The sequence below is a fragment of the Canis lupus genome, chromosome 13, assembly GCF_011100685.1.
Source record: "Canis lupus familiaris isolate Mischka breed German Shepherd chromosome 13, alternate assembly UU_Cfam_GSD_1.0, whole genome shotgun sequence".
Classification (NCBI taxonomy): Eukaryota; Metazoa; Chordata; class Mammalia; order Carnivora; family Canidae; genus Canis; species Canis lupus.
Genome location: NC_049234.1, coordinates 31,463,136 through 31,521,106, shown reverse-complemented (window position 1 = coordinate 31,521,106; position 57,971 = coordinate 31,463,136). Strand labels below are relative to the sequence as shown.

Sequence of the window (57,971 nt, the reverse complement as noted above, 5' to 3'; positions counted from 1 at the left end):
AAGAATGAATTATATCCATCAGGAGAATCCTTCATAGAGACAGTTTTGTCTAAAGCAGTTGTTCTTAGCTCTTCTTGAAGTCACATAGCCTCGGAGTCTGGTGAAGTCTGCAGGTTCACCCTCCCAGAAAATACACCCACGTCCTATGCAGCAACACACGGCATAGCATGTCAGCCGGGAGCTTCTCACACCCACTGATGCTCCTGCAAGCCCCCCACAGAGAGCCCCTGGTCCGCAGGGTCATTCCCTCCTGATCACCTGGAAATCTCTGTCTTAGCACAAAAAGATAACCCTTCCTATTTCAGGTAACTATATTACTGACTTCAAGATGGGTGTAGCTCATCAAGGAAATCTGAGAAATCACCAAGCAGCCACAATGCACCCAAGGAAGCTCCTTTACAAGTTGGCAAGGGATGCAGCAGGGTAACCGCTACCCCTTCCTCTGATGGCCCAGATACCACAGATGTTCAGGGCCCAGGCTTGAGGTCCACATACCGGCTTCACCCTCAGAACAATCCCTCAGCCTCTCTGGGTTCTCACCTGCCAAGTGCGAGAAATGATGACAAGTCCCTGTCATGACTCTAGTTAGAATTAATGCAAATCAGAGTGCCTGACCCATACTAAGAGCTCAAACACTGGCTTTTATTGTCAACATTATAATTAGGATGAATTAATTCTTTAATCCATCCAGCAACAATTTACCCATTTCCCACTGTTTACCCGACGATAGATATAAAGTACCGGAGACGTAGATTTGGCCAGATGCCTGGCCATGGAGCCAGACTCTGGGTCCCAAAGTTTGGTCCAAGGACACATAGCAAAGGTACCCCCCAGGAGCTTGTTAGAAATGCCAGATCCCAGGGCCTTGCCCAGACCTACTGAATCAGAATCTGCATTTCAACAAGATCCCCAGGCAATTGCCAGACATTTTAATGTTTGAGAAGTCCTGCTGCAGATCTGGAAGAGAGAGAGAGAGAGAGAGAGAGGATGGCTTTTGAACAGTTGCCTGGCTTTGTGGTCGAAGTAGAATCAGAACCAGCCTGAAGCAAATTGTCATTGTTCTTTGTAATGCAAAGCGTCCCTAGAAGAAGGATGTCAGAGCACTGCTGTGACCTCACAAAAGTTGTCCCTCCAAATGCCCCTCCTCTGCAGACAGGCTGGGAGAAAAGGTGTACATGGGCACAGAAACAACGAGGCCTCCTAAGGGAAAGGAACTAGAAATGCCTACGCCTTTCCTTTGGAGATTCAATGTCACTGGAATTTGTCTGATAAACTGAGGTGGTTGCAGAGGGATCTCCAGGTAGGAAAGTCCACCCGGGGAGCTGCAGGGCACGGCGTGCAGGAATGTTGGGGCAATGGGGTTCAACCCCAAGGGAGAACACGCTCAGGGAACTCTCAGGGGAACTCGGAGCTGGAGAGAGTGAGCCACCTAACATCAGAAAATCACTGTGTCCCTGTCCACAGGGATCTGAATCCACGGAGGGGTCCTTGCAGAAGTGGGCAAAGATGTGCCAGCCTGTGTGGGACCCATTGCCAGCAGTGCCTGAAGACATGTAGCCAAATGCCATGGTGCCCACAATGGATTAATCCGATTCTCCAATTCCCCTTCCGCTTGACATTTATGTGCAGGGCAGTTCCCTGGGAATTCATAAGCTCCTAGAGTTTCAACGGCCCCCTTCTCTGCCCTGAAGAGCCTATGGTCTAGTGGAGGGTGAGCATGTAAACACAGAAGTGAATCCTCATAAACAGGGGTCATTCTCCCGACTTCCCAGGAAGGACACTACAGCTTGGAAGAAGGTAAAGTGCTCGAAGAAGATCACAGACAGCTTAGGTGGCAAAGCCAAGAGTCACGCCCAAAGCTAACCCCAAAATCTGTTCTCTGCTCTCAAAACACCCGCCCAGCACACCTCTCCTCTGCTGAGAAGAATAGCCACACAAGTCACACTGGGTTTGTTTTGGGTTTTTTGTTTTTTAAGTACAAATTCGGGACGAACAAGACAACATTCTCCAGGGACACACAGGAGGAAACCTAATTTGACACTGAGCCATCAGGGAGACCTCCCCACTCTTTGAACCAGGCTTGGAAGAAGGTGGGTGCCCAGGGAAGGTGGAGCAGCCCATATAAAGGCGTGGGCCTTGGGTACAGGGCAACTCGGTCTCACACTGAAGCTTGAGAGCAAAGCAATTCGGAGGCTACAGAAACTGATTAAGGCCGGATCTCTGAGGACCTAGAAGACCCTCCGAAGAACCTGAAATTAGCTGGGGAAGCACTAGAAAGCCACAGCAGCTTTGGAAAAGGAACTGAGCTTTAATCTGTTTTCAGATCCCCTGGGGTCCCCAGCAAGGATGGTTTGAGGAAGGAGAGAGATTAGCGGCAGGAGATCCAGTGAGAGGATATCCCCAAAGCCTGACCCAGGCCTTATTTTGGAGGGAAAATGCAAGCCTAGCCTCGCTAGAGAACAAAGAAAAGACAAGGAAATAAATACGACTCCTAGGTACCCCCAGACACACCTGGGCAGGTTTGAAGCCAGATGAAGAGGAGCAGTGGGAAGAGAAGGGAATCTCTGGGGGCGCGGGCGGCTTTTCACTGGCACGCAGCGTGCAGCTCTCTTCTTACTTTGTGTCCACCCTGCAGCCTCAAGGGAAAACACCCTAAAACCCAACCAATGCTTGTCAAGATCTGAGCACAGCCAGAGCCCAGTTAGCACAGGGGGCTGGAGAGTGAGCGGTGAACATCAGGCATGCAGATGTGATGTCCCAGGAACACCAGCGCCCGGACACCGAGGCTCAGTGAGCTTCCCTGTCCCCCCAGAGCAGCGGGCCTGCGTTGTCTCACATCATATATTCTTGCGGGGCATTAACCTGTCCGTGGGACTCTACTGAGGAAGGGAAACTGCAAGCTCCCGCCTGGCTTCCCCGGGTCTCTGCCCTGGGTGCCTTAGTCCGGACAGGTCTAATCTGTACCCAATCACTGTGACTACAACCTCTTGTCTGAGTCCTCCCAGTGAATCATCAAACCTGAAGGTGGCCCGGGGGCCCCCCAACACAGCCACCATGTCCTCTCAAGACCCTGCTGTAGCAGGGACGCCTGGGTGGCTGGGAGGTTGAGCGTCTGCCTTTGGCTCAGGCCATGATCCTGGGGTCCTGGGATCGAGTCCTGCATCAAGCTCCCCATAGGGAGCCTGCTTCTCCCTCTGCCTGTGTCTCTGCCTCTCTCTGTGTGTCTCTCATGAATAAATAAATAAAATCATAAAAAAGAAAAAAAAGAAAAAGACACTGCTGTAGCAAATAGCAGCAAGTGCACAGGTGCGTCCCGACAGCTCCTTGCCTCAGCTGTTCCATGTAACCGTTTCCTGTGTGGGCACCTTTGTCCACATCAGATGGGGCATATTTGAGGATTTAGCCATTCTAGTGCGTGTCCAAACCTGGAAGATGCATGGTAACCCTCTTCCTTGTATCGACCCTTCATGAATGGGAGACTGCAGCCAGGGGGTGGGCTACTGGGTGAGCTACTCTCATCTCTTGGGCAGAAAATTCTGAAATGCACCTTGCACAGTTCTTCCGAGGGTCCTCAGTGGTGAGACCGAGCTCGACTGCCCACAGCACTAACCGCTCAATCCCTTGCCTGCTTTGGCTTCTCCTCCTTCCCCATTGTAGTCTTCTCAGCTCTCCGCTCCAGCCCTGTAGGATCACTTTCCTAAACAGACTCCATGTACACAAGCCCACGCTCAGGATCTGCATCTGGAAGGAACCCGGGCTGAGGCCAAGGAAGCTTTCAGATGATGACGGCCTCATGCTCCTGAGTCTCTGTGGCATCTTTCATTTCGGCAGTGAGATCTTCTGGGGTAAATGCCATCGTTCAAAGGCCTGATTATTGCTAGAGATTCATATGGCAGGTTGGAAGCCCAGCCTCTGCCTCTGTCTCCCCAGTGTGGTCAGTCTGCAGGTGACCACGCACAAACATGTCCAGGGAGAAGATGCATAAGAAGGGAAATGCACACACGTTCCTTCCTCCCCTCTGCACAGGCAGGGCCGCCAGCGCTGGGCCTTCTCTGCATTGTCAGCCGGGTATAACCCTCAGCCTGTGCTCCTGTAAATCCAGCCCCATCATAAATACAGCAGCAGCCACACAATTAGCCCCTCTCGCCAGAGCGAGAGCGCTACCCAGTGTAATGCTGTGCACTTGTGAAACCTTGATGGGTAGCAGTGATAGAGGATGTCATTTTATCTTGCCAAAATGCAGAATGTGAATCTGATCAAACCTCTAGATCTAGTTACCACTTTATAAGAAATAGGGAGGGTAGAGGAATATGTTAGGACACAATCCGTCAAATCTAGAACATGGAAAAAAAATCTGGGAGATAAATGACCTGGTTTCTTTGATAAGAAACTGATGAGAAGAAGAGCCGAAAAAGGAGAGGCAGGAATCATCCAAGATTAAATGAAGCTTAGAAACATGTCAAACAAATGTGATATGTGCACTTACTCAAACAAAAGCAATTGTAAAAAGATTTCCTTGTACTCAATTGGGGAAATTTGAAAACTCTCTATATATTTGAGGATATTAAGGAATTATTTTTAATTTTTAGCAGCGATGATAGTATCATGGTTATATATTTTTTTCTAAGAGTTTCTCTGTTCTACTGAAGCATTTACAGATGAAATAATTTGATGTCTGGTATTTGCTTTAAAATATCCCAGCATGGGGTGAAAAAAACAAAGGGGGGGGGGCAGATAAATGAGACCCACAGGATTGTGATTATTGTTGCAGCTGATTGGTGGGTGCCTGGGAGCTCATTAAGCCTCTCTCTCTCTGCTCTCCTGCAGATTTGGAAGTTTTCCTTATTACAAAAAAGGAAGGGGAGGAAGAAAGGTGGGAAGGAAGGAGAGAGAAAAAGACAGAGAGAAGCTATTGTTTCAAAGCTATGAGATGTGGTTGCTGTTTCTCTAAAGATGGCATCCCAAGTGCACTTTTGCTGGGAAGAATGACAAGGATGGTGGTGGTGATGATGATGATGATGATGATGATGATGATGATGATGTCGTCTGCAGCGAGGTAGGACAAGCATCCTTTTCTGGGACGGACGGAGAACGAACCACAGTGATTCACCGAGTTCTGTCACCAGCTGCTCTCGGTATTCGTGGCGCTGCCTCTGTGCAGGTTCTGTCTCCGTCCAGAGCTGGGCCCCCCTGTCCCTGACGTGGTTGTGTGGGAGGGCATGCGTGTTCCTTGTCTAAGCCCATCCTCATGGGAGACAGAGTAGAAGCGATGATGGCAGGGAGGGCTGGCCAGAAGGGATTTCTAGGAGGAGAGGCTTCCCTGGGCCCTCATCACCTCTCTGCCCATGGGGTCTGGGCGTGCAGTAGAACTTCCTGGTTGGTAAGTAAGAGGGAAATACTGGATATCCATAGTTCAGCCCCCTCCTTCCTTCTTCTTGGGAGTGAGGTGCCCCAGCGAACAGGCCCAAGAACTTGAACCAAACTGTAAGGACACAGAGAACCCCTACAAGATTTTAAGCAAAGAGGTGTTTATCTTCTGCCCTTTGCATCTTCTGCTCCTCTTGCCCAGAATGCTCATCCTCTCATTCTCCACCTCTTCTCTTGATTGGCTTCCTCTCATTCTTTAGGACCCAGCTTAGCTAACACATCCTCCAGGAAGACTTCTCTGACTGTTCCAGCACTTCAAACCTACCTGTGTCCCAAGTCCATGTTCACTTGTCTCCACGCTAGACTGCAGGTCCACGGGGACAGGGACCACCTGCCCTGTTCATCCTTGATTGCCTTGAGTCCCTAGCTCCCCACCACATGATAGTACCAACTTAATCCTTCTAACAGGAATTATTGAATTACTGAATTGAATTATTGAATGACTTTGAAATGTGACTGTGTGTGTGTGTGTGTGTGTGTGTAGCTAGAATCAAAGGTCCTCTGTCAAGAAGGATGGACAGAAGATGATAAGGACGGGAGAGGACCAAACATGGCTCAGAGATAGGGCCAGCCAGTCTTCCCTGGGATTGACAGGGGGGTCCTTCTCTTAGGAAGTCCAAAGCTGCTTTGCATATCACCTCTTGCTACATCCCTTAGGATTCCCTTATGTTCCTCAAGCCAGTCCGCCTTCACTCCAATCCCTTGTTACAATGAAGGCTTCTTTATATCCTACTTGCCCTGTTCATATGCACTGGGTTCTTTTCTCTCCTGACTGTGTCCTGACTGATACAGTGTATCAACAACATGATAAACCTCCTCTTTGCTTAAATTATTTTCTTTCTTTTTTTCTTCAATTTGCCTATACATCCATTGATTTATTTATACTTGCTGTGACCATGGTGGTAGGAGAAAAAAAAAATTGATAGATATCATGCCCAGTTACCTAGAAAAGTGCTCTAGATAAGTGTTTCCAAATATCAGTGTCATATGAATGACCTGGGATTCTTTTATATTTACACATACATATTTGGGGGGGAAATAATTGACATAACATGAGACTAGTTTCAGGTATACAACATAACAATTCAGTATTTGTATATATCGCAAAATGTTCACTGCAATAAGTCTAATTAACATCCATCACCACAGATAGTTAACATTTTTTCCCTGTGATGAGACCTTTTAAGATCTTCTCTTTTGGGGCATCTTGGTGGCTTGGTGGTTGAGTATCTGCCTTTGGCTCAGGTCGTGATCCCAGGGTCCTGGGATCAAGTCCCGCATCAGGCTCCTTGCAGGGAGCCTGCTTCTCCCTCTGCCTGTGTCCCTGTGTCTCTGCCTCTCTCTCTCTCTCTCTCTCTTTCTCTCTCTCTCTTTCTCTCTCTCTCTCTCTCTCTCTCTCTCTCATGAATAAATAAATAAAATCTTAAGAAAGACAAAGATCTCTCTTCACAACTTTCAAGTATACAAGACAGTATGATGAAGTACAGTCACCAAGCTATAAGTTACATCCATGACATATTATCTTCTCATTGAAAGTCTGTACCTTTTGACAACCTTCACCCATTTTTCCCATCCCCATCAACTTTTTTTCTGTTCCTTGCCATTGAGATCTAAACCCACCCACATGAAGAAATCACTGAAAGGGCTTTGGTATTGTGGAGCCCTGGACACCACAAGAGCTCAGGGGGTGATTCTTAACTCTTCCAGAGAAGACGGTACCTAAGCTGGACTTCAAAGGGCCCACTGCTCACCTTTATCCCTGCCTACAGCATAAGCTCAGGGCCATGGAGGCAGAGCTGCGAGGATGACTGCTCCAGAAAACGTTCCCAGAACTCACAATAAGAAGTCCCTGCCCACTCTGAACCTCCTGTGAACCCTCCCAGACCCTGGGCCCTTCAGAACTTGCATCACAGCCTTGAAAGACTTGACAGAGAGGGCAGGGACTGCAAGTGTGTACCAGAACCCATTCCCTACTCTTCCCCCAGGCATACAAACAAAGTGCACTGCCAACTTTCCTTGAACTTAGAGATGTCCTTATGATGAGCTTCAAGCAGGAGAAACGGGAGCAAATGAGTCCACCACTTGGGAGCTGTGATGTCATCCTGATTCCCTTTCCCCGTCTGCCACCCAAGAGACTTTAGGATTTCTTTATTAGACCATCTGCATCATCTACCTTAATCATCTACCTTTATTTCTAGATGTATTCTAAGCTATGAGATACTCAAGAGCCTGTTCTGTGTCTTAATCATCACTGGTACCCAACCCCTGACTGCAACGTGTACTCAGTAAACGTTCTTCTGGTATTTCCCCCAATATCTGCCTTATTCTTGGTCTTTCAAAATTTAAGTGAAATTAGTTTGAACCCCATATTTATGGCAATTTTTCTAAGGATTTGGGAGAAGAGGTGAAGCAGCAAAGTAGAGAAGAGTAGCTTTTATTTCCCCCTGTTTTAAATCCTCTTGCCCTAGATGCTCCCCCTAGAACCCTCTCTCTTGATTTGTACAAAGTTACTTGCATAACTATGTGTGTTTCTTGCAGAATATTTGAGTGTCTGAGGAGAGAAGAAAGAAATAGTTGCATCCGCACAATGGAGGTAAATTAACTGTTCCTAAAAATTACTTAGGAGGATGACATCGTGAGGATGGTGGAGCAAGGACCTCCAAACATCCACTCCTCCACAGAAGCAAAATGGTCAAAATCAACTTTTCTTCAGAACTCTAGAAATAACCAAAGGCTCACAACAATCTGGGAAGCCTGTGTTTAAGAGAAATGGCTGAATCTCAGTGTGTAAAAAGGGAGCCATGAGGCATTTTAACTTAACTTGCATTCCCGTCCTCTCTCTCCAGCTCCATGGCAGGATTGAACACCAACAGCCCTAACTCACAGTGAAAACCAGTGGCCTGTATGCTGCTGGAAGGACAGAGAAGGATTGAAGCTCCTTCAAAGCCCTAGTTCTCTGAGAATTGTAACTATTCATTTGCAGGGCTTGTTATTTTTTTTTTTTTTTTTTTAGCCTGACTCAAGAGTTTCCCAGTGGGAAGAAACATTTCCCAGGTCACTTGTGGGAAACATTCAGTGGCAACTGTTCAATATGATGGCTGCCTGAGCCGGTGACAAGAGCTGGGGAAAAGAGCAGGCTAACCAAATACCTTAAAAGGAAAGCAGGGGGATGGGATGCTCATAAATGACTGAAAAGTTCTGACATTAAAAAAAAAAGTTCTGACATACCCCTGGAGACCTAGAGGACTCCTCACATGTCCTAGAGGACCCAAGGTGCTCACCTCTGTCTGACCTTGAGGTTTTATGCAAGAAGGAAGTGAAGGCTAATGTAGAGTTGTCTCCTGTGCAAATGGCCATTGCAGGTGTGCCCCGACACACACAGGGAGCCCTTTGGCATCGCCTGGGAAACTCACTGGTCCCAAGCATTTCAGGAAATAACTGTCCAATGAGTAGCTGACAACTAAGCCAACCAACCAGAGGGTTTGGTGGCCACAAAGACAAAGATCAGAAGATCATCACAGCAGCCAGGCATGGCTGTTAGCAGCAGGCCAGCTCCCAGTACCAGGGACTGCATTTCTCTTTCCCATCTTCTAATGGCCAGTCTGTGTTCACTGAACCCCAAATGTCTCAAAATGTGTTTTTACAGCCCATTCAAATCGGATGCAAGGTCCACGCATTACACATCCCTGCAGTGTTCTAATCTGTAATGGTTCTTCCCTCCTCTTTCTTCCCCAAACTAAGCTGGGCTGATTGCTCCTCATGCCATCTGGCCCTGTTCTAGGACTTTACAGGCATTATCAGATTTAATCTTCACCAAGAAGCTGATAAGACAGTCTTTCTATCATCATATTCCCATAAAAAGGGGAATTCCCATATTGCCTTTTCCAGGCAGTAGCAAAGCAGCCTGGGTCCCAGGCTGCAGCTTAACCTACACAGTAACCCACCTAACAGTCCCATACCTTGTCCAAGAAGTCCTAGCATCTCCACGAAACAGGTGAATACATTGAGTGCGGAAAGATAACGCGCTCTGGTCTATGAAGCACTTGATACCTGCTAGCTGGCTCTGCATCAGCAACAGTAGCACCCGCTCCACCTCATCCCAGCATCTGCTTCTCCCACAAAGCTCAGCAAAAGGAAAAGGCTCAGGACAGACATGTGTGTGCCCTTTAGTGTGAGCTGTGCCACACCCACTCCTTTTGACGGCACAAGGGGCCACCTCCGGGTTTTTCTAACTAATGTCCTCCCCCTCTGTTAAACACAAATGGGAACCACTCTGATTCTCTGCCTTCTGGAGACCCCTTCTGTGTCTGAGAAGAAGGGAAATACCCACAGACCCCTTGAATGCAAGGCAGGTGTCGAAAAGCCCAGCATATAGTAAGTAGTTTCTCAATAAATCAGTGAAAGATGACTGGAGAGTAAAAACTGAGTAGGCAAAAATTATTTGCGGACGGAAATACAAGCATGGAAAAGATCATGTTTGCCAGGTCTGCCCTGGTAGGTGCGCAGAGGGAGGCACAACAAACAAATTTGTTACCAAGAAAACAGAGCGAAGAATATAACTTTGTTGTTTGATCAAGACCCGCGGCCATGTGGTTCCACGTGGAGCCAGCAGAGGGCAGTGCAACACGTGTTGGTATTTAGGGGAAGGAAGTTGGCTTTGGTTTTGGTTTTGGTTTTTTCCTCCACCAGGTTCAGTTGTCAGCAAAGTCTCTTAAGTTTCTGGCTTCTGGGGACGTGGCTAGTTCTGGGCATTCCTAGCGCGTCTGCACAAGAAAGGGCCTTGGCTGTAATGTGAGGCCATAACGTATTTTGGAGGGATTACTGTTTTCCACATTTGCCCTCATCGCCCTCCCTTGCACCCCTACTCCTGCGAAGAGGGTCCCAACACCCAGGTTGAGCAGTACCCACTCCTAACCCTTTTATCCCCCCATCAGACAAGCTCCTATTCGTTTTCCAGGACAACCTCTCTAGGACCCCCCCCGCCCCCGCCCCCGTCCCCCAACCAACCAGTGGTTCCATTCATGTGAATTACATTGGAATGTAATTATTTGTGTTATTTTCATTAAGAATTCTTAACAGTCAGAAAAGGACTTTTATTTTCTAACTTCTCAGGCCCATCTCGAAAAAAAAGCAGAAGACAAATATGCGTGTGTCTTGTCCCCATGGGAGAAGCTGACGCTCACATCCCTACTGACCAGCACTGGCCAGTGGTTTCCTTGTAGCCCAGGAGCACGCTACTGCCTCAATGTGGGAATGTGTGCTGGGCTACTTCGTATACTCGGTGCCCCTCAGAGTGCTTGGCACAAGGTCATTGCCCCTAAAAACATTTGCTGGATGAAGATCAAGCGAATGAATGAAGTAGCTCTTCTGATTCCATGACAAGGGCCCCAGTTCAGGCTTTGCTATCTGGCCTTTGAGCCTTACACATGTTAGGACCACTAACACCGCAGCAAAGGGGCTGGTGTGTCCCTTCCCCGCCTACCACCCTCATGTTTCCTAATGCACCTAAAGAGGGTCCTAACTCCCCACATGTCCCCCACAGGTCCTCTCTCATCTCCTACCACACTTCCACCCACGGTGCTCCATTCACTACTATGTCCACACACCCATCCTGCCGTCCTGCCTTCCATGGGCCACGGCACACACAAGTGCCCCTTGCCGGGATGTCCTTCCTTCTGATCATCCTCCAGCTGGTTCTTTTTTATTTTTTTGTCTTAACGATTATATTTATTTATTCATGAGAGACACAGAGAGAGGCAGAGACATAGGCAGAGGGAGGAGCAGGCTTCCCACAGGAGCCCAATGTGGGACTCGATCCCAGGACCCGGGGATCATGACCTGAGCCAAAGGTAGACACTCAACCATTGAGCCACCGAGGTGCCCCATGGTTCCTTTTAAATATTCGGATCTCAGCTTCAAAATGACTTCTCTGAGAGGCCTTACCTATCCAACTCAAAACCAGATGCCTATCACTGTTGTTCACATGAGCCAGTTTTAATGGTCTGTATAGCATTCATTTGCATTTTTATGTGCTAATTTAAATATCATCTGATGCCCTCACTAGACAGCAAGATCTAGAAGATGGGGTGTCTCCCCAGTGCCCGGCACAGAACCCAGCCCAGAGTAGGCCCATGTGTGCTGAGCATCTTCTCCTGCGAGGGAGACCACGGTTAACCCTGAACCAGAGCCTCTGCTCCCCAACCTGCACCCTACTGACTCCAGAGCCTGCCTGCCTTCAGCCACGATGAGGTGAGTCACCGAGAAGGAGGAAGGCCAGGGTTCAAGAAGAAGTGAGGCCAGGGGCAAGAGCACAAGGCTGATTAAAACGAGGATCTGGGATTTAAGAGCCAGCAAATGCACCATTTAAAGCTCTACACTCTCCAAAGGAGAGCCCTTGATAGGATGAGCACTGGGTATTATACTATATGTTGGCAAATTGAATTTAAACAAAATATTTTAAAAAGAAATAAATAAAGCTCTGAGTTCTCCGTATTTCCCAAGGTGAGCCAGAGACAGAAACAAACCAGCAATAGAGCCTAGGCCTGGGATCCAGAGGGCGTGGATTTGAATCCCAGGTCCTCCACTTAGTAGAGAAGGCCTTGGGCAAGTTACTTCACCACCCAGGCCTCAGTGTCCTCTTCTGTAAAATGGAGATGATAGTCATAATATCTCTATCACTAGGTTTGGGGGAACTTAAATTACTCCATGCTTTTTAGGTGCTGGCATATAGTACACACCCCACGCGTGTTAGCTGTTATTATGAACTTGCTCTGTTGTATCAAGAGGGCTATTTTTGTGCATGTCTCCCTTCCAGCAGAGCTGTCAGCTTTGAGAAGGCAGGCATGGTGACTTGTCCCCTCTTTCCTGTGGCCCACTGCCTCCCACAGTGGGTGGCACAGCCTGTGATGATCAACGGGAGTCTCTTTCATCCCAGCTGAAAACCAAAAAAATCTTGGTTTCACCTGAAGGGCCTGTGAGGCCCCTTCAGCGGATTCCACTTGGACATGCCTCTGGTTACCCTCCTTTGAATTTACTTACCTTTAACAAGCCGTTTGCAAGTTCCCTCGTTTCCCAAAAGAGGCCGCTTCCCAAGAGTGGGCTGAACCCATGCGGTAGGAGACACAGCTCTGCAAAAAAAAATTAAAATAGATGCTTTCCTTTCAGCTTATTTCTGCTTCCCCCACTGCCTTACCAACAGCATCCTTGCGTCCAGAGGCCCCATGGAGAAGCTCGGCGAGGAGAACATAATGTATGGCCCGCACAACTGCCAATATTGCAGCCGATTTCCAAGGAAAATTGCCTCTATCCATCAGAGCGGCCCTGAGCCAGACGTGCATTAGTGAGGAAGACCCCGCGCCAGCCTCTCCCGAGGGGCTTCTCAGAGGCAGTGGGAAGAAAACCCATCGCTGCAACAAAATAAAATGAGCAAAACAAGGAAGTAAAAGAAAAACCACCCCAAATCAATAGACACCCCCCCACCCCACATGCAGGCCCTTTGCCACCTTCCCTGAACCCGGGGCCAGACAGCATCTCCGAATCCAGGCACAGTTTTCCGACCAGCTCCCCCCACCCCCGGGCAGGCAGTGGGAGCCACACCGGATCGGGGCTTGGAGGGCCGGGGCCCACAGCTGCGTGGGTGGCTGTCCCCAGGGCCAGCCGGGGCAGGGCGCCCAGCCCTCCAGGGAGACGAATAATGAGCAACACAGCTGCTAAACACAGTCCTACAGAATCCATGCGGGCATTTCCTCTGGGGTGGCCCGAGAACCCACTCTTGAAACTGGGACTCAGCCACAAGCACCTGGAGCCTCTGGGGCCCACGGGGTTCTCTGACCTTGGTGGGCACTGAGCCCACTGGCCTGGACGGCCCACATTTCTCACTGAGCCTCGTGGCTACTTTAGCTTTGGCTCAGAGGGGCTGATGACAGGCGTGGGAAATGGGGGGGCGAGGGTCTGAGCCCAGGTGCCCTGGCTCCTCCGGGCCGCAATGCCTCACCTGTGCAATGGGAAGAGCAACTGCCTTGCTAGGATTGGCGGGGAACAGTGCAGATCCCCCACAGAGAGCGTCTCAGGGCTCGCACAGGCATGTGTCCTGTCTTTCCTGCCTGCCCCCCCTCAGCACCCCCAGCCTCTCAGCCACAGCCTGGGACACGCATCTGTTTTGTGCCGCCTGCCGGAGTCCTGCCACCAGGCCGGGCAGTGTGCCCTCCCTGGGGTGAGACGCTCCCGCCCCACCTCTGTCCTCCTGCCCACGGTGGGCAGAGTCATGTGTCTGGGACTGAACCCAGCTCGCTGGCCCTACCATGAATGGGGAAAACCTCCTCTGCTGAGGCTCCTGACAAACAGTAAATCTTGAATCTCCTTAGGCCCGGCAGGAAAATGAAAGGATGGAACCAAGAAATCTGCCCCCAAAAGCAGGCGGCGCGTTTGTTCCGGCACTGGTTGGGCCAGCCCGGCGGTGACGCAGGACACATTTTCTTGCTCTGCTTTAGGAGACAGAGGAGCAGTTTGGGCTTTGGAGGGAATCAGGGGCCTCTCCACTTGTGTAGTTGTTTGAATGGAAAATTTGGAACAAAGCTGCAAAGCTTTGCAGGCCACCTCTTGAGCGAGGACATAAGTGATCGAAATGACTTCCAGAGGTGAACATCCCCAATCAGTAAGACGATGAAAATCACCCAACAAAATGTCTGGAAGACAAGGAGTGGTATCCGTGGTTCTTGTGCACAAAATTTCAGCTTCCTTCACATATGGGGCTCGTCGTATATGCAGGGCACTGGGCTGAGGACTCCATGAAATCAAGAAGCTGGGGTACAGCTAGAAACGTGTGCAGCTGGGGTACAGAGGAAGCTAGGGCACAGCTGGAAGGGCACAGCTGGGGTACAGGGGAAGGAGGCTGGGGTACAGCTGGGTGGGCATGCCCCCTGGAAACTGGGTGTGAATTCCTCCCCTGCCGCCTTGTAGTTCCATGATCTTGGGCGAGTCCCTCTGACCCTCGGGGCCAGCTGCCTCTTTGACCACATGAGTTGGGAGGATCCAGGGAGTGGTGGCTATATGTTCCATGTCTTTCGGTCCCAGTGTAGCCGACCGTGGTCACACAATACCAGTCTCAACTCTGTTCTGCAGATCAATCCGGTTCCTGCAGGCAGCAGGGGAAACCCAGTGGATTTGCTGGAGCTGATCTCATAAATGTGAGCAGCCCACCCAGGGTGTTGTGTAGAAGAAAAGGAGACTCCTCCCCCCCCCGCCCCCGCCCGGCCCTGCTACTCAGGTTTTTAGTTTCCTCGTCTGCTCTCTCTGACCATCTGTTCATTGCCTTGTCTCCCTTCAGCTTCCCCATACCTGGTTCAGGTTAAACACTCCTGGCTTCAATTAATTAAGGGAGCTCTTCCATTGAGAAATACTTAATATAATAACAACAACAAAGTCATTGACTCTAACAGAACGCAGGGCATAATGGACCACACCCAGTTGGTAAAATGGTTAACAGTTTCAGAGCACGTAGGCAACATTTCACTATAGTCAACCCTGTGGGCAGGCGTCACGGCCTTCTCCCGAGGATTTGGTAAAAGCCCCAGCTGAGCACGAAGATGGGGAAGTCCGCTGTGCATCCTCTGTTCTTCATGTAACATGACCACACAGGTCGCTCTCTGGGACCCCATGGTGGTGAGACAGCTAGGAGTGCTGGAGACAGTGCGAGCGTTTAGACACCAGAACCTGGTTTCAATCCGGATCACGTTATTGGAGGTTGTGCGGTTCCACTGGAGCCCTGGTTATCTCGTCTGTGAAGTGGACATAACCACTCCTAGCCCATAGGACTCGAGAGGGCATTGGAGGTAGTCCACCTAAAGCACTCAGCACATAGAACTCCTCGGTTTGTGATATTCTTTTTTTTTTTTTTTTTTTTATGATAGTCACATAGAGAGAGAGAGAGAGAGGCAGAGACACAGGCAGAGGGAGAAGCAGGCTCCATGCACCGGGAGCCCGACGTGGGATTCGATCCCGGGTCTCCAGGATCGCGCCCTGGGCCAAAGGCAGGCGCCAAACCGCTGCGCCACCCAGGGATCCCGGTTTGTGATATTCTTATACTCAGGAGAGAGGCCTTCTGGGGGCAGAGTCTGCTTAACTTTGCAAAGTCAGAAATCTGATTTTGTCAGCCCATGGAGAGTTTCAACCACGTACCCTGAAACTGGAACATAAATCAAAATGCCAATTTATTCACTCACATTGAGAAAATCGCCGCCATGGTGTATTAGTTTCCAACTGCTGCTGTGACAAATCCCCACCAACTTAGTGGCTTAAAACTATGCAGATTTATTATCTTACAATTCAGTAGGCCAGAAGGCTGGCCTGAGTGTCACGGGGCTCAAATCGAGCTGTCAGCTGGTTGCTTTCCTTCTGGAGGCTCTAGAAGAGAATCTGGTTCCTTGCCTTTCCAGCTCTGGAGGCTGCTACATTCCTTGGCTTGTTGCCCTCTTCCTCCACCTGCAAAGCCAGGAGCACTGGCTTGAATCTTTCTCCCACCACATTGCTCTGCCCTCATTTTTCTTCAGCTTCCCGATTCCATGTTTAAGGACCCTTATGATTTCGAGGAGCCCACCTGGATGTTCCAGTCTAATCAGCTTCTATTTTAAGGTCAGCTGATTAGCAACCTTAATATTATTTACAACCTTAATTTGCCTTTGTCATGTAATATATTCTCAGGCTCTAGGAATTAGGACATGGACCTCTTGGGGGGACCATTTTTGTGGCTACCATACATGGAAACAAGAATACTTGAGACCATATAATGAATACACTATTTCCTTGTAAGCAAACCCACCCAACAGGCTTGTTGAGCATGAAATTGGAACCACCATGGTGCCAGGCTTATGTCCAGGTGTTCACTTCCTGTCCACCATGGGCATGACTGGACCAATGGACCCCAATGCCAGTATAACTCCTTCCCTGATGAATGCTGGGCTGGTCCTGGCAAGATGTGCTTCTGTGATTCCCTTTTCCATTCATCCAAAACTGATCAAACCACCACTGACAGGGCCAGCCAATGCTGCCTTCTGACTGACACATTTTTCTTTAGGTGCTGATACTAAGGTCTAGATGCCCTAGGGGTCTTCACATTTAAATGGCCCCATTTGGCATCTCTTTTGTGATCCATTACGTGTGGCCTTTAAAGTTGAATTCTCAAAATGTAAACTTATCTCCAAGTTCTTAGGGAAATTCTATGTCCCCCAGGTACTCACAACATCATGGTTCATTCCTGTGGGTCCCCTGAGAGCCTTCTTTGTGTCAAGCACAGTGATATCTGGAGGGTACATCAGATGTGGTCCCATCCCTCAAAGAGTTCACCCTGTTTAGAGCTAGATAAGGCCTGTGAAACACAGATACAAGAAATCACACACCAAGACCCTCAAGACAGGCTTCAGAACAGAGAGATGCTTATAAGCTAGGGGGAGCAGGAAAGGGGATCCAGGGCTGTGACACGGTCGTTCCAACACTAATTGAATCATTTGACTGTGGAAGGCGTTGTACTGTGACCCATTTTTATCATGCCCAGACTCTGATTGTGGGCAATTTTCCCTTAATTCTGAATACTCACCCAAAGGAAAAGAACAAGTCGTTTGTTCTTATGATCACACAATAGGTATGAAACCATATGCTATGTTTTTCGGTTGCCAAGATTCTTAATTATGTTCTTTATGTTCTGCATAACGATGAGTATCTATTAGGTTTTTTCAAGATCACCCGGTAGGTGTTGTCTTTTATCAAGTACCAACAACAGCTGACATTTACTGGGTGCTTCCTTCTTGCCAGGCTCCATGCCTCACACTTTCCTCTGTCCCATCACTCAATCTTCCCAACAACACCAGGAGGCAGGTACTATTATTATCTTGATTTTGCAAATGAAGGAACTGCAGCTCATGGAGGTTCCATAAGTTGCCAAGACCACAACGGCTGCAGCACACCACTGGTGGAGACCAGATGTGAACGCAGAGTCCCCAGCAGAGCCCGTGAGCTGAGGGATGTTGTGGCTTCCATACATCCTTGTCCTTAAATAAAAGGTCACCAAAGATAAACTGCAGTACAAACAAAACAAAAACAAAAAACACTGGAAAGGATGGCTCCTTACAGGAAGCGGCTTACAGAATAGTAAGATTTTGGGGTACCTGGGTGGTTCAGTTGGGTTAGCATCCGACTCCTGGTTTCGGCTCTAGTCATGATCTCAGGATGGTAGGATTGAGCCCTAAGTCAGGCTCCACGCTCAGCAGGGAGTCTGCTTGGGATTCTCTGCCTCTCTCTCTCTCTCTCTCTCTCTCTCAAGCAAATAAATGTTTAAAAAAAAAAAGAATAGTAGGATTTTACAGGATTTGCATTCCAAGCAGATGAGGCAGTAATCATAATCTTTTTTTTTACTTGTGGTAAAACACACATAACATAAAATTTACCATCTTAACCGTTTTTAAGTGCACAGTCCAGTGGTATTAAATACATTCACATTGTTGTGCAACCATCACCATCATCTCCAGAACTCTTCATCTTGCAAAACTGAAACTCTGCCTCCATTAAATAATAATTCCTCATTCCCTCCTCCCCCTACCACTGGCAACCACCATGCTGCATTCTGTCTCTGTGAACTCGACCATCTAGAGACTTCATAGAGGTGGAATCATACGGTATTTGTCCTTTTGTGGCTGGTTTGTTTCACAAAGCAAAATGTCCTCAAAGTTCATCCAGAGTGTAGCATGCATCAGGATACTTGAGTCCATATAACCAGAATTTAGCTTGTGTCAGGATTTTCTTCTTTTTTAAGACTGAATACCCGTTGTATGTATATACCTCACTTTGTTTATCTGTTCATCCATCCATGAACACTTGGGATGTTCCCACCTTTTGGCTACTGTAAAAGAGACCCTGCTTTCAATTCTTCTTGGTACATACTCAGAAGCGGAATTGCTGGATCACGTGGTAATTCTATGTTTAATTCTTTGAGGAATCGTCACACTGTTTCATGTAACAGCTGCACAATTTCATATTCCCACCAACAGTGCAAAGGGTTCTAATTCTTCAACTTCCTGCCAACACTTGTCATTTGCTGTTTTTTTTTTTTTTTTTTGATAGTAACCACCCTACTGGGTATGAGGTGGTATCTCATTATGGTTTTGATATGTACTCCCCTAATGATTAGTGATGTTGAGCATCTTGGTAGCCATTAGTAATCATAATCTTGATATCCTTAGTGCACATCAATAATGGAAATACTGACTAGACCCTCACTCTCCAGCAGAGCTGTTTTGAGGATTAAGTGAGAAAACAGACATGGAAAAACCAACATGGCACCTGGCAAAGAGCAGGTGGGCAATAAATGGTAACTCCGTTTATCAATTGACTCTACAGTGCTATATACCAAATCACCTAAACTCAGCAGCTTAAAACAACAACCATTTATTACTGCTCGTGAATTTACATTTCTAGTCTTGACAGCTCACTCATGCAGCTACATTCCACTGAAAACTGGATAGGCAACTCTATGGATTTTGGCTAAGCTCTTTCACATGTTTGGAATTGGACTGGCTCTAAATTGGTCTGAGCTTTCAAAGCTGGGATGACTCAGCTCTTCACGTGTCTCTCACTTCCCTGCAGCTGATTAGCCCAGGCATGGCCTCAGAGTATTGCCAAGGGCCCAGTGGACACATGCAAGCACACCTGTAAGTTTCTGCCTGTGTTAAGTTTGCTATTGTCCCCTTGGCCAAAACACGTGTGATAGGCATAATTCTAAGATGAGGCCCAGAGAGGCATGAACACTGGAGCCATTAGCATACTCCATCTATCACATTCTCCAAGCACCACAGGGGGTTGGGCCAACGCAGGCAGCACTTGGTCAAAGTAACATTGCACCACCAGCACTGCATACTCTACAACCTTGGATCAGCCTTTCTTCTTCTCAGTTTTCAGAGATCAGTCACAACCTGCCTATGCTGGCAGCTGCAGATTCAAAAAAAGAAGTGAGCTTAGAAATAGGGTCAGTGGGGGTGTCTGGATGGTTCGGTTGGTTGAGCATCTGACTCTTGAGCCATCAAGTCATGATGTCAGGGTCGTGAGATCGAGCCCTACATCGAGCTCTGCACTGGGTATAGGGCCTGTTTAAGATTCTCTCTTCCACTCTCACTCTGCCCCTCTTTTCTACCTTTCTCTCCCGCTCTCTAAAAAAAACAACAACAAAAAAAAAAAAACACAAAACTTTAAGAAATAGGGTCAATGTACTTGATAAAAGCAAGAATTCTGGAACCAGGTATCATGGGTTCAAGTCCCAGCTCTAATACTGTGTGATCCTGGCCAAGTACTTAACCTCCCTGTGCCTTAATGACATCAATGAAAAGGAGATAACCATATTATCGTAGGGTCATGGTGGGAACTGTAAAAGCTAATGTAATAAAGCACTTAGAGCAGAGCCTGGGACCTTGCAAATATCATATAAGTGTTGGCCACATTATTCTGTTTTTTTTTTATTCTGTTTTTTAATGTAATCCACGTGAACCCATGTAAAGATCATAATTATTCCAACAGAATTCTCTCAGGCAAGGAGAACGCTTATTCCCTGATACTAACGCGTGTATTCCCTTTTTCTTTATGCACTTCAAAATTCTTATAAATGCAAGACGTGTAGGAAAATGCACAACTAAAATACTTGCTGTAAAACATGCAGCCCACTACATGTCATATGGGGAAGAACAAGAAGTAAATAAGAAAAGACATCGTTTTAAAGCAAGTTCCCTTTAGAACTATAAACCTCATGTAATAATCCTATTTTACTGAGATTCCTTCTTCCTTTTGGAACTTATCATGGGGACTCACTAACAATGCTAATGCTTCCTTCGTATTTCCAAGGAATACACTCCTTAAAGCAAAGATTTTTACGTTTGTGACAGAGTACATGATCGCCTCGACTTTACGGGTCAAGGTGAGCATCCTGGAATTTTCCCTTGTAGCCAGGAAAAGCAGCCAGGCTTCGGAAGGATGGGCAGGGGACAGTGAGTCCAGTGTTGGCTCTGCCACCTACTTGAGGGACCCTGGAGACACGGCCTGAGCTGCCTGGACCTCAGTTTCTCTGACACCATTAACAAACCCTGCTCTACAAGATGCAAAGGAGGACCAGAGTGGGGAAAGGATGCAAAAAGAGAGAGACTATCCTTGAAATTAAGAAGTTGTGTGTCCATGAGAGTCCCCTTGGGAGACAGGAGCTCTCCTAGTTACTTTAACAGAGAGAAGTTGACACCACAAAGAATCACTGACCGGGTGTGGGAGATCTGGAAAGGAAAAAAGGACACTGAGAAATCCCAGGACCACACCTGCAGAAGCACCTATGGGGCAGAGCTGGGGAACAAGCAGAGGTCGGGATTGCTAAAACGGAGGCACTCCCAGGGCCCCCCCCCCCCCCCCCCCCGCCACGGGGCTACAGCAGCACAGGAAGGTACTGCAGCTGGCTAGCACTGGAGTCTTTACTGGGGACACAATGAGACTGATCCCCCACTGCAGAGCACCTGCCGCCTGGAACCCAGCCAGGTCCCATCATCGTGCTGAACCCCTTCTTCTTCCTTGGCCCCAATTTCATCTGTAAAGTGTGGACTTGCTGGGTGCAGGCACTAGAGTTTCTGGCATGCATGCATCTCTAGCACTAGAGTTTCTGAGTGTGCAATTCTTGTAAAGACTTCACTGGGCCTCCAGCATCCTCTTCCAGAAGGAAGTGTTTCCCTTGATTATCCTCCTTGAGAGAGAGAGACAAAGAGACACAAAAATGGGTTTCCTGGAGGCTAAGCTTGGCTTGAAGGTATCCACGGGCCCCTTGCATCACCGGATCAACCACAGAGCCCACGATTTCCAGGTGGGGATGCCAGCCCGGGGATCACCCCTCAGCCCTATGTGTACCTGATAGAGACTACAAAGGACTAATGGAGGGCTCACAGCCAAACACCTGAGCCCACCTGCGGAGGTGGTCCACACTGCCTCCCCACCCCGACTCCCACAAACCTCGCTCACACCACTCAGCCACCAAGCTCCTGCGCCCTCGAGCTCACCAAGCTCTCACCCACCATGGGCACTTGGCACAGACCTCCTCCCTTTGTCTAGAATGCCCTCCGCAGAGCTTTGCATGCCCGGCTTCTAGATGAGATATAGCTCGGCTTTCTTCCTTGGAGAGACACCCACCACTGACTTCCACGTCTCTCTCTCAGATATTTTGCACTGAGCTCTGCTTCAGCTTCTTCCCAGTATGTATCATATCACTGTTTCTAACTTATTTATGGACTCGTTTACTTTCCATCTTCCCCACCTAGAATTAAGATCCTGAGGGCAGCAGCCTTTTCAGTCCTGGTCACAGTGGCATCCCACACCAAGCACAGTTTCCGTCCCATAACAGGTACTCAAGATCTGTTTGTGAGATGAATAGATAAGTAAAATATTTTAAGCTCGGAAGCCTGGCTTTTGAATGCCTGAAAGCATTTCGCATGACACTGGGTACACACATGGCACTTAATAAATTCCTGATGGAAGTATTCTTTCCAGAAACTCTCCCAGGGAACCTGGCAACTCTGCGGATGTCTTCACAGCATGAGACCAACCCTGCGCTGGGGGAAGGAGGTAGAACAATGTGACCCAATCTCAAGTCAGAGGAGACATCTAATCTCTCACACTCCAACCCATCACCTGGAGGGTTTGTTAACACAGAAATGGAGGGACCAACCTACCTGCAGGAAGTCTGGGGTAGGGCTGGAGAACTGGCATTTCTTTTTTTTTTTCTTTTTTTTTCCTTTTTTTTTTTAATTGGATTTCAATTTGCCAACATGTAGCATAACACCCAGTGCTCATCCCATCAAGTGCCCCCCTCAGTGCCCATCACCCAGTCACCCCATCCCCCCACCCACCTCCCTTTCTACCACCCCTTGTTCATTTCCCAGAGTTAGGAGTCTCTCATGTTCTGTCTCCCTTTCTGATATTTCCCACTCATTTTTTCTCCTTTCCCCTTTATTCCCTTTCACTATTTTTTATATTCCCCAAATGAATGAATTTCTAAACACATCCCGAGGGTTGCTGCTGCTGCTGGCCAGGCACCTCACTTGGAGGCTCTCCGGGTAATCATAGGGACAGTCATCCCTACACACAATTGTTGCAAAGATCAAATGCAATTTTTAGGAACATGCTTAGCACCGTGCCTGGAAGGCGAGCCGTGCCCAATAGTTTATTTGCCCTCCTTGTACCTGCCCTGCTTACCTGGAACACCTGAGCAGCCTCCCAGGGACCTCTCTGCCTCCTCCCTCCTCCATGCGATTGATTTTTCCAGCACTTCAGGAAACGGAGCCCTTAAATACAAATCCAATACCACCGCTCTTTTCAAACATGCCAATTGCTTCCCTGACACCTGCAGACTCGAATCCAAAAGGAAGCCAACGAACTGTAAGGCTTTTCCCAACGTACCCCCATATTTTATCTATTCTTCTCATCCCATCTCCTTCTGAATAAACCTTCCTTCCAATCAAACCCTCACTTGTTGGGGGAGACCCGATTTGGCGTCATCTATTGGGCACCAGGAGCAAGGAATTTGTGCAGCAAGGGGGTGGTTGGGGCAGGGGTGCTGGGATTCCCACTTCCTAGCCATGTGCTTGAGGCAGGTCACTTCTCAGCTCTCTCCTCAGTCACCAAGGAAGGAGAAGAGCAGTCCTTTCCCCAGTGGGCCCTTGACAGAAAGAATCTATGAAAAACACTTAGAACAGCACTCTGCATGGTGATGACTCAGTAAAGCACCGCTGACAGCTGCTAGCGGTGGGAGACATGAAGACAACCACTGATCTTGCCTGCAAAGTACAGGAGACAGCAGAAGTGGGGGCAGGGGGCAGGACAGACCCCAGTCCCAGGGCCTAGTCCTTAGCAGACTTCTTTTTCTAGAGCTCTCTTCCCCACTACTTTGTGATCCCCCTGCAGACAGGGACTGTTTTTCAGTCCATGGAAGGAAAGAAGAGCTGTCACAGGTGACCAGGAGTCACTCGTGCTTTGGTTCTAGAGTGAGAATATCAACAGGGTGGTTGTTATGGGGGTGTAACAGGAAAAGCCATCTCCAGCTTCCAGCCCATCCAGGGGCACTGACTGATTTCCCACCCTCATCAACTCCAATTCCAGGTCTCATGCTTCTCTCTGTCTGTCCAGGCCTTTCCTGATTCCTGTTACACAGGACCTTTCCTGCCAGTGCTCTTTGTCACTCATCTCTCCTGAGGCTATGATTGTGAGGCTCCAGGGAGCCCTGGGACAACTGCTGAACAGCCCCAGGAGCAGCCCAAAAATGGAAAGTTTCTTTTCCTTTTTTTAAAATTTTATTTTATTTACATTCAAGAAAGAAGAAAGAAAGAAAAAGAAAGAAAGAAAGAAAGAAAGAAAGAAAGAAAGAAAGAAAGAAAGAAAGAAAGAAAGAAAGAAAGAAAGAAAGAAAGAAGAAAAGCCATCTCCAGCAAGCCTGTCCCAAAACCTGAGTGGTCTTACCCCTCCGGCCTTGCCTCCAAGAGACCCCTGAAAACAAGTGTCCAGTTTGGAGCCCTGAGGCAGAGCCTTGGCTCTGTTCTCTGCCAGACTCTCGCCTTTGCCTCCCCTTCTCTGAGTTTTTAAGTCTTTTTAAGATTTTACTTATTTATTCATGAGAAACACAGAAAAGAGGCAGAGACGTAGGCAGAGGGAGAAGCAGGCTCCCTGCGGGGAGCCCGATGCAGGACTCTATCTCAGGACCCCGTGATCACACCCTGAGCCGAAGGCAGATGCTCAACCACTGAGTCACCCAGTCCTCCTGGTTTTTTAGCTGTTTTATGGGTTATTAAGATACTGTTATCCCTCATTGCAACTAAGCGATATGAATGAAACAAAAATCAGTGCAAGGAAACAAGAAATGTTGGCGCACAATTGATTCAATATAAGGTCTGCAAATTGCTGAAGCCTTCAGCAGAAGTTCAGGCAGATGTGGAAGGGGTGAACCTTTGCACTGGAGGGTTGCACCCAGAAGCTGCAACCTGTCTGTCGGGAAAGTGCCCCAGCGTTCCCTGCAGGGACAGCTGGACGTGACATGGGCAGGCATTGCAGGGCTTCTCTGGGCTCTTCCCCAAAAAATATTCTGGGTACCAAAGTGACTGAATCCTACTCTGGTAGTCCAGCCCCTTATGTCCACACAGAAGCGGAGAGAAGGCTGGGGCACAGCCATCCCGGGTCAGGGGGTCCCCAGCTCCACGCTCACTGAACATCGCCCTGCTTGAGCCTGGCTGACCTCCTCCCGGGACGGGCTCCTGAGGTCGGCGAGCTGCACAGAAATGCCAGGTATGCAATCTCTTAATTGGATACTTGGCAGAGACTGAGGACGATTTATTGGCCCCACTGCCCAAGCCTACATGTAGGCAGACGGGGGAGAAAAGAGTCCCCAGCCAGAGCAAAGGATGCCAATTTCCACTTGGCAAAGTGGCAGACATTTCAGAAAGGATTACAGGGCAATTCTAACCAGCTGTCACAAGGGCTGAGTGTTGTTCTAACCAGTTGCCCCTGGGTGAACCCTCCTGTCCAGCCAGGCCAGTCTGCCCTGTCCCCTGAACACTCTGTGCTCGCTTCTCCCTGCACCCCATGCACACGCTGTGCCCTCCCTGAGATGATTCCACCCCGCCCACAGCCCACCCACGTCCTCCCTGCCCTCCGAGGCCCAGCTGAAGTCTTTCAGAAGCTTCTCCAGACTCCTAGATGGTGAGGACCTCAGAACCACCAGAACACATACTCGTTATTAGAGTAATAACAACCGCATCAGCCATTTTTTTAAACCTGTATCGTGTGCCAGGAGCATGGTAAGTATTTTACGTACATTGTGCTAATTCTCAAAACAATTCTGCGAGGAAGGAAGGTGTCCCCACTTTAAAGATGAGGAAACTGAGACTTCATACTACTCGCTAAGCTAGTGCACAACAGACAAAGTCACAGCCTCCCTGGCTCCAAATCCTGTGCTTTCTGCGCAGAAATCAAATGTAATTATTTTTTTTAATTTTATTTCAATTCCAATATAGTTAACATATGGGTTATATGAGTTTCAGGTGTACAATATAGTGATTTGACACTTCCGTATAACACCCGGTGCTCATCATGACAGGTGCACTCCTTAATCCCCATGAATGTAATTACTTTTCTTATGGGCACCCCTTGCCCTTGGGAAGGAGCCCACGCTTCTTGAGATCAAGGACTTTATATTATAATCCCGTGTCTCCCAAAGTACTTACCACAGAATATAAGCAAAACTCCCTCCAGTACATTTTCCTTTGTGCCTCTCTCTTTAAAATTGAGTTTCTGCCTCTTATCATCAAAAGAATCCTAGGAAACACGGTTTGGAAATTTGCTTCCTGCTGAATAATCATAGACCTCTGAGTGAGAGGGCTCAAAAAGGTCACCTGCAGCAGGTAATCAGGTCACATCCGGGGCATCATTGTTTAAGGGGATGGTTATGACTAAGTGTCTATGCAAATTCCCCAGCCTGAGCATTTGAATGATTTGGGGAAATAAATGAAAATTTCCCCCAAACTCTTTTAAGAAAGGTGTCTAGATGTGTGTTTAAAAAGCATGTATATGGGACACCTGGGTGACTCAATTGATTGAGCATCTGACTCTTGATTTCAGCTCAGGTCATGATCTCAGGGTCCTAGGCTTCTGAGCCCCGCATCGGGCTCTCCACTGAGCACTGAGCCTGCTTGGGATTCTCCTCTGCCTCTGCCCCTTCCTCTGCTTGCACTTACTCTCTCTCCCTCTTTCAATAAATAAATAAAATCTGCAAATAAAATAAATTAAAATGAAATAATAAAATAGAAAGCTTGTTATGTTACAACTCTCGAGGCAGTCAGAGGATGAGAGAAAATTATTTTAGGGTTGTCCCCCAACTGTGAGCCACCCAATTAGCCAGAGAATGTTGTCCCTCTAGTCAGTTACTCCCTCCCCGCCCCGTGCCAGCCCCACCCTGTGCTTGCTCCATACTGAGCCTGAGCAGTATTTTCACTAAGAGTCTTGGAATGTTGCCTCCAAGATGCACATAAACTGCCCAGTTCCACGCCTGACACGCAATGGGGCCCGTCAAGGGGAGGTATTGGCATTAGGCCTGCAGAGGCCGTGTGGGTCGTGCGGAAGTGTGAATACCAGCCATGCCAGCTCAGTGCTGACCAGAGGCTGACTCCACTGTGCTGGGGAGACCAGGAAGAGAACAGGAGCCTGGGGAGGAGAGCCCAAAAGCTTTGCCCAACTCAGGAGACAGCAGCTGCCCTGACTGCTTGGTTGTTCCCAGCAAAAGTCAGGCCCGGAATTGTTAACCCTTCCCAGTTTTTCAGAGAAACTATAAATCCTTTCTTACCTTTAAAATCTACCCATTTTTAAATTCTGGCAATGTATTCAAACTACTTTTAAAACTCACTTGAAGGGATCCCTGGGTGGCGCAGCGGTTTGGCGCCTGCCTTTGGCCCAGGGCGCGATCCTGGAGACCTGGGATCGGATCCCACGTCGGGCTCCCGGTGCATGGAGCCTGCTTCTCCCTCTGCCTGTGTCTCTGCCTCTCTCTCTCTCTCTCTCTGACTATCATAAATAAACAAAAATTAAAAAAAAAACTTTATTAAAAAAAAAAACTCACTTGAATTAACAAGCCTGATTGAAGGCTGAATCCCGCCTACAGGCAGCCAGTCTATAACCATCCCGTGCAAACAAGGCCTGAGTCCAGAGAGGTGAGGCAACCTGCCAAGGACACACAGCTCATTGGTGTGGAGATAGCACAAGGACTGGACCTCCCGGTAGCCAGGCCCAGTCTAGTCCTTGCTCTGCAGCATCTCAGTGGCATGGACCCCTGCCAGGGTCACTCTGATGTGACACATCTGCCAAAATCCCTACACGTCACTGTCATGTTCACCCCTCTAACCCACAACAACCCCTCCTTGATGCCCAGTGGCTTCAAGGACTCCCATTCAATCTTTAAGGCTGAGAATAAAGTTCTTTCTCTTCCCTTGCTTCCTCCAAGGTCATTCTGGGAACTTTAGAACTTAACTCATTCATGCTCCTACACACCCTAGGCACCCACTGTGCAAAGAACAGTGTCCAGCCCTGGGAACAGAATCAAGGGAGATCCAGGCTCTACTTTGAGGAATTGTGATGGTCAATTTTGTGTCAACTTGGATGATCCATAGTGCCCAGGTGCATCATCAAACACAAGTCCAGATGTTATTATGAAGGTATTTCTTAGATGTGCTTAATATGTAAACCAGTAGACTTTGAGAAAAGCAGAAGACCCTCCAAGATGTGAGTGGGCTTCATCTAATCCGTTGAAGGCTTTAAGAGAAAAGACTGAGGTCCCTATAAGACAAGAAAATTCTGCCTTCAAACTGCCTTTGGACTCAACCTACACCAATTCCCTCCTGGTCTCCAGCCTTCCAGCCAGTCCTAAAGATTTTGGATTTGCCACCCTGCACAATGACATGAGCCAATTCTTAAAATAACTCTCTCCCAACACATAATAGATGGATAGATAGGAGAGAGAGAGAGAGGGAAAGAGAGAGACACACACACATACCTTACTGGTTCTGTTTCTCTAGAGAACTATGACTAATATGGAAACTCATAGTCTGGTGGGAAATACACTAACTACAACTTCCTTTCATCATACTGAATTCACATTTGATGTGAAGGCTGAGGAAAATGAGGGAAAGGGCAATTTTTCCCCCAGACTTGTGCACAAGATTTTGCGTATCTGTGCTATATGCATTTTTCGAAGAAAAACATCAATGAATTTTGGAACCCCTCCCCCACAAAAACACAAGGACCACTCAATTTCCTGCTCCCGGACAGCCCTCCCAGCTCCAATATTCTGTAATTCCATGGTATATAAAGTGTTTCTGTGGGTCATTTTCGCCCTCACCAACCACAGACTTAGAAGGCGTTTGGCGCTCATTCAAAATGAAACCTCCTAGGAATGGCACAAAATGTCCTATGTCTGGAATCTGACATTTGTGGATCCAAGCTCTGCTCCTGCCATTTATCACCTCAATGACCCAGGACATGAGCTTCAACATCCTCAACTGTAAGATGGCAGCAATACCAACCCACAGAGGGGCTGTGAGTCTCTAATGAGTTGGCAAACGTGTCTGATCAGCATGGGGCTGAACCCACTGAGAGTGGACTCAGTAAATGTCCACTTCCTCATTTACTCATACAGAGACACTCAAGGCCTGAGGAGCCACCATCCTCAGCTTGCAGGACTTGAGCATAAGCCAACCAAGGTCAAGTTGTTCTCCTTCCAGTCATAGACACAAGGAAAGAGAGATGACGCACACTTGCTCCTTTAAACCCAGACTCCTGGGACAGGACAGATCCTTTCCTCTTCCTTCACTTTTCTCAGCTGCCAGTTAGGGGGTAATTATACCTCTCTTAGCATTGTCACAGTGCCAGGATGCCAGCGCTTTAGCTATCTCTCAAATCCGGAAGGCAGAGGAGCATGGCTGCCTGGCATCTGGGGTCAGAGCCAGAGAGACCAGCCTTGCCATTCTGTCTCATGGCGTCCTGGCCTTTAGATCTTGGTTCTCCCCACTAACAAATGGGGGTTGGTGAGACCAGGTACCTCAAAGTTTATAAGGAGTTCTTGAGATTAGTTATACAATGCCTGGCCTCCCTCTTTAGTGAGGTAGTGAGGGTTGTAAGCAAGTATGCTTTTTTTTATTACCCTAATTTTGATGGGGAAATGTGGTCACTGGACTGCTGACACCCGTTCTTGCTGCAAAACTCCCCTTTTGTCTAACCTCCTTTTGTCTAACTGGTGTTTGAACTGGTGTTTGAACCTGCCATCAAAAAGCCCTGGCAAGTGCCTTTTGGAAATGTACTTCTCACTTTACATCTTGGATCACTGAACGGAGTAGGCACTTAGCTCTCACCCCGCTTTCCAGATGGGACTTCTGAGGTCCAAGAGGCAAAGCCATTTGCCCAGTGGGGCATGGCTGGGAAGCCGTGGAAAAGGTGTCCCCTCTGGTCTCTGGTCTCTGCTTCATCTTACTGACTGCACAGGGGTCACGAGCTTGATACGGCAGCCAAGAATCTTGGCAAGGGCTTCTTGGTCAGGGGGTCACAGAGCAGGAGAAAGCATGGGAATTTTATCCCAATTATGTCCTGTTTACCTTGGCCTTCCCCCTAGCCTACCAAGCCAAACTGCCAGCAGAGTTCCTGCCCTTGGGTGGCCATCAGGAATTCTGACTTCTAATTTGGGCTGAATACTTTGGACAAGTTGCCCAGCCTCCCTGTTCTAATCTTCCCATTTATAAGTCTGGGATAATAATAGCTTCCTCTCTTTGGGGAACATTTCAATGACTTTTTTTTTGAACAGGGTTACATCATTTGTTCCCCTTAATTTGCTTTGTTTGGGTAGGCAGGAAATTATTTTCAGCCAACAGCCAGTAATCACTAATCACACTGATAATTTGTAAAAAATGAACTGCCAAATATATTTCAAGACTAGATGTCTACTTGCTAATGAAACATTCTCCTAGGAGTGGATTTTAGCTGATGTTCAGGCATCACATGGCTATGGTTAGATTTTGGACTAGGATAAAGTGCAATGGACTATGCATTAGGAAACCCCAGGTGAGGCTGAAAGACCCTAGTGGAGTCATTTTATCTGAGTCTCTGACTTTTCACCTATGAAAAGAGGGAAGTGAACTAAAAGACCTCTGGGTCCTCTTCAGAGATGCTGCCCTGACCCCATCTACAATAATTATTTCATAAAAGTAGTTCTCGCTCCCCCTGGTCCTTCCCAACCCTCATCTTTCCCCATTCACCCTCCAGAAAGCTATCAGCATAAACCAAATTGTTTCACTCCCTCTTTGAAACTCCTCCAACCCCAGAGGAAGGAACGTGAAAATCATGGTGGGTTCATGCAAAGATGTAGTATGCAGTCATTGAAGATGATCTAGGAGCTTTTGATAATATGGAGAAATAAAGAGCTTAGTCTAGGTGAGAAAGGAGGATGGAAATTATGCAATAACATCTCAATAATTAAAAATACATGAGACAAAGATTAGGAAGAAGTATCACAAGATGTTAACAGTTGTTAATTGACTCAGCGAACTAAGTGCCAGAGCTGGTACTCAAACCCAGGCCCCTGGGTAGAAACAATGTGAGTGAGTTGTTAGAGAAACAGCACAGGTGATAAATGTCCAGCACTGGAAAGAGTTCAAACAATGAAAGAGGACCAGAATTGTGATATGGACCAAGAGGACCTGTGTCTAGAAGTTATCACCATTATCTGCCATCTACCTAACCACGGCTTACAATCAAAGTTGCTTAATGCGTTTTTCCAGATCATTCACTTTATTCCTTTCCTTCAGCAGAGTTTCTGCACACATTAAGAAAGCATGTTTTGTTCATCCTTCAGAATCATCCTCTAAATACTGATAGAAGCTAAGCAATAAATCTTTGGTGCCATAAGCAGTGAATTATCTTATTCATTCCATTAGATCACTATTAGAGGTCCTACATTTTAAAATAATTAAATTACTTGATATTTCAGGCAAAAATCATGTCTTTTCCTCTGGGATGGACCACGGCCTTTAAAATTACACTCTTAAAAAAGATAGGTCATTTATCCTGGTCTTAGTGTTTCAGGAATCTCAGGATGCTCCCATATTCCAAACCTAGCAATCCCCCTCCCACCAATCAACCCACAGGTATCTGGACACAGCCCTAATTGTCACACTCACTGATGACAGACATGTTCCCGGGGCTGAGGCTTACATCCTGCATAACAGGAGGTAATAGGAGCTAGATAAGTACAGACTCAAGAAGCAGGTAAAAATCACTGGATGTATTATTTTCTTAGATGAAAGAGTCAGCTTTAAACAAACAAAAAGTACCCTGTTTCATAAGATGATCGGGTGCAAGGCTACTGACACTAGAAAGGCAATTCCCCCTAAATGATGGAGGAGGAACTGTTCATTGGAGTTAACCAGTACTTCATGGGGCCACTCTCTCAAAACAAAAAATATCTAAGACAAGATATCAAGCAGTATTTTCATGGAGATGGCATTGTGCTTGAAGTTGGGAGGCCAGGATTCGAACGCCAAAGTCTTTCATTTCCTCCATGGGTTTTTTCCTACAAGTTTGCAACCCACCTGAAGCTTCACTATTGCTCTCCAAACAAATGTGCCTAACAGAGCTAGCATATAACTAGCACTCCAGAAAACATGAGTGGAATATAAGCTTAAACATAGAAGGAAAAAAGTCAATACCATTCTTACATATTATACATAAGATACATATTATATATAAAATATACATATATATCTTTCAAAAATAGGACTCATAAGAGCACCATTTTATCTATCATTGTGGACTATTAGTAGAGAGGCACCTAAGGGCTCCTGAGTCTGGAAATTTTCAACGCGAAGCCAAGTAACTTTAGGGGTACCCTAAAGGGGTACCCATTGCTTCTCCATAGATAAGAGATGGATGTCCGTAGTATTTGTCTTCCTGGTATCCATTGTCCCAACTCATGGTAACAATATCCCAATTTCCTTTTGGAAAACCATCCCTACCCAACTCTCCACGTGGTTCAGGTGGGGCTCACCTACCCCATGTTGCAGTGACAGGCACATGACCAGTCCAGAATCCATCCCACTATCTATCCACAGGGATGGCATCAGGTCTGGCCTGGACTTTTAACAGAACCACAAGAAAGATTTGTGCTCTTTATGGTGGGATTGTTCAACAGGTAGAATGTTAGCCTGCATTGCTGATGAACCTATTTATAATCACTTGGGGAGACCCTTCCTGAAAAGAAAGCCAACAACTCAGAGAGCAGCCCCAAGACATAGAGATTGGCTCCTGAGGGCATTCTTTGGACTCCTGGATCTAGCCATGCCTAAAGCTATTGCTTCTCCAAAACGTTTAAGCACTATGAACTGTTACACTGCCTTTTAGTATATGCCAATTTTAGCTGGGTCTCTGTCATTTGCAACCAAAATAATCCTGACCAACACAAGAGATTTCATTAATTCCTTGAAATGGTATGGAAATTTTATGTAACTATGCATAATATATTTTCCTGGAAGGAGGATCAAATGTTTTTAATGAGTTCCTGAACTAAAAAGAATAAAACTAACCATTCTAATCCAATGCTCACATTTTTCAGGTGAGGAGCCCAACCCACAAGTCGAGGGAGTAACTTGCCTCAGGTCACACAGCAAGTTGGTGATAGAACTCAAGAGCAGAATGCAGTTCTACTGACTCACCCTACCCTTACACCTCCCTCCTCATCAGTGGAGCTCACCTCTGGCCACTCAGAATCACCAGGTAGTTGCTAACCATCAACATGTGCAGGCTCTCCCCTACCAAGTAAGTCAGAATGCCCAGGGTTACACATTTGAGCACTGGTGTTTTTTAAAGCCCCCTGGAAAATTCTAATGTGCAGATAGTATGAGAACCCTTGCTTTGCAACATGAAAACTATGGTGAAGAAGCACAGACAACCCAATGACTCCAATATTCATTCCATATTAAATAAATGCCTATTAACATCAAATTAAATATCTTACTCTGAAAGAGTAAGAGTAAGCACTGTAGTAGGCGTTGAGGTGCAAAATTTGAAAAAGACATAATACCTGCCCTGAAAAACAGTTAATCTCGTGTGTGAAAGAGAGCAAGGACCATCCATCCAAAAAAGGGCCACTTTTCATCAGCAACAGCATGGAATTCTTGGCAGCCCTACATTCAAACGCTCAGCCACCTAACTCTTGGTCTCTTAAAATAAGTCAACAGTTCCTTCAGAAGATACAGTCAAGTGTTTGCATCTGTTTGAAACAGTCCCATTTATGGAATGTATGGCATTTGAGTATATTTACCAAAAGGGTAGAATTTAAAGGTAAAGCTTTTGTGCAATCGAAGTTAAATTGCTGTCAGCGTAAAATAGACTGCTGTATCAATAAGATGTTTTATGTAAGTCTCAAGGTAACCACAAAACAAAAACAAAAGATAGATCCAGAAACAGTAAAGAGAAAGGAATCAAAGCATATCACTACAGAAAATCATTAATTCACAAAGGAAGGCAGCAAGAGAGGAAGAAAGGAGCAAGGAACTACAAAACAAGCTAGGAAACAATAAGATGGCAAAATAAGTCCTTACACATCAATAATTACTCTAAAGGAAAATGGATTGAATTCCCCAAAGGAGATAGAATGGCTGGATGGATTTTAAAAAGAAAGAAAGAACAAACAAATGAATGAACCCAACTGTATTCTGTCTACAAGAGACTCACTTCAGCTTTAAGGACACATGTAGTCTCAAAGTGAAGGTATGGAAAAAGATAGTTCATGCAAGCAGAAGTTAAGAAGAAGAAGAAGAAGAAGAAGAAGAAGAAGAAGAAGAAGAAGAAGAAGAAGAAGAAGAAGGGGAGTAGGGTGGGGTGTTTGGATAGCTCAGTCAGTTAAACGTCCAACTCTTGATTTCAGCTCGGGTCATGATCTCAGGGTCATGATGTCAAGCCCTTTGCCAGGCTCTGCACTGTGAAGCCTACTTAGGATTCTCTTTCTCCCTCTCCTTCTGCTCCTCCCCCTACTCTTGCTCTCATGCACACAGGCTCTCTCTTAAAAAAAAAAAAAATGAGGAGCCAGGTAACTTTATTACCTTTACTTCTATCAGACAAAATAGACTTAAAATCAAAAACAGTAATAAGAGACAAAGAAGATCGTTATATAATGATAAAGGACTCATTTATGAAGAAGATATAACAATCATAAATATATATGCACCCAATATTGTAGCACCCAAATATATTAAGCAAACACTAATAGATATGAAGGGAGAAAGAGACCACAGTACAAAGATAAGAATCTACTGCAATATCTCACTTTCAACAACAGGTAGACTGTCCAGACAGAAAATCAACAAGGAAACATTATTAGACTTGACCACACTTTAGACCAAGTGGACCTAATTGACATCTACAGAACATTCCATCCAACAGCAGAACACACATTCTTCTCAAGTGCACACAAACATTTTATGAGGCACATTTCTACACACTGGCAATACAGAGGTGAAAGTGAGAATAAGACTCCTGTTCTTGAGGAGCTCACATTTAGGGCAGAAGTCAAGCCATAATTTTAGAGAGTATTAACCATTCTCAATAAAAGAATGTATGTCCTAGAAAGGAGTACTAGAGAAAGCATAAGAAACAGCATCCTGGGAAATGTTTTATGTCAAAATTGGGAAAGGTGGATGAAATTAAGGCAAGAGAGGTAGAAATTGGGGGGCAGGTATAGATAATAATCTTGATACCTTATACCTATAACCTTCTCCAGAGGCTTGCCCTTGGACAAATTAGAGTTACTTTGCTTGGATATGCACCTTAGGCAGGGACAAGAAATACCTGACCCACTCGACCCAAATGCAGACAGTGCCTACCCCAAGCTGGGCCAGCACATCTATCCTGCATGCCTGGTGAAAGCCACACCTGAGATGGAGTGACATTCTCAAAGCCACGTTGTAATCTGTGCTGGGAACTGGGATGGAGCTACAAACGGAGTATTTCTAGGGCCCCAGAATGCCTGGATCCTGCCCACACAATCACCCCTCTTTCCTACGGAGGTCCTAAAAGATAGACCTACTAGAAAGAGTGGCCATCTCAGAGACAAAATTCTATTATTAGCTAGGCCAGCAACCAGCAATTGAATTCAACATTCCCTGTTAAAGATGAATTTAAAATGCAAGTTACAAAGAAATCAAGCGCAGCCTCTAGCTCACAAAAAAAAAAAAAAAAAAAAATCCACATCCAAATTTTAACTTCTCCCTCTTGCCTCTTCCACATATAAGGAGCAAAAATGTGGGACTGGCACCATGTTAAACATGGCCTCATTGATACTGGTTTTCTAAATGAAAGCAATAAAATTTATGAATGAAGTTGCCTGCCAGCCTTTCCTATTTGGTACAGCTGTTCTGTCTGATACAGTAGCTATTAGCAACATGAGGATATTTAAATTTAAACTTAAATTAATTAAAATTAAAAATTCAACTCTTCAGTCTCACCAGCCACCACTCCAAGTACTCAATAGCCACTCGTGACCAGTGACCACCATATTGGACAATGCAGATGCAGAGCATTTCCATCTTTGCAGAAAGTCCCATTGCATAAGGCTAACCATAAGGAAGCAAGAGGACAAGAAATAAAAGGAAAATCTGTCTCAGAGTAAGGCAGGGCAGTTTACCCAGCCAGCCTCTAGGGGCAAAAAGGAAGCTGGAAAAACAGACAGGAAAACTGATCTATACCCTTCAATACACAGTAAACCCACTCAGTAATGAGCCAGCCTAGTCTGTGCTTCAGGATCCAACCATAAATGCATATCACCCCCTCACAGAGAAACAGAGGTGGGACCAGGGGCAAAGGATCCTCTCCGTTTTCATGGTATGCATATGAGACTCCTATTAATCAAAGCGGTACTTTTTTTTAAATGATATGATTTATCATGAGAAAGAAGTTCACTTGCCATTCAGAATAACTATGATTCATAGAGAAGGACTGAATAAACCAGTTAGCTTTAGGTACTCACCCTTGGACCAGTCTCTCTTGGGAGTTGGACAAATATGGCTGCCTAAAGGGTGGCTGGGTGATTGGAGCATGAGTGCTACTCACAGAAGTCCCACTACGCTGATCACATATCCCTCATTTCATTTCTCATTTTGTTTAACCAAAATTGCCTTGCTTGTTCCTGGTCTTTGAGATTTGAGAGGGCAAGGATCCTGTTTCCTCCACTGCCTCACAGTTGGTTCTCACGTCTCAATAACTGAATGGTGGTAAATGACATTTATGAAATCCTACCAAGGGCCTGGGACAAGCCGTGTGCTCCATATGCATTAACTCATTTAAGCATTATAGCAACCTTATGTGGTGGATTTTATTTCCCTTATTTTTCAGATAAAGAAACTGTGTCTTATCAAAATAAAATAACTTGCTCAAGGTCACAACCAGTAAGTGCTTGTTGTGGAATTCAGACTCCCATCTATATGTAACAGATCAACATGCTTGTACCATCCATGCTGCAGAACATGGGTGAGCAGAGAAGTCAGGGGTGGAATATGTGGAGAAAGACACCAACGATGCCCACTTGACACATCCAAGGTCACACAGCTTGTCGACTGTGAGACTAGAATTTGAATTGATGTCTATGGAAGTCAAAAGTGTGTTCTCTTTCCAATAATTGGGACAGTGTGTGTGGAGGACCAAGGTGAGTCCCTGACCATGGTAACAGCTCAACTAACTTCAGCTGCTGTTACTGTATTCTACACCGTGTTGTTAGAAGGGTCTGTCCCTAGTCAATAGTCATCTGGCCCAATGGCAAAGAATCCACCCAAAGATCCATGGGATTGAAAAGAACCAGCTGTGGGGCACCTGGGTGGCTCAGTGGTTGAGCGTCCGCCTTTGGCTTGGGTTGTGATCCTGGAGTCTTGGGATCAAATCCCACATCAGGCGTCCCAGAGGGAGCCTGCTTCTTCCTCTGCCTATGTCTCTGCCTCTCTGTGTGTGTCTCTCACGAATAAATAAAATCTTAAAAAACAAAAAACAGAAAAAAAAACAAAGAAAAGAAAAGATCCAGTTGTGAGGATTCCAGATGATTTCCATGCCGTGAGTCCTCCCTCTGTAACTCACATAAAAGCCTGGCAGTCACCTTCTATTTCTCAGAACAGAATCTGCTGGGAACTGGGAGATTAATCAGACTTCATTAATTCTGCAAAATAAACGATGGCATGTTTACCCTTGCACTCAAAGGCATTATCATCAATCACCAAAATCAAAGCTCACCTGTCTGAGCAGAGGTGCAGTGTGCACGAGAGCCCCAGGAGCAGGTCACAACATCAACAGCTTCCCGATGCCTTCATTTCTTTTTGAGCCTTCCTGGAACCAGCAGGACCAGCTGTGCAGTACTCCAGTTTGATCATTAACAGTCATGAACATTAACCCAATAGTTTGGAAGGGGCTCTAGTGTGGTGTATTTTTGCTCCCAATAAGTAGAGACTTAAGCTACATTCAGAGGAGATTAGAAGTTTGAGGGACACTGATTTGTTTTTTCAAGCCATAGCTTCTTAAGTCAAAGCCTAAATAGGCCTGAGAGATCCAGAAAGGATTAGTAATGTGTGTTCAAGGTCACATAAGTCATTCACGGCAGATCTAGGACCAGAACTCAGGACTCCTGATTCTTAGTCTACTGCTCTTTCCACACCAATGCTTCTGTCTAAGGGCTTCAGGTTGATTAGAATACACTCAAAAATATTTACTTCTACCTAGGAAGAATATATTGCCTACCTTGTTCTTGTCCAGGTGATTTCCTTTGGCTGTTAAGTGGAAGCAGAACCTACTGCAAGCAGGGGATAAATGTGCTTGAGCAGTGAGGTATGCTCTGCGTTCCAGAGAAGACACTACCTAGATGAGTCCCCAGGGCCAAGGAAGAGGAGAGGCTCATGGAGCAGACCCAGATTCAGACTGCAGTTTATATGGACCTGGTCCTGCCCCATCTAGGTCAGCTGGGCCCCTGCTGATGCATAGACGCAGGAGCGTATAAATGCCTGTCTCTGAGATCTTTGTGGCTGCATATAATGCAATTGTAGTTGACGGATTCAAGTCCCATCCTGCAAACAAATGTACAATTCCCAGGATGCAAAATGATGCGTGAAAAGAAGCCTAGGCTAAGGAAGAGTTTGAGTATTGGTTTGGGCGTTTAGTTACTTTAGGATCTCAGGAAAAATCATTAAAATTCTCTGAGACTCGATTTCCTAAGCTCTGAAATGAAATAATATCTAGCTATAGGGGTTTGTTTATGGACTGAATCATGTTCCCCAAAAATCACATGTTGAAGCCTTAACCTCCAGTGTGGCTATACTTGGAGGGAGATGGGGCCTAAAAGGAGGTGATTAAGGTTAAAGGAGACTTTAAGGGTGGCATCCTAATCCTATAGGGCTAACATCTTTATAAGAAGAGATACCAGAGCATTCTCACTCCTCCTCCTCCTCTTTCCCCTGCTCTCATTCTCTCCAGCCCTGTGAGCACACAGTAAGAAGGTAAGAAGGCTGGAAGAGCTTCTCACAGGAATCCACCCTTGCTGATCTTGGATTTCCAGTCTCCAGAATCATAAGAAATAAATTTCTGTTGTTCAAACCACCCACTCTGTGGTATTTTATTATAGCAGCCCAAGCAGACTGATACAGAGGACAAGCAGAACTTCAGAATTTTACATCAACTGCCTAGCATATAGCGGGCTTTAAGTCTCAAACCTCTAGCTGGAGAGTTGAGAGAAGGTCAGTTGTAACTACACTGAAAATCTGTGTGTCGGAAATGTATCCTCCTCCTGTGTGGTCGTAAAACCCTCAGTTTTAGGCTATGCCCAAAATAAGAACACTCAAAATAAAAAACTATATTTTCCAGATTTCTTTCAGCCACTGTGATTCAGCTATTTGCCCAAGAAGATGTCAGTGGAAGTGTCATGTACAATATCTGAGACGTGTCCTTAAAAAGAGAGGGGACACCCCCTCCCTTCCTCATTTACTGTATTGGCTTGAATGTGCCCTTGATGGCTGGAGCGCAGGCAATCATTTTGGAGTAGAAAACCACATCCCATTTAACGCAGAAAGCAGAGAGGAGCCCACGTTCTGACATCTTGGTGCCAACCTTGGACCACCTACCTGTGAACTTCTTTATATAAGAGAAAAAAAATAAACTAACTTGATTTGGCCACTTGTTATTTAGGGCAGCTCTACCCAGCATCACTTGGGAGCTTGCTAGAAATGCAAATTCTCAGTCCCCACTACAGACCAACCAAATTGCAATCTCTTGGGCCCAGGACTCTGTGTTTTAACAAGCTCTCCAGGTGATTCTTGTGCTCTCTAAAACTTCAGAGACATTGATTTAGAGTTTTCCAGCACATACAGCTAACCTGATAACTGATAGAGTAGTCCTAAATTGCAGGTTTTGTCAAGGATTGGTGAAGGCTTAAAAGGCAGATGATATAAAGCCAGGAAGGATGGCAAAGCCAGTAACTGACAGTGTCAAGATTTAGAATGATTTTGACAAAGTGGAATGCTGGACCAAAGCCAAGAAGATGAAATGTAATGGGGATATATAAAGAGCAAATCAAAATGTTATTTTTTATTGAGGGAAATATAAAATGTTCTTCTGTTTGACTTCTTAAATTAAAAAGAAGGAATGTAGAATTACATATTTTACAATATAGCAAATAATGCTATAAATCAATGTCAATTAGGACTAGTGAAGGGAACAAGGGAAGGAGAGACCGGGAAACGGAAGAACATAGAACACAAAGGAATAAAGAGACATAGAGTCAAGGACAGGGAGGGTGAGAACTGAGGTCCCTCCCCAGTCTCACTCTGTGGATCCTGAGATGACCTTCGCAGCTGGAGGCAATCATCATAATTAGCTAGATTATGTTGAAACTTACTACGTGCCAGCCGCTGTACTGTGTGTGTTATGCAAATTTATTCTCTTGGGAACTCTGTGAGGTAAGATCTATTATTATCATTGTTTTTCAGATGCAGACTGAAAGCAGAGAGAGGTTGAGGAAGTCTCCCAAGGCCACACAGCCTAACACAAGGTAGATGCGGGACATGAACCTAGGTGACGAGGGTTCAGGGCTGTGACCCTGGGCTGTTCTGGTGTACTCTACCCTTGGCTGCTGCCCTACTCTTGTGACTGACTGATTAATTTCTACTGATTGAAACCCTGCCATAAAAATAAGGAAATCCACTACCTCACAGAACTGTAGGTCCAGAGGTAGGGTGGGATCCAGGAGTGGGATAATTATCAGCTCAAAGATGTCATGGCAGAGTCCATTTTTTTCCATTCCTGTGTGCTACTGTCCTCAGCATCTGGCTTCCTCCTATAGCTGGATCTTCTCATAGTGCCATGATGGCAACCAACAGTCTTGAAGCTGTGTGCTTTCTTTTTCATGGCCAGCAAGGAAGAGAAATCTTTGTTCCCAACATGGAATATTCTGGAATATATATCCTTTAATGCAGTTTTATTGTACCAATGTAGGCAGATGACCATTCTTTGACAATAGGGGTTATCAATAGGAATGCTATGGATTCATTGTGATTGGGGACTTGGGACCCACCCTAGAGTTAGGAATAGGCCCAACCAAAACAGGACTCTACAGTATCCGGGACAAATGGGCTCTACTATTTGTTGTGATTCCCTCTCCTTTTTCTTCTAAAGCAAATCAAGTTTCCTCTTCTGTTTGAATCCTAGCAAAATAATAAAATAATGAGAAAATCAAAACATTTGCTAGAAAGCAACTTGGATATAAAACCATAAGCCCCTCTTTCCAACTCTTCAACAGCCCTCCTAAATGTCATATTTTGGGGCAGAAACCCTCATACTCTCCCCTGACAGGTGTAACTATGTTCAGCAAGGAGGGGCCAGGACGTGGCGGTGGTAGCAGGTGCTCTAGGAGGGAGGAGGTATCCAGCATTTACCAAAGGTCTAGGTGTCAAGATGGATGTGTTGTGCTGAATTTTTTAATTTTAATCCTTACAAGGAGATAATATTATCCCCATTTGATAGATGAGAGAACTGAGGCCTAGAACCTTTGTGCATCTGTTCATGGTCATTTGGCTAGTCAAGTGGTAAAGGTGGATTTCAAGCTCCAGTCTATCAGATTCTACAGCACAAGTTCTTCCCACCATGCCACAAGACCCAATTCAGAATCTTCTCCATTTACTGAAATTATTAGCATTGAACTTTTTAACTGAGCTTCCTTGGCTACTTCCATCTGCTCTCTGGCTCACATTGGTTGTAAGAACTACTCTCAGTTTATAGCAGACTTTATACAAACTTCTCTTTATTGAACACTTACTGTGTTCAACGAGCCAAGAACTACGCTAGCTGCTTTGTGTTACAATCTCAGTTTGTCTTGCCAATAACCCCATGATGCAGTTTATTACGCAGAATGCTTTTAGTTGCCAGGAGTAGAATCCTGAACCAAACGTCATGTACCAATGGCTTACATCTACAATTCTCTTCTAGTTATAACTGTCTCTAGGCTTAACTGTGGGTATCTTGAATTTATCTGGCTTCAATAGAAGAACCATATTTGCAATCTCTTTTCCCTGTGCCGTTTTGTCCATTTGAAAAGATTTAAATGGTACCCACTCAATCAAGTCAGAGGTTTTATTTTTTTTAAGATTTTATTTATTTATTCATGAGAGTCAGAGAGAGAGGCAGAGACACAGGCAGAGGGAGAAGCAGGCTCCAGGAAGGGAGCCCGACGTGGGACTAGATCCCAGGTCTCCAGGATCACGTCCTGGGCTGAAGGCAGCACTAAACCGCTGAACCACCGGGGCTGCCCCAAGTCAGAGGTTTTAATGGAGGGATCATACCTTCTATTGGTCCTCACCATAAGGCTGGATTTTAATCAGACTCTGTCACTTAAAGACCTCAGTTTTATCTTTTATTGTTTGGGAATCAGAATCAAGAATATTCCGTAGTCCTGTGAGTCCTCAAATTTCTGGGTATTTCAAAAAAAAAAAAAAAATTTCTGGGTATTTCTATTCCCTCTGAGCTCTCCAGATGGACAATTCTTTCCTAAACTCAACTCTCTTATAGCACCATAGGTGTGTAACATACTGTTTCAAAACTTCTTTGCCTAAACCACAAGCTCATTCAGTACATGTCTGTCTCCCCAGTGATTACTGGTGACACTTTTACCAACGTTTCACCATGAGATAAAGTGAGGTGCTGTGTTTTCCACCTTTCAATGACATACTACTCCTACTCCTAAACTCCAGAGGTAATGCCCCTTTAATTTAGGTTTTCTGCTATGGCAGCACTTCCGTTATAAATCTCAATTGCTGTATCAATCAGCCAAGCCCGAGTAACTGCAGAAGCAACAAGCAAGCCACAAATCTTTACAATAGGAATGATTATTCCTTGTTTATGCCCATGTCCTCTGTAGGTGGGCTGTGCTTTTCTGCTCCATGTCTTCTTTATTCTAGGACTCAGATTGAACACAAAGACACTTCCTGGGACATGCCAACCTGGGGCCAAGGAAGAAGAAAAATCGGGCACATGTTCCTCTGCTTAGAAGTGGTACATGTACTTCTGCTCACATCCCATTCATGCAAACAAGTCATGTAGTCAAGCCTGACTTCAATGGGTGAAAATTATTCTCCTGGCACAGGAGAAGATATCATCAAGACCCACTGTAAAGACAGTAGATGTTTTTGAGCAAATAATACAACCTACCCTGCAGTGTGCCAGTAAGTGTTTAATGGTTTTTGGAGAATAAAAGCTCTAATGTGTGGCTTTTGCCAATTTCTGTGGTGTAAATACTCCCACAATGGTGAATTTCAAGCTACCAGTGTCACTGAATGCAGAGTAAGAAGAGGTGTGTGTAGTCAGCTCTCAGGTGCAGTGTGAGCAGGCTACAGGATGGCACTAAAGCTACCTCCACTTAAAATCAGCTACTAAACATAAATTGAGTCATACCTGTTCCACAATTAGATTATGAAACCCTGTTGTGAGCTGCAGGAAGGGAGGCAAGGGAGAGGAATATCATTTGACTCAGCACAAACCTGAATGGAACCTAAATTAAGGATTTTCAGTACGGCTGAGGACTTAGTCCACTCTTCACGTTATTTGCTATTTCTCTATTAATTGGTAAATTCAAGTGGAGAGTAAGAATGTGTGATCGAAATAAGAATCATCTCTTGTGTCTATAAATAAGATTCAGCCCCAGGTTCCTCCTTTGCAGAAATTCTTATTAAGGACTTGGCTCTCCTCCAAAAAAATAAGGCAGAGATCATTCAAAACTCTTTCATTCCAAATTACCGCTGATAGGAACTGCTTGGTGAGTATATCTCTCTATTTTTATATGTGCCTACAATTTTCCAGTAAAAAGTTTGTTTAAAATGTCTCTGAACTTGGAATTAGCTCTAAGTTGTTGTTCCTTTCCAAAGATACTTTTTAAGTACATTGGCATCACCACTGTGGTGCCATTGAGCAAGTTGCTTACGTGTTCTGAATTTGTTTCCCAATCTATAAGATGGAATAATGACTCCTACCTTGTAAGACTGTTATAAGCTGAAATATCTGGCATTCATAAAGCACCTAAAAGAGTACCTTGTACGTGGCGGTCACTCAATAAATAATTATTATCATGTATTACTAAGAATACTGATAAGCATTCCCATAATTATTATTGAGGCATGGGACAAGAGAGTTTGAGTCATTATTTAAAATAGGGCAGGCCTTAATTCTGTAGCCTCAGAGTACCTGGCAGGAGTAATTTGGCTGTTGATTTTGAGTGTTATCTGACAGGAATGGCTTCTGTAGTTCCTATGGAGGCATGGATACTATTGTAATTTAACAGAACTCACCTCTCTAGTTCTTAGTGCATTATGTCTATTGGCTTTGAGCTTGGCCCAAATCATCAACAGAAAGACTGAATGGTTTCCTCAGGGCAAAATCTTGACCTAAAAGGGTGGATTCTGAACCCCATTTCCAGAGAGAATGGAAAGCTCACTCAACCATGTTGCAGCCTTTCATACTGATTCTGACATAAAATACCAAAAGGAAATCCTACCTCCAACTCCACAATAACTCTGAGAAGCTGGGATCCCTGGGTGGCGCAGCGGTTTGGCGCCTGCCTTTGGCCCAGGGCGCGATCCTGGAGACCCGGGATCGAATCCCACATCAGGCTCCTGGTGCATGGAGCCTGCTTCTCCCTCTGCCTGTGTCTCTGCCTCTCTCTCTCTCTCTGTAACTATCATAAATAAATAAAAAAATTTAAAAAAAAATAACTCTGAGAAGCTGAAGGGTCATTCAAACACAGATGGCTGGCATGCTATATAAGGTCATAGGACAGACCTCTGGAGAGATTGCAATTCATAGAAAGAACAACCCAGATTAGTTGACCATAGAGTTGAGGGTCCATTTCTGGGTTCTCTATTCTGTTCCATTGATCTCTGTTTTATGCCGGTACCATATTATCTTGATGGTTACAGCTTTATAATGCAGGCTGAAGTCCAGAATTGTGATGACTCCAGCTTTGGTTTTCTTTTTCAACATTCCTCTGGCTATTGGGGGGTTCCCTACAAATTTTAGGATTGTTTGTTCCAGCTCTATGAGAAATGTTGGTGGTATCTTGATAGAGATTGCATTGAATGCATAGGTTGCTTTAGGTAGCATAGGATTTTAACAACATTTATTCTTCTAATAAATTCCACAAGCATGGAATGTTTCTCCATTTCTTTGTGTCTTCCTCAATTTCTTTCATAAGTGTTCTACAGTTTTCAGAATATAGATCCTTTACCTCTTTAGTTAGGTTTAATCCTAGGTATCTTATGGTTTTGATGCAATTGTAAATGGGATTAATTCCTTGATTTCTCTTTCTTCTGTTTCATTGTTGGTATATAGAAATGCAACTTGACTTCTGTGTATTGATTTTATATCTTGCCACTTCACTGAATTCCTATATGAGTTCTAGAAATTTTTGAGTAGTTATTTGGGTTTTCTACATAGAATATCATGTCACCTGTGAAGAGTGAAATTTTGACTTCTTTGCCTTTTATTTGTTTTTGTTGTCTGATTGGTGAGGCTAGGCCTTCCAGTACTATGTTAAATAATAGTGGTGAGAGTGGACCTCCTTGTTTTGTTCCTGATCTCAGGGGAAAAGCTCTCAGCTTTTTACCATTGATATGATGTTAGCTGTGGGTTTTTATTTAAGGCCTTTATTATATTGAGGTATGTTCCTTCTATCCCTACACTACAGAGTTTTTATCAGATGGAACTAGAGGGTATTATGCTAAGCAAAATAAGTCAGAGAAAGACAAATATCATATGATTTCATTCATATATGGAATTCAACAAACAAAACAGATGAACAAAGGGAAAGGAAGGAAAAATAAAATAAGACCAAAAAAACAGAGAGGGAGACAAACCATGAGAGACTCTAAACTCTAGGAAACAAACTGAGGGTTGCTGGCGGGGGGGGGGGGGGGGGGGGGGGATGGGGTAACTGGGTAATGAGCATTATGGAGGACCCGTGATGTGATGAGCACCGGGTGTTCTACGCAACTGATGAATCACTACCTCTGAAACTAATAATATGCTATATGTTAATTAAATTGAATTCAAATTAAAAAATTAAAAAACATGAGAGAAAAAAAAGAAAGAACAGCCCACCACCTTTCTGGGGTCAATTCATTCATTCTTCCTGAGTTGTTGTAAATAGTCAAGATGATTAGTTCAGACTTATTCATGCCTCTCAACTTAAAAATTAATGATGAGAAAGATGCTGATAATGATAATAATAAAAACGGTGCGTGGCGCAAGTTGCCTGGGAGTCTGCATCCTACTCTTCTGCAGTGTTTGTGTGTGTGTGTGTGTGTGTGAGAGAGAGAGAGAGAGAGAGAGAGTCTATGTATGTATATGTGTATTGGTTCCTCCCAAGTGACTTTTTTAAGAAGCAATTATTAGCTTGTAGAATTTCACATAGCCATGTTCCAGCAGTGACAGTCACACATAGTAAAGCCACCAAAGCCTTAGAAGCAATTTAATAAAGACTCCTGAAGACAGAGCTTCACTTAATTGGGTGTTTCAAAATTAAGAATTTAATGCTATTTGTATGCTCCACGAATGTGGAGTACAAATATGGTCATATTATTTACCTTTCCAATTTAGTCATTGAGTAATGCTTGCTGCTGTAATAAATAAACCCCTAAATTTTCATTTAATTCTTGCTTATGTAACAGTTTCTAGTTGAAATGTTTCTAGGTGGAGATCAGCTCTTCTCCGTAGAGTGATCCAGTGATCCAAGCCTGATTACACTCTGTTTCCTACACTATGGACATATCCTACGAAAAAGTCAGTTTCCCTGGTGCTCGTAAGAGACCCTTAAAGCATCCAGCTTAACTTTCTGGTGCCTCTTCTGATAGTCTTAGGGAGAAAAAAAGGACAAGACAAGAAAGAAATATATGAAAGCTTTACATTCACTAGGACATCCTACTATATTGAATTGTTTGAAATAGATGAACCAGATGTCATCTCCAGGTTTTAGTGGATGAGTGGCTATGAATTAAAGCTAATTTGGAGAATGCCTTCATATGTAAAATGGCACAAATAAACTGAAAAACAGCATAAGATTTTATTTTTTAAGGAATCAGTTAATAGTTTTCCTAAAGTATACAATTCGTGTTCAATGATTTGTTGATTCCAGGTTTTTGAGTCATGCCTGGAACTTAGATGCTTCAATTGTTGTTTATTAGAATAAATAAATGAATGGTAGTGATATTTATCTAATAAGCACTTTGAAATATGCCCACATCTTTAGACATAACTTTGTACAATAAAATTCATTGAAATTTTTGAGATGAACCTATAGGCATTAAACAAATATTTATTTGCATGATCAAAGATAGAATCAGGATACCATCAATTACCAAAGTAGACAGAAAGGTGCCTCATACATGTCACTCAGGATAGCTATATATGTTTATGCAGGTTGAACACAGCCCCAGAGGATGTCACTCACATAGACTCCTGTGTTAATATCTCCCCCTAGGTTTGCGCAATGCAGATTGTGCACGCAGCCTGTAACTCCCATGGACCAGTTTTAACAAGCTCTGAGGATGGAACTACTGATTCACCTTGTTCAGGACTGATACAGCTGGTCTGGCTAGATGGGGAGAAAGGGGCTCTCACTTCCCCCCTTTCTTCTCATTCACCACCTCCCCTCCAAGCTGCAGTTGACCTTCCCAGATAGGGGAGGGTGCCCTCCAGCCAAGGCTGTGCCTGTAGCTCTGCTAGAGCCCCACTCAGACTCCAGGGACCTCTCAGTAATCTTGGAGCAAGAGAGTCCCTCAGAATAGGAACTGAATGTTCTTCTCCTCTTCGTAATGAGGCACGGACACAAACACACAATGGCTTTTTCTTCTAACCCAACTTTGTGGATCGCCATTTATATAAGATTTATTTATTTATTTGAAAAAGAGAGAGAGAGTGGCAGGGAGGGGGGAGGGAGAGGAAGAGAAAGTCTTAAGCAAACTCTGTGCTGAGCATGGAGCCTGATGCCTATACAAGGTTCCATCTCACAACCTTGAGATCATGACCTGAGGTGAAACCAAGAGTCAGATGCATGACTGACTGGGCCACCCCAGCACCCTAAGATTACCTTTTAAGTACAGAGATTCACCTTAGCTGTTCATGAACTTACAATGCTACTAATCCAAAGATGTTTTCATTTTCCAAATATCTCCAAAAAGCCCTCAGCTGGGTCCTTCATATCCCAAAGGCCAACTTTACACACCTTATCCTTACATGCTCAACATCTGTATGCTAAAACTATGTAGTTTTTATTTTGGTTATGGAAAAATTGGTCTGAAAAACAAAGAAAAAGGAAAAATACAGCCCTTCCATTTAGGTTGACTTGTGCATTCCCCATATGTAATGTAGTCACATTTCTTCCTGTTGGAACAAAGGGAGCACCAATTTCTCTGATAAAAGTAAGAGCCTTTGGTCATGACAAGATAGGTGTGATAAGGAAGGGCAAAAGTCCCAGCAGCACCATCACCATCACATCCACAGCAGCAGAATGCCTTCCGTAATAGTCTATTTCCAAATTAGATGAACTGGCCACCAAATCCTGGCCTGGCCAGGATTGGCTAATAGTGTGACCTTGGTCCAGCCGCTTCCTCTCCTGAAGTTTGGGCTTCTTAATCTGCAGAATGTAGATAACATTCTACTAAACAGGATTGCTGGGAGATTAACTGAAGGAATAAAAGGAAAACATTAAGTTTAGTCTCTGATTAGTGGTTGGTTTTTAATGTCTCATTACTACCCATATTTTTAATACTTACCATTTGTGTAATAATGGACATGGTTTTGTGAAGGCTCAAAGACATGTAATAGCTTTCTCCCTCATGGAGCTTATAATACATACGTTCATTGGTTCAATAAGCATTTTTTTTTTTAAGATTTACTTATTTATTTATTGGAGAGATAGAGAGAGCTCATGTGGCAGGAGGGGCAGAAAGAGAGAGAGAGAATCTCCAGCAGACTTCCAGCTGAGTGTGGAGCCTGATGCAGGACTCAATCCTACAACTGAGATCATGACCAGAGCTCAAACCATGGGTCGATGGCTTAACCGGCTGAACCACACAGATGTCCTGGTTCAATAAGCAATTATTGAGCATCTATTATGTGTCAGGCACCCCGGTGGGTGTTAGAATAACCTACATAAGGTAAGTCAAGGCCCCTGCCCTAAAGTGGCTCACGTTGTAGCAAGAAGATAAGACGTGACAATATATACATACAGTATATTTACAAACTGAATTGAAAAGAGCTACCCCGGGGGTGTGCGGCATGGCTGTTTTCCCAGGCCTGGAAAGCATAAAAGAGATTAGCCTGGTGGAGGGGCCTGAGCAGAGAATTCTAGGCCCGTGATCCTGTGTGCACAACGAACATGACAGGTATGAGAAGTTGGCGAGTTTTCAAAGTCTGCAGAATTCCTGCAGAGGTAGTGGGAGACACGGCTGAAGAAGCTGGTTGGGGATGAAGCACAAAAAGCCACCGAAGAAGTGGTCTCTTTCCTGAAGAGGCAAAGAGGAGCCAAAGAGACAGTTAAACTACTGGAGGAACGTGCTCAATTTTCTACCCTTTGGAAAAGTCTCTCTGCAGTCTGGGGTAGGGGGGAAGCGGGGCTGGATGAGCCCAAGACAAAGTGAAAAGTCCAGTTCCATTTTCAACCAGATGAGAGAGATGAGGACTCCCACAAAGGCAGTGGCTGAGGCAGTGGGGTACCTCCGTGCCTACCACCCCACTCAGGAGGAGGATCACGGGGTACAAAATGGACAGAATGGGGATGGGGACAACCTGAGAATGATTCAGGCTATGAGAGTTTGGCCGCACCTCGAACATGATCAGGAATAGGAAGACTGGGCTTGGTGAGGATTTAACACATAGTGAGTAAAATAGCATGTCAAGAGAACTATGCTACGTCCGAAACACCACTGGGCTTTAGGTTATTGTGCCAAATTAGACAAAGGAACAAATGCTGCCATTTCAGACTAGACAATGTTTGATCTCTTTTTCAAGATTCCTCTTTGCATAATTTTTCCACTTTTCTGGGACCAACTTCACTGATACCGGTTGGAGTAATTTGCCTATTATCCTTAAGAGCTGAAAATCTCTCATTTGAGGCCCACAAGAGCAGCTATTAAGACACTATGACCTCTTCTTCCCTACATTTCCTACTTCTCACTCTGCTCAGTATCTTGTGCTACTGCCAAAGCCTTCTTTCATTGCATGAGTGTGACCATGTAATTTCTGGTGCATTTTAGAGTAGTCCAAGATTTATTGAGAATCCATAACTTCCCAGAAAATCTTTGGGTCTGAGTTATAAATATAAACAAGGTAAAGTCTGCCCCCAAGAACTTTATGAAATAGACAGGGAGTCTGCTCAGCCATTCAATAGCTAGTTGATCAGTAGTGTTTTCGTACTAAGGGAGACGCTGGAAATGCGAAGTGGAACTCGACACGATTCCTGTCATTAAAGAGTTTTACGTCTGATGGGGAAGGCGAATAAATCAAGCCTTAAAGGAATGGGTGATAAGTGATATATTAGGCCATAAGATGCCTTGGGAGCAAGGAATAGGAACAGCCAACCCATATCTAGATGTTCAGAGAAGCTTTCTGTATGTGACACGTACATAAATCACAGAATGCAAAGTCTACTAGGAATAGTGTCCAGAGCGAGGGAGGTATAAACCAACTGCACTGGAAAACGGACTAATTCATTCCAACTGAGTAGATCCAGAAGGAGTTTTTGGAAGAGACTACATTTTAGTTGCAACTCGATAGGGTCAAGTAAATTAATTCCTACCAACAAAGTGGGAAGCATAAGGGCACGTTTGGGAAGCAGGGTGATGTCCTTTACTCAGATCAGGTTTGGGGCTCTAAGACAGAAGGAGACAGACACACACTTTTTGAAAAGGTACAGCATCAAGAATATAGTCAATAATGCTGTAACAATGTATGGTGACAGGCAGTGACTACGCTTAACGGTGAGCACCAAGTAATGTATAAAATTGCCAGTCACTGTTGTACACCTGAAGCTAATACAACATTGTATGTCAACTACACTTCAATAATAGAATGTTCAAAAGTCAACAGCAAATCTAGAGTTAAAAATACTGACACTCAAGAATTACCATGAGGCAGTAAGTGATTAAGGGCTAAGTTAGAGGGAAAGGCTGGAAGCACAAGTTAGGTCACCAGTGTGTCTCCTTGTGGGCTGGAAAGGCATCCCTGCCCACTGCGGGGACTCTGGGTCACTGATGACAGTTAACGGAGTTCATCTTTCCTCAGCTAGCGGGGAATTGTGAGGACCTGGAGCTCCTTGCTACTGCATTTACAATCTATCCTATAGAGGTAAGAAGAAATTTAGGGGCCCCCAGGGAAGTGGGGATAGCACCATTCTGGGGCTGGTTCAGATGGAAACGGAGAAGCCAAATGAGTAACCACCAAAAGTTGCACTCAGGTATCCATCCAGCCCTTCTGTCCAGCGTTGGAGACCTTTTGGGGGGAATGGGAGTGGGATCAGTGGGGGAACCAGAGGATCCACACATATCAAAGGAAGCGCTTTACGGCTTTTTCCAGAATGTTCCTCCAGTCACCCAGAGGGAAGGCCACGTAAAACAGAGTACTGAACTCGAAGCCTGGGTCTCTGCCACTCTCCGAGGTTGAACGTTCAATCTTTTTTTTTTTTTAATTTTTTTAATTTATTTATGATAGTTACAGAGAGAGAGAGAGGCAAAGACACAGGCAGAGGGAGAAGCAGACTCCGTGCACCGGGAGCCCGATGTGGGATTCGATCCCGGGTCTCCAGGATCGCGCCCTGGGCCAAAGGCAGGCGCCAAACTGCTGCGCCACCCAGGGATCCCCGAACGTTCAATCTTTTAATCTCTCCGCATAGGGGCACATGGGTGGCTCAGCGGTTGAGCACCTGCCTTTGGCTCAGGTCATGACCCCGGGGTCCTGGGGTCCTGGGATCGAGTCCCCCCCATAGGGCTCCCTGCATGGAGCCTGCTTCTCCCTCTGCATCTCTCATGAATAAATAAATAAAATTTTTGAAAAAAAAAATCTCTCTGCATCTCATGGCCCCATTGGTAAAGTCAGGAGGCTAGTGGGCACCATACTAACAGCTAAGTTTCAGGGTTGACCTAGGTCAGGTCAGGCCATTTTCCACTGTCTCTCTTTTTTTTTACAAGTACAATTGACATACAATGTCATGGCAACTTCAGGCATATAACATAGTGATGATGCTGCGCTCCCAGTGAGTGCAGTCCGCACCTGTCACCGCGCAGCACTATGACATTGACTCCTAATATTAACTGGCGACACTCCCTATGCCGTACTCTTCACCCCCCCACCCCGAGCCTCCCGACCCCGGTGGCAGCCTTTACGAATCCCATTTTGCTTAATTAAGACTCCAGCTCAGAGTGTGTAGGACGCACGTCCGAGGTCACACAGCACGAGCTGGCGAGGCCGGCCTGCAACCCGAGGTCGCCCGACCCTGACATCACGGGCCCCGGCTCCCTCGGGCTGAATCCCGCGACCCTGGGCTCGGGTGGGGGTGGGGGGTCGCTCCGCACCTGCTGCCTAACCTCGGGCGGGCGCGGAGGGAGGGAAGGCAGCTCCTGCACCGCCGAGCATGCTCAGTCGCCCTCGGTGCATTTTCGCTCCGCCCGGGGGAGACTTTTCACGCGGCTCAGGCAGCCCGCCCCGCCCCGCCCCGCCCCGCCCTCTCAGGATTGGTCCGACTCAGCGGATGGAGGGCGGGAGGCTCCGCCCATGACCTCCCAACCCCGCCCCCTCCGGGCGCTCCGGGCGCGCGCGCTCCGAGCGTGCGTGCGTGCGTGTGAGTGAGCACGTGAGGCCCTCCCGGAACGTGCACCGAGCGGAGGGCGGGGGCGGGAGACGGGAGGCGAGGGGCGGGGCGGCCGTTGCCATGGCAGTGACGTCAGGCGTCGGGGAGCGACCCCGCCCCTTCCCCACGCGCGCGCGCGCGCGCGCGCACACGGGGCCAGGCACACGCGCGCGCACCGCCGCTCTGCCTCAGACACACTGGAGGGAAAGGTCAAACTAAAGGCGAGGGAGCGGGGAGGCCGGAGGGAGCCGCCGCCGCCGCCGCCGCCGCCGCCGCCGCCGCGCGCCATGACGGACACGGCCGAGGCTGCCTTCTCGCCGCCGCCGCCGCCGCCGCCGCCGCGCCCCCTCCCCGCGGCGCTCCGGGCGGGCGGGCGGCCTCCCCGCGCGACCCCCGGCGCCCCCGCCCGGCCCCTCGGCGGGAGCCCGCCAGGTGAGTGCGGGGGCGGGGGGAGCGCTCAGCCCGCCGGGCCCGCGGGACCCGACGGCGCTGCGGCCCGGCCTCTGGGGGGCGTCGCGGGTCAGCCCGCCGGGGCCCCTCTCCTTTTTTTTTTTTTTCTTTTTTTTTTTTTTGGCGCCGCTGCCCCTCGGGGTCGCGCCCCCGGGCCGCTGCGGCCGCCCCGGCGTGGGGTCGGGCGGCCGGAGGCAGGTGGGCGGGCCAGGTGCGCGGGGGGCAGCTGGGAGCCTCCGGGACGCGGCCCCGCGCAGCTGCGGGCACCCTGCCCCGGGCCCCGGGCCCCCGAGCGGCGGGGCTCCCCGCAGAAGTCGGGGAAGCCAGGCGGGACGGACGGACGGACGGGAGGGCAGGGCCGGGCCGGGCAGGGCAGGGCAGGGCGGCGCAGCCGGGAGGGGGACCCGAGCGGAACCAGCCCGCCTGCGGGGAGCCCCGGGGCACGCATGCCGGGGGGACGTTGCCGGGCCAGTGTTTGGGGTTTCGTGGCTTACGGTTATTTTAGGACGAAATGATTTAAAAAAAAAAAAAAAAGTTACTTGGGAGAGAGAGAGGGAACTGCTTTGAGGGGTCATGAGTTCTTCCTCGGGTCTGCAGGAAATGGGTAAATCTCTCACATCACGCCCCCGCCCCCACCCCTGAATCTGGGCCCACTGGGCCTTTTTGGAATAACAAGTTCAAAACTCTGCAGCGCCGAGAGCCGGTGCCTGTGTGTCGGAGGAGTTTCAGGTGTCAGGCTCCGTGTCGGCGGGGGAAGAATGGGAGGACGCCCGAGCGAGCCCTCGGGGTGCTCCGGCCCCCCCTCCCCCCCTCCCCCCTCCCCCCCGCCTTTTTCTGCAATCAGCCCTGGAGCCCATCAAAGTGGAGTTGGGTTAGAGCTGCCAGGGTTAAGTAATCACGTTGACCCGGCGCCACCCGCCAATCAGGAGCCTCCCTGAGTGTAACTCCGACGCCTGCGACCAGCCCAGGTCTCCGCCGGTGGTGAATACCCTGTGGGTTCTGCTGGATCTTCTTTTTCTTTCTTTCTTTTTTTTCCCCTCCTCCCCTCTTTAATTTTCCGCTATTATATTGCACTTCACCCAACGTCCCAATGGATGATCCAGTGAAACTGCTCCCCCACGAAGTCACTTTTCAAATGATCAGGTGCTAGCTCTGACCTGCCTTTTTTTTGGTGGGGGGGGGGGGGGTTGGCTCCATCTTTGGAAGTTGTTTGGACATTTCAGATGCGATAGCTTCAGATTGATAAGGGTTATTATTATTATTATTATTTTTTTTTTTTGAGCGTGAAGTCCCGGCTTAAATAAACAGTATAGCGAGTGGGTAATGGGTTTTAAAGTGTAAATCTGATCCAAGATAACTTGCGGTTTGTGAAAGGTTGCAGAGTTGTGGCAGCTGGGGAAATGTCCAAAGGAGTCTTCTGTGAAGGGTAGGAGAACAGCCAGGGCACCTGGTGACTTCCACGTGAACTGGCAAGGCCCAGCTTAAGCAAACTTGCTCCTTTCTTTCTTTCTTTTTTTTTTTTTTTTTAAAGATTTATTTATTTATTCATGAGAGAGGCAGAGACACAGGCAGAGGGAGAAGCAGGCCCCATGCAGGGAGCCGGACGTGGGACTCGATCCCAGGACTCCAGGATCAGGCCCTGAGCCAAGGCAGGTGCTCAACCACTGAGCCACACAGGGATCCCCAGACTTGCTCCTTTCTTGAGCGTTTCTGACACGTGGGAGCTGCTTCTGTTGATTATGGATCTTTGGTTGTCATTTTCACAAAGTTGTGTCAACAGAAAACCCTCACTTGAAAATTGAGTGGTTGTGGCACGTACCCAGGGTACCAAAGAGTTTCGATACAAGAAGTGAAGGAGGATTATTCAGTTTGGGATCTTGTTGGTTCTTTCTGTGCAGCAGTTTTTGTACTTGACTCTGCTCTGACACCCTTTTGAGGTCTTGTTCCTATTGGCTGTTGCTGACATATTATCTGTATACAATCCCGAAATGGGCTGCTTGACTGTTAGAACTTCAAACATCATTTCCTGCGACATATAAATAATTTTTTTCAACCTTCCTTCTCTCTTTTTAAAGGGAACTGTAGAATTGGGCAAATCAGCACTTACTCAGCATGTGCCCCTCCTGTAGACCTCATTGACCTTGGTAGCATCATGGAGGTCATGTGCTCATGGAGATAAACTGTTCTTGAACAGTTTCCACCAAGTGATAAAGACACAGGAGAGAGATTTGAGATACGTGTATCTTGGTTTTTTAAAATCGTTTTTATTGGGAATTTATTGTGCTCACTGCCAAAAATAAGTCATTGATTTCTTTTTGGAGAATACATACCTTTCTATTTTGCATTAAAAAAAATCAGTTCTTTTCTCAACCTTTCTAGTATTGCTTGTGTAGTCTACCACCAATATGGTTTTCTGGGTGACATTTTTAAAGCTTGGGAAATAGGGAGAAGGGCAGTAATGCTGGGATGAATTTGGCCTTGGAAAGCAGCTGTGCTCTAAGAAATTTGATATTTACAAGTATAAGATTACAAAACAAATTAAGTAGTGGTTAGTTCTATGAGAATTCTATATTTTACAAAAAGATTTCACTAAAAGTTGCCTTTAATTCCTTTTACATGGTACTTATCAAATAGGACTTGATTTATAAAAGATCATTTGGCATACGGCAACTTAGGAATAGGTTTCTGGCATAATGTAAGTTTTATCACTATGTTCCTTGACTTGTCCCTTTCTCAAAAGTGGGGACAAAATTAATATTTATGGGCTTCTTCAGTTCGAACTTGTGCTGCTTGTATGCTACTTGCTAATGTGTTAACTGAATGGAAAGCTTGTCATCTGTTTTGTGCTGTGCCATTTAAGGAATACATTGAAACCTAATTAAAATGCCAAAATGTTATGGTCAGGTTTGTGCGAAAGCCCATCCGAGGTAGTGGAGGTAGTGTAGTTACTACTGTATCAAAAGCACCTTGTTGTGAGATACTGTTACTAGGAAGGTGGTCCCCTAGCATAGGCCGACAAGTGGTTATACCCAGACTTCAGCAAAATCAAAATAAATAGATTTGGTCTGAAGTCCACATGCAGTGAAAACCATTACCTTGAATTTTTCTCTAGGTGCAAATTATTCCTCAGAATTAAAGGCTTGATTTTCCTAAGCTGTAATTCTCTTTGGGTCACTTGTGAAAAATTCTATTTTGATAAAAGAAGGACTATGTACTCTTTAAACTTTCCAGGGAGCTTTTTTTCTTTTTGTTTGTGCAGTTGGGTTTATTTGGAATCGCAGGAGATATTGAATGAAGTACTTGGGAGAGTTTTTATTCTGAAATCATCTTGCTTTGGCCATATAAAAACAAAAAAAGGAATGTGAGTTAATGAGTAGAACTTGTTTATGGGTTAGCTCAAACTTTATGTTGGGATAGAGGGTAAAGGAAGGAACTGGGCACAAACTTTATTATGGATAATTAAGCGAATTTACTCTGCCTTATGCTGTTCATGCCTGGCTTCATAAGAGTGACACTCCTCCCCAGTTTTAGAGAAGTCTTATTTTTGGAGATGGAATTTAAAGGTTAAGAGCTAAGCATACGGGTGTATAAGCTTTCAAAGCATCAGAGTATTTGACTGCTTTAATCATTTTTGTTTTGTTTGTGTGCATTAGAAAGCAAGAAATTATTTTCCTCCTGAATGTGAGTTGAGAGCCCAACTTTAGGATAAAGGGCACAGTTTTATTCCCCTTATAGCATAATTGAATATTATAAAAATTGAGGGAACAGCTTGAATGATGCCATTGATTTCTTAGTATAGGCTCTTAGATCTCTGTTGAACGAGTAAAAATGAAGATTGAAGATGTGATACTAAAAGAAATGTTTTCAATTTTTTTAAAAAAAATGTCAAGGTATTGTCTCAAAGGATTGCTAACTTTAGAGCATGGTGAGGTTAAAAAAAACCTCATTACTTGGATTTATCAGTAATGAGGGCATGTAATTTAAAAAAAAAAAAAAAAAACTTTAAATACATGCAAAAAAAGTAAGTAGACTATAGTGGATTTAAAATATTTGTACCAAGGGGTGCCTGAGCCGCTCAGTCGGTTGAGCATCGGACTCTTGATTTTGACTCAGGTCATGATCTCGGGAAGATGGAGCCCAACTGCATGGGCCTGGGGCCTGCTTGAGATCCTCCCCCCCCCCCCCGGCCCCCACCACTCTTAAAAATTCTAATTGGAATGGAAAGTTGATTTATGTTACCAGTTTCATTATTTAACTCAGTGTCACTTTAAAAATGTCATTCAATTATTCTCTTCCCAGTTTTCTTTTCCATAGAATGCATTAGTAGTGCAATGTACTTTATGTAAACTTGGGTTTTTAATATTTGCTAGACTTCTTAAGTATAAAATATTGCTTAATACTGATATGTATATGTAATCTACTATATGGGACTTTTAAAAGTTTGGACCTTATAATCTCAGAAATTTGGGCAAAAGTTTGAAAAATCAGGAAGGCCTACTGAGTTCAGAGTTACAGATGACCCTGTGAATTTTATTTTCCTCATTCTCCTTAAAGGATTGTCTTTCACTCTTGCTTGTTTATATATTTTCTAGATTCCAGCCATATACTTTTTAGTGTTGGATGATGGTACCTATACCATCAATAGAAAGTTTACTTATGAAAACTGCCCTCTGTAGTATCTTCTCCCAGCTGTTCCATCTGAGAGAGTGTTTGAAATTCACTTACTGAATGTGCTTTAATTACAAGTTATTGCTAAATAGAAAGGTTATTGCAATTTTCACAAACTAGAGGAAAATATAAATTTATCTTAAGATATTTTATAAACATTTTTATATTACTGCAGGAACAGTTAAATGCAGTATGTGTAATTTAGTATTTTTAACTATTGATGTTTTTTCTAACTCGATACATTATTTAAAGTCAGCATAGTAGGTGTGCAGTCTCATTTAAAAATATCCATCTATGGAATGTTTTTGAAGAAAACTTGGCCTTAAATGGGCAAAGGATGAAATACTTTCAAGTATGTTTTTTTATTTTTAAAAAAGCTTTTCTGTAAAATAAAGGCACTTTGTTCTTAATGACTATTTTTGAGTCCTCACACTTGGAT

The 57,971-nt window shown here is 45.7% G+C and overlaps 2 long non-coding RNA genes across 2 annotated transcripts; one reads left to right on the top strand and one right to left on the bottom strand.

The window, feature by feature from the left end:
- Window positions 1–15,618: 15,618 nt before the first annotated feature.
- On the bottom strand, window positions 15,619–37,402 carry LOC111098561. Its single transcript, XR_005368746.1, has 6 exons — window positions 37,282–37,402; window positions 22,684–22,772; window positions 21,746–21,843; window positions 20,958–21,181; window positions 16,662–16,789; window positions 15,619–15,906 (listed from the first exon to the last, which is right to left on the bottom strand). It is a non-coding gene; the product is annotated as an uncharacterized LOC111098561 (long non-coding RNA).
- Window positions 25,162–44,199, top strand: LOC111098560. The gene is made up of 4 exons (XR_005368749.1): window positions 25,162–25,274; window positions 32,621–32,823; window positions 40,020–40,081; window positions 42,483–44,199. It is a non-coding gene; the product is annotated as an uncharacterized LOC111098560 (long non-coding RNA).
- The last annotated feature ends 13,772 nt before the right edge of the window (window positions 44,200–57,971 follow it).